The sequence below is a fragment of the Coptis chinensis genome, chromosome 6, assembly GCF_015680905.1.
Source record: "Coptis chinensis isolate HL-2020 chromosome 6, ASM1568090v1, whole genome shotgun sequence".
Classification (NCBI taxonomy): domain Eukaryota; kingdom Viridiplantae; phylum Streptophyta; class Magnoliopsida; order Ranunculales; family Ranunculaceae; genus Coptis; species Coptis chinensis.
This window is the reverse complement of record NC_141461.1, coordinates 73290093-73362181: the sequence shown is the minus strand read 5'-3', so window position 1 is coordinate 73362181 and position 72089 is coordinate 73290093. Positions and strand designations below refer to the sequence as shown.

The window sequence follows — 72089 nt, the reverse complement described above, 5'->3', positions numbered from 1 at the left end:
AAAGGGATGAGTAATTGGAATGATGGTAGTGAGATGATGATACGGATTCCAAATCTCAAATGAAACTGCCCCTTGTTTAAGTTTTCCATTTTGGACCGGTGTTGATTATTTTGTGCAACTCTAAGCATTTTGAGCTATGACGGGGTTTTGATGATTTTTTTTTTTTTTTTTTGCCCCTTGCATTAGGATTTTTTTTCAACACCTTCTTGGGATAAATAACATGGGGGTAATTGTTTCGTGATCAAATATGGATGAAATTATTCCCCTAGAATATGACAAGTTCTATAAAAATGGATATGGGTAATCTATGGGTAGGCCAAGGATTTATTAGGCTTCCTAAAGGATATGAGCTTATATTGTAGGAAAACAAAAAATAGGCTAAGGCTCAAATGGGCTTCAAATAGGAACATATGATATTAGGTGGGCTTATGAGGCTAAAAACAAAATGATCAAAGATGGCATGTTCCATCGTCTCTCTAAGATTTCCACTATACTCTTCGTCTTAAAATAAACAAAGTTGGGTTAAAAGCAGTACCTCTTTAATTGGTCGGCATTGGTAGAATTTTCCATGTAAAATCTTCATAGTAAATGGACATTCACTGTTGGGTTTGAACTTTCTGGTTCATTGATTCCACTCTAGTCTGGATCTGCTTGCTCAGCTTTACTTGCAACAATCTGTCTCTATTGGTATCTAAGTCCCAGTAGAATATCAATGCCCTCCTTCATATATCTCGGCTCTCAAGAATGTTGATCGTAGATGAACTCCTCTCAGCATTCTGCTCTTTGATGTAGTCAGATTCGAGTTAGTTGACTTCTTTGATAGATAGCTCGCATGTCTTCGATCGAGGCTAATGATGCAATATGGAATTTGCCCTCTCCACGGTAGGGTACCTGGTTGGTTGATTGGCTAAGTAGCTGTTGATTGATGGAATGCAGAATATTCCCCTTCTTCAGTAGGGTAGTTGATCAAATGATGTTGTGGAGTTTTGCCTCTCCACGAGGGTAAATGCATAATGTTGAATCCTGATGTTGATATTGGTGATCTTAGACATTTGAAAAATCTTCTCAAACATAATCGCTAAATTTTCTTCCTCCTCAATCTCTTCTTCTTGGGGAGTGATTCTCTCATATTCGAATAATGAAAATCATGTACCACTTTAAGACAATAGATTGTCATAGATATGATCAACACTTCTATGGATTCCTTCAGTAATTTGATCAGGCTTCAACGCTCATAGGGGATCAAGGTTATACCAATCCGCACATAATGTAGTTCATCTGTGGTGCCAAGGTTGATAGTCTTTGTCTCCACATTGACTAGCGTCTGTCAATCCTCAGACTGCTCATGAGAAAGAATGGACTCAGCAGCTTCATTGTCCATTCCTTCTTCATCGTCGGGGGGAGGGGATCATAATAATCTGCATAAGTCATTCAATCATCTTGCACTAAGGCAAGTAGGTAAATCATATCTACGGGTGTTTTCAAACTTTTTTTTATTTTTTTGGATTTTTGAAATATATGAATTTTTTTGGATTTTTGAAATATTTGAATTTTTTTGGATTTTTGAAATATCTGATTTTTTTGGATTTTGGATTTTTTCTCTTTTTTATTCATAAAATAATAAAACAAACTAATTGAGAGTAGAAAACTTATCTTTGCCAAGCAGCGGACCATGATCAAATATAGGAGAGAAATTGATTCGGAACCCCATCAACCAATGTTGTAGCTCCATGCATGAGTGATGAATTTTCTAAATTATGTGGTTTCTCCATGAGCAACATATCAAACTTCGTGATGCTATGTGATTTGTACGCCACACCCCCTGAGAAGTCAAGTTTCCATCCTGGGTCTAGTGCATGAATGTCATCACAAACACATGAGTGCCTAGACGTACCCCTAGCTTGAAAGTGATTGTGGTGGTTTAATGGTCATTTCATATGATCATGGTTGGTGGTGTTTCCCAACCTCTCCATTGTCAACTTATTTTGGGTTTGATGGCAGCTAGATCTTGAAGAGACAAACATAGAGTAGTCCCGTTCACCAAATACCAATAAGGTCATTAGAAGAATAACCTGCCAGAATATTGCAATGGCAAATGACTTCAATTTTCTTGAGCTCAGCCTCTGATCTTCCAAGTGTGAGGAAGATGTCAAGTCTTTGAGACTAGTAGTAAGACGCTCAAAACGCCTATCATTGGAATCCGGTTTAGCCATAATAAGCTGGTCTTCAGAGAAAAGTACTGCGAAAGCATCACTATAGTCCTCTTCATTGTATTCTAGTGAAGTGATCTTGATAGTAGAAATTGAATCTTTTTCTTCATCAAAAATAGGAGGACAAAACATGTCAAAGAGCTCGATACCATAATCTTCTGCATCATCTATTAGGGAGATGTTTTGAGAATCCTGGTCATCCGGTTCGAACATAGACTTGGTAGACTTCTCAAGTACCACTTCTTGGACCTTTTGGTCTTCTAACAAACTTGGCTCACAAACCTTCAACTGTCGTAAAGAAGATGGTGAAGTATATACCTTATCTTTGGGCTTATCGAACTCCTTATCTAGAACATGCAACAAAGGTGGAGCTGGTAATGGTGTCTTCTTAATTGGTCTTTCAGCAAACAGGGGTGCCACTTTTCCATCCAACAATATAGCCTTGGCCTTGGGCCTTGCTTCTGTTTGTGCCTTGTAATCTTTAATTGCATCTTGAAAATTGAACGGCTTGAAGAGCGACATGGCACTAACCTTGGATGCTTGCTTGAGTGGGGTAATGAATGAGGCTGGACTTTGCTTGATAGGCTCTAATGTGTGAACTTCTCCATTATAGTATGGTAATGGATTCGTTGCAACATTTGGAGTACCGAGATGTGATGCATCAATTCTCCTTGATTAGATCAAATCTTGTATCGCATGCTTGAGAGCTCCACACTTCTCTGTAGAATGTCCAAGAGATTGATGGAAATCACAATGTTTAGAAGCATCATACCAATATGGTAGTGGATTCGGAGGAGGCCTAGGCTGCAATGGTGTAACTATGCCTTGCTGGATCAAAACCTTGAGAATGACCGACAATGGGCACGGTAGCTCTGTGAACTGCTTTTGTGGCTTAGGGAACCCTCTATTTTGATATCCTTGTTGTCTTGGAGGATATGCAATCTGATTGGAAGAATGATGAGTTTTCACCTTTTCTTGGATCTGTGTATGGCGTTGAGACTGGACTTGTGTGGCTACGACGTGTGCGTCCTTCTCCTTGTTGACAGTAACTGAAGGTGGCTTCTTCTTCTAAGCATCACTTGGACCTAAAGAAATAATCGAAGTCATAGTTCCACAGGCTAAAGCATCTTCAATTTAAGTCCCTACCGAAACTAAAGCTTGAAAAGATGGATGATAGCTGAGACTCAATCGATTTGCATATTCAGAGTTCAAACTTTTTACCACCATTCAAATCTGTTCTGTCTCTGATGGCCTCTCTAGAATCTGAGCTGCTTTGGTCCTCCACCTAGTTACATACTCGGTGAATGTCTCAGTTGGACCTTGCTTGAGTGCCTCCAATTGTCTTCGACCGATCTGGATGTCTGTATTGTATGAAAAATGGGTCACAAAAGCTGTTGTAAGTTCAGCCCACGTTCTCATCTTCTGAGCGTCTGTGTTCATCCACTAAGTCAGTGCCGCACCCTTTAAACTCCTTTGGAATAATTGGACCAATAGTTCTGGCCCGATCCCCATAGGCTGCAAGTAGCTAGCGTACATTTTCACATGGGCTTTAGGACACCCAATTTCGTCATATCTCTCCATCTTAGGGAATTCGAAACCATGTGGAACCCTAATTTGTGGATATGGACAAAGACTATCCAAATCGAACTCATCTGCTTTAATCTTAGTTAGTGCCTCCTTAAGCTTTTTCAATCTGTCTGTCACTGGGCCTTGGTATTGATCTTGGATGATAGGAATTTGATTTTGGGTGTTCATATAAGTGGTAGGTTGTGGTGTCTGTGTGATGTATGGAGGAGGGAACATGAATGGTGTAGAGCTCATGGGTTGGGATAAATTTGGGGTGAACATAGGTGTAGATGTATATTGGTTTAGGTTGTAGTATGAAAGGTGAACGGTGGGTTGTGCTAGGTAGGTAGGGTTGATATAAGAGATGGGTTGGCTTGGAGTCTGAGTTGGTATAGGAAGTTGTAGTTGGGTGGATTGATGCATGAAATTCCTAGTAGGCAACTGAACTTGTGGAGTAGGTAGGTTAAAATCAAACCTTGGTGGTGGTAGCGGAGTGGATTGCCTTTGAGACAATTGTCCTTGCCCCATGTTCATGAATTTTGGTAGCATTTCTTGAAACATTCTCTCCATTACTTGTCTCATTAGTTCTTCCAATCCAGGAGGGGGTGATGTTGGACCCTGACCACCTCCTTCGGGTGGTTGTCCATTGCTAAACAGTGATTGTTCACCTTAAGAGATAAGCGGGGAACTAACCATGGGCTGAGACGCTAGTGGAAGAGACCCTTGAAGAGAATTAGTTGGTAGATTCTCTATTTCCATAAGCGAGTTAACGGTTGCACGAGATAACCTTAACCCCGGCCTTCTATTCCAACTGGCTTCTGGATAAGCCTTCTTCTTTCCTATCTTAACTGAAACACCTCAAAAGAAAACGTAAGTCTGACTCTCTAGGGATGTCCCCAGCGGAGTCGCCAAAAAGCCTGTACGCACAAAAATGTGTACCTAGGTCTATACAATTGATTTTAGAGTCGCCACTAACTTTATTAAGGAAAAGTTGAGTAAAACCTATGTGAAGGACTAGCCCTCGAAACTAGATGATTATTGGGTTCGGGAGTTAAGGTACGATGTGGGAAGGTGTTAGGCACCCACGCTCGCCTGGTAAAACCAGCCTTACTTCTATTGAGGTGTAAAGTTTTGAGATAGAAAAACAAAGAAAGCTTGAAAAATTAATCTACCAAGTTGGATGATCTATACTAAATTATTTAAAAGCAAATGACTATATGCTATAGTATAACTAAAAAAAAACAAGTAATCCTAATATGCAATACTAGTTAAAATAAAAGAGAAAAGAAAGATGTCACCTTGTTTGGAATGTTGCCTCATACTTGATTGTAGATTGATTGATTGATGATCTTGATTGATTGTTGATGAATGATGATGATAAACTTGATTTGGAATTGACAACTATGATTTTTAGATTGAAACAGGTGATTTGAGAAAAAAAACAACTTTTGGTGAAAAGGAGCTTCTACTCAAGATCGAAAGAAGGGAAAAAAAGACTAAAGACGAAGAACACGAAGAACTTCATTAGAAAAACCTCAAAGTCGAAATTTTACCTTCAACTCCAGATTAAACTAAAGAAATTCTACTCTAGAATGATGAATTAGAAAAGAAAAAAAAAAAAAAAAAAAAAAAAACACTCAAGAAAAGAAAACTACTAAGCTATTAGCTCTGAATAGCTAGGTCCAGATTATTAACTCTGAATTCCTAGCTCCAGATCCTTAGCTCCATATGTTTTTTATGGGTGAATGAGACCCATATTTATAGCTTTTGGGCGTGGATTCAAATATGGTAATGAGTTTGATCCAATGGCTATGTGTTGATGAAGAAATATCCAATGGTTTGATCTCTTTCTGGTTGCACCTCCTAAATCTGGCCCTTGATTCAAGAGGTGGGATAAGGGGTGCGATCTTAGCCCTTGTTCTTTGGATCTTTCAGATGGATTAGGGCAAAAAATCAAGCCCTACACGTCCTCAATGAGCCCACAATCCAGGGTTTCCAAACATGGCTCCAAAATGACATATTCTCTAGAATATTCTTGATTTTAGGGATCAAATCAAATCAAACAATTAAGGAAGGTTCTCTAGGTTTTTGGAGGCTTGAAAATGGGCTAGAAACCCTAATGAAAAGGTCCAAATCGAGCTGGATCCACAGCCCATGAGAATATGTCCAAATCCAATAAAAAAGGCCTATTTTGACCATATTTTCAATGATGCAAATTCCCTTTGACCGGGTCAAAATTAGGCAAACTCTTCTTCGCAAAAGTTATTCATTAATCCATTAGGAAGGTCCATGAGCTCTTAAAAATACCCTTGGGTCGAAATCTTACTCCAAAAAAATATTGCACTCAACAGCGCGCACAACGAGCTGAAACGGGATATGGCAAGATTAGGGTTTCTGAAATCCAAAAGGAACCTAGGCAAGCTTGTACTCATTTCAAAGGATTTTTCAAGGGGAATTCAAATTTGAAATAATCTCATCCAAAGAAAGAGTAGAAAAAACGAGATTTGGGCTCCAAAGGGTTATAGGGGCATTTTGGTAATTTTTGGCTCAAAACTCAGAAAGCAACGAAACTTCAGCCATAGCTAAAACATGATGAGGAGAGTCTAAAGAAACTAAAAGAAGATGAAAAAAAAGAATTTTGATGTAGAAATAAAGACTCTAGAAAGCAAATAACCTTATATGATCAAATTTAATTCAAGGCAAAATCGTGAATGAATTATGCCTGGGGTGCAAAAATGGGGTGTCTACACTATGACATACTTTATGAACCTCACATCTGTCTTTCTATGCTTCAATATGGATCTCCAAACCCATGAGCAGTCAGAAGGAATCCTCATTGTCCAGAAATTTTTACCTCTGAGCTGATATTCCCATATCCATTTTGTCCACAGGGTTTCTTCTTTCTTCACTACTTTATAAATAAGACCACAGTAAGCTGCTATGTTCCAAGTCTTTGTATCAATGATGTTCAACCCTCCTTCCATCTTACTGAACTTCAAAGTGTCGTGACTAGCTTTGTGCAAACACTTCTTCATGCTTGGACCTACCCATAGGAACCTATTGGTGAGTTGAGAAATCTTCTTAACCACTCCATCAGGTAAAATAAAAGTTTTAGTCCAATATGTATGAAATGAGGACAAGATCGATTGGATCAATTATAGTCTTCATGCTAGACTTAATGATTTATTTTTCCAATCAGCCATCCGAACTAAGATTTGCTCAATGAGAGGTAAGCAGTCCTTGTAACCTATCCGAGCAGCTGTGAGAGGGAGACCCAAGTACTTAATAGGTGGAGAGACTAGTTTAGCACCCAAAATGCCTGCTAAATCCACTTGCTGCTGGGCTTAAGCTTCCCGTGAGCAGAGAGGTCTTATTTACATTCAACTTGAATCTAGTGAGTTCAAAAAAACTCTGCAGAACTGCTTTAACTCCTTCCATAGAGCTAGCTTCTCCTTTACAAAACAAAAGGACATCATCTGCAAAGCACAAATGAGTTATTTCAACCCTTCTACACTTCGAATGGTAGTTGATGTTTTTCCTTGCCACTGCTTGTTTGAGAAGGCCTCCCAAAATTTCCATGATAAGAACAAACAGATATGGGGATATTGGGTCGCCTTGCCAAAGCCCTCTCTTTCCATTAAAGTATCCTTGTGGAAACCCATTCACCAGTAAGGAATAGCTTGGTGTAGAGAAACACATCTTAATCCATTGGATGAAAGTTCGAGGAAATCTGAACCTTGCAAGAATAGATTCTAAAGCTTCCCAGCTCACTGAGTCATAAGCCTTTTGAATATCTATCTTGATAGTACATCTGTGAGCTCCATGTGTTATGTTGTAACCTCTCAAAATCTCATGAGCCAAGAGTAAATTGTCTTGAATTTTTCTTCTAGGGAGAAATGCAGATTTATTCAAGTTGATCAATTCAGAGATGAAAGGTTTCATTCTATTACTAATAACTTTAGAGATGCTCTTGTAAATCACATTACAACATGTTATAGGTCTGAATTCATCTATCCTAGATGGCTTTTGTATCTTAGGAATTAAGCACAAGAATGTAGAGTTTGTGCTTCTATGGATATTATTCATAACAAAAACTGATTTTTGCTGCAGCAATAAACTCACCTTTCAGAATTGCCCATGTTTTCTTGAAGAAATAGACATTAAAGTCATCTGGTCCTGGAGACTTGTTGTCCTGCATAGAGAATAGAGCTTCTTCAATCTCTTCTGTTGTTATCTCTACCACTAGTTTTGCTGCTACATCTGAATCTACCTCTTTCCTCAAACTGAGAGTCTCAAGACTTTCTACATCACACTGTACTTCTGAAGCTCTTCCCAATAATTCTTCATAATAATTGATGAAGGCCTCTGATACTTGTTGTTGCCCTTGCAGTCTATTTCCATGGAGATCCTCAAGTGACCATACTCGGTTTCTGTGTTTCTTCTCTTTAACAGCATTATGAAAGTATGTGTTGCATTTGTCACCATATTGTAGCCAATCACACTCTGTTCTCTGCCTAAAATCCACTTCTTCCATCTCCAAAAAGGTACTCAGGACTGATCTTGCCTCTGTCTCTCTAGTCCATAGTTGAGCGTCTAATGGACTTGTTGTAGTCTAATATGGATTTGTTGCAATTCACCCCTTGTTATTTCCACCCTTTTCTGAAGGTCAGATTGGTGTATTCTAGCCCATTGTTTCAGCTTAGACTTGACTATCTTGAGTTTTTGGGAGAGTACATAGGGAGCACTACCATATACTTCTGTATCCCAGCAAAGTTGGATTGTTTGCTGGAAATCTGGGTGGAGAGCCCAATAGTTGCAAAATCTAAAAGGAAAGAATCATTTTTCTTTCTCACCCATACTTATAATCATTGGTGAATGATCTGACATACCAGGAGGGAGATATTCAACTATGGAGTTGTTAAAGTCATCAAACCATTTATGATTAACCAACACCCTATCAATCTTGGACCATTTCCTTACTATATCCCCAGAATTTGACCATGTGAAATAGCTACCAGTCGCTTTTAAGTCTGTCAACCCAGAGGCATTAATAAACTGAGCAAAAGGAATGGTTTCTCTTGGCAGTATAGGTTCACCACCAATTTTCTCATATGAGTAGAGCACATTATTAAAGTCTCCCATCAAGCACCAAGGTACATTGATTGAGTTAGCAAGTTCTTTAAGTTCCTTCCATAAGGCTAGTCTAGCACTCCTGCTATTACTTGCATAGACTGTTGTTAATACTAGGGATCTATTGTTTTGCATCAGTTGAACCTTACAATGAATATATTGAGTTGTCTCCTTTATTTTTTGAACTACCACTTCTTGTTCATTCCAAAGTAACCATATTCTGCCACTTGCATCACTTGCATAATTGTGCATAAAAAACCAAGAAGGACATATCACTTTTCTAATATTATCACAATTCACTTGCCTAACCTTTGTCTCCAGTAATCCTAATAAACACACTTTATTTTTACTACCAAAGTTGTTTATCTCCTTTGCCTTAGCAATATTGTTCATGCCCCTGACATTCCAAGCGCATAACTTCACTTCCATTTCCCTGAACTTTTGGTGTTAGAACCTTTAGGCCTCCCCCTACTCCTTCTTTCCACTATTAGTGAGCTCACCTCCTCAGTAGATTATATATCCCTTCTCTGGGCTCTTGTCTTGGCTTTCCCAGAGTTTCCACTACTAGTTCTGTTTGAACTTGAATATGTAGTGTTGTTGGTACTTCCACTTCTTAGATTATGGTTAACTTTCTCTCTAACATCCACCTCATGGTCAGAAAATAACTCATCTTCTTTCTCTGAGATGTCATCCTCTAGTTCTTCATCATTGTCTGCTAGAGCTTCAAATTGGTTTCTTTCATTGAGGAACTCCTCAATTCCTTCTCTCCTTATACCCGAACTCCTAGTATTTTCACTCAAAAGAGTAACAATGTTATTTCTAGCTACTTCCCTTTCACCATGAGAATTGAGCGTAAGGACTCCTTGAATCTCAACATGACTAAATTCTGCTCTTTCCCTATTCTCATCAACTGTTACTACAACTTCTGTTTCAGTTAGAGGTGTAGGAACTATGCTTGTCCTTGTATTCATTACTTCTGTTGTTATTGTACCCGCATAAACCACTAGAGCTTGTGGTTCTACTGTAACCTCATTGCCAGCAGCACCGCATTCTCTTGCTTGAGTTAATGTTTGAGCTGTGAAGCTGGTACTCCTCTCTTGTACAACTTGTCCCTCTTGTGAAGCTGGGACACTTTGAGTATTTCCAGGAGCACTTGACTGTCCTCCTGTCCTATGAGCTAATTCAGCTGTGTTACTAGTTGGGCATTTAGCTTCCTTGTGCCCAAATTTGTTACATTTCCTGCAAATTGCAGGAAGCCACATATACTCTACTCTAACAGTCACTTCGTATCCTCTTCCCAATTTAAAGCTTAAGGTGTCCGGGTACTTTGCATTGATTGGAACCTCAACGCACACTTTTGCATAATCCAATCTGAGATTTCTTTGAGTGGCATCAGCCCAGCAATGTGGTTTCCCAAGTGATAATAGTTAAATTTGATAGTTTTACTAATGAATAAAGCGATGAAACTATAAACGCAAGTAAAACTAAAACTTAACTATACTCGTGATTATCAAAGATTTCTACTCTCGATACTATTGAAGTAGAGTTGGAATAGAAGATTCGTTCCACTCCTAGTTCTTTAGCATTCAAGTTTCCTACGACTATCAATCCTACCAAAGTCAATGAAAGTTTTACGAATTATACTACGAAATGCTACGGAATACTAAAGTTTGAATCTAGAATAAGAATTAGGGGGGAATTGAATCCACCTTGAATCTAACTTAAGAAACTAGCATAGATTGTTGTAATCCAATTCTTACGTTCTTACGGTAAGAATTGGTCGTTCTAAACCCTAATTATACATGGCATCTCTACCAATTCATAACTAGCATGTGAGGACGTCCACCCATTCTCATGACGAATCAACGGCCTTCTAGAATGGAATAGACTCTTACAATGATTCTATACTACACAATCAAGTTTTCATCAAGGCTTCATCAAACCCCTCTAATGGAGGTTTAGCCTTGATTCATCAAACTATTATTTCCATATGAAATTGAATAAGACATAATATAAATATTCTAACTTTATTAAATTCAACTAAACAATAATTGAAATCTAAATTAACAACTAAGAAATCATTAACGACTAAGAATTGAAATTTGAACTAAGCAATTTTAAATAACAAAATTGAAATTATCAAGAACTAACTATTTTATTTATCTAATGAATGATAAACAATGATTCAATACTGAAATTAAAACAGGAATAACAACTAATTAATTAATTGAAAAACTAGATCTAGAACTAAGCTTTAATGGCTACTCTAATGGCTGCCTCTATCCTAAGCTAATTGATACTTAAGAGCTAAATCTTGTGTCTGGAAATGGAGGAGACCAGATCCACATTTTCGTGCATTGGCTGAGGGTCCATGTTTTGGGCCGGAAAATCGAGCCCAAATCCCAATTTATTCAGTCCACATGGCCCTTTTCAGCTGGCTTTGACTTCAATAGGCTTTTCGTCCACTTTTGCTCCTCTGACTGGGTCAAGGTTTGGACCATTGGAAATCTCTTTCCAAGCCGGTCGTTTTGACATAAGGTATGCCCAATTCCGAGGCCTGAGTCCAAAGATACGATCTTCAGAAGTTCTGCTGACTTTTGTGTGATGTTTCTGCCCGTCTTGGCCTTTAATCACAGAACTTCTTAGCAACCAACCCTTGCTCCTTTATATCGCCGAAGTGGCACATTTCTGTACATAATTAACTTCAATGCCTGAAATACATAAAATCACGTAATTAGCATTAACTATTATTTATTACTCACATAATTGGTCTAAAAGTATTATTGTTAAGGGGTTAAAACTACAGTTTTAGGCTCTTATCACCAAGCCTGCTTGCAACAAAACGCATCCCTTCCTTTGTCCACAATTGCGTAGGAACACCCCATAACTTCACCCAGATTGGCAAAGTAGTCATGTTTTTCCTCTGATTTTCAATTTCCTCATTCCAAGGACGCACCATAAATACTCTCCCTACTATAAAAAGAGGGCCTTTCTCTAACACCATCTGCCGATCTTCTTCCTCAGAGAACTTGAAGTAAAAAAGTTTTTTATCAGTAGCAATTTCATAACTTTCTTTAGTTTTCCATGACCTCTCAAGTGACGTCACGAAAGCTTGAATTAAAAAGTCTTGTTTCCTTTTTCCGTTTAGTATTAAAAAGTCTTGTTTCCTTTTTCTATGATGAATAAAAAGTTTAGAAGTCTCATTATAGCAATAGAGTAAGAACTTGTTCTTCGTACTTAGACTAATATTCGTACAATAGTTTATGCATCTTTTCATGAATGGCATGCATCAGCATTTGTTTGTATATAGCAGTGAGTTTCCGAAGCCAAGATCAGAACAATTAAGTTCCATATCCTATGAGAATCTAGCCAAAAGCCTCATCTGAATGGTTATTGAGTGATGACACAAAGGATATCCGGATAGAAAGACCACACATCCACTTGCTTGATCACCATGTCATATCCTAAGAGAGAATTTAGGCCCTTTTTGAATCGATATAGCCAAATAAACGTTAAAAACCCAAAAAGATAGTTTTCCTCTAGTTACCCCTCTTGAGCCTTCACCTTTTCTAAAATTCATTTTATTCTTCACCAAAAATTTCTAACCCGTTACAACACACAATAAAAAACTTACTCAGTTGATAAGTTGATAACTGGATGGATATCAGAAAAAGAGAAGAAGAGACATTGTACAAAAACAGAACAGTTATTTTTCTTCAAAAAGAAAAGAAAATAAAGACCCATCAAAAACCAAAACTCTAAAAAAATCAAAAGAGTCAAAACAATCGAATCTCCAAAAAGTTCAAAATCAAAAGGAGACGATATCAGAAACAAAAAGAAACAAAAGTAAAGTTAGAACTCCCAAAATTCAAAATCATCACAAAGCCAAAAGGCTAAAACAATCTATCACAATTCAGAAGCAAAAGAACAAAACGAGATTCTTTTCTAGTTACAAGTATCTTGAAGACCTAGTTCTTGACTTATCAAAAAAAAATTTCCCTTCCTTTTTCTTTCTAAACCATCACCCTAACCCCGTAACTCATAATAAAAGACCTCTAGCTCGATTAGGAATAGGATAGTGTGATAGTAAGTGGCAAGCGTGATCAATCGACCCTAGTTTCTTTGGACATCATTTGAGTATGCGAGGAATATAAGTGCCCACTGCACTTGAGAGAACAAACCTTGAGTGAATCTATCAGAGAGTTGTGATTGCAACACACCCCTGTGAGAACCCACCTTAAGGAAGCTCTCCAAAAGCCTCGAAAACAACTCTGCTTTTATATTTCATTGCTCATGTTTTGTACATTTATCTTTAGATGATTTAATTACTGTATATATGTTATTTTAAGTTCAAAGGATCGGAGCTTGTCCTTATTCACAGCTAATGAGATGTATAAACTTCTGAGAATAAATAAGGAAACATTACCTTTTATACTAAATAGAAGAAGTTTGTGAGTACCTTCACTGGAAAACTCTCACAAGGCTTAAAGCTCGTCCACTAGGGAATTTCTAGTGGTTTAAAGTCTTGTTGTATATGGTCAATGCAATCGCACTCTACGAAATGAGATTTGTATAACTTATAATAAATCACTCATTTGTGATCTTAGTTTTTTCTCTCATCCTTGCTTGAGAACAAGCAAAATGCTATTTCAGGGTGGTGATCAGCTCCCAAATGTGTATTTTATTACCCGTATATTGTTGTATTACAGTCCCTCTTAGGCTTAACGAAAAGATAATTTATAGCTTTTTACTATTTTTTTCAGGTTAAAGAGTATTTCATACCACTTATCATAAAAGTTGTGTATTAGCACCAAAAAGAGCCTTAATCACGCTTATTATGAAGACTAGTAGCTGCTATAGAAAAGTGCTAAAAAAGTCAAAATCAACGGTCAAAGTCAAAAGTCAAAGCCCTCAAATCAGAAAACCAAAGATGGAGGCCTTTATCTCAAAATATGATGATTTTTCTCCTTAAACCTATCTTAGTCAAGAAGAAACCCAAAAAGCAAAAGCAAAAGCAAAAGTAAAGTGTGAGGTGTCTAATTTTTAATGGAAAATGGCAAATCTGTAAAAGACAAAAGTAGGGGTATATAAGCTAAAAGCAAGGGAGAGAGCAACCATCCATTGTCTTAGGATCCAAACCATTTGGTTTGTTTAATTTCTTGTCTGGTTTTTCAATTCATGTTTTTATTTTCTTGTTGTTTTATTTCCTTTCAATCAACTTGTTATTTACTTGTTCTTATTTCAATCAAACTTGTTATTTACTTGTTCTTGTTTCAATCTTCATTCTTGTTTACATGCTCTTATTTCAAGTTTTAATCAATCTTTCCTTCTATGTTTTCAAGTTATTTCAATATAAACAATCAAAGCTTTCAAGTTTTCATTAGCTTAGAACCATTCAAATCCATACAAGAGTCTACCTTTCTTCTTCACATCTCCCTCACTCAAACTTTAAACAATTTAGGATGAATCTTACTTCCAAAAACAAACTCTTTTGAAGTTACTATCACTATCTAAAGCTTCAATAGCTCCCCCTCCAACACAATGTACCTCTGGGATGTTTGTTCCAATCTTCGCTTCTCCATTTTATCCTCTATCTGTGCTCCGGACTATAAATGTTTGATTGGGTCCATCCACCCATTTTCAGCCTCCTCAATCTACAACACTATCTCACTTTCCACGGTACTGGGTCTCTCTAGCCTTCCCACTGTTATTACCCTTACTTCGGATCCCGGCATTACCGCCACCACATATACTAGTGCATCTGCATGCTTATTCTCGCCGCGCCCCAAATGTATGAACTTAACCTTATCAAATTTCTCTGTTCTTTTTCTCAGTACCTCCAAGTACCTTGCCATTCTTGGGCATCTGGCCTCGAACCCACCATTCATCTGACATATGACCAAGTTTTAATCCGAAAACATCGTTACCTCCTCCACCCCCAAGTCCTCTGCAATTTTCAATCTAGCTATCACATCTTCGTATTCTGACTCATAGTCAGCTCGATTCTGGTGTTGTCTGGTGTAACCAAAGCCACCCCTATACCGCTACCTGAATCCGTTGCGGATCCATCTGCGAATATCCTCCAACCGTTTCGTTTATCCCACGGATCCAGAAAATCTTGGTGCAATTCATTCTCAGGCTCCATTATCATCTCTTCTCCCTAGGTGGGATCTTCGCCCGAAAACTCGGCCAAGAACTCCGCCACAACTTGTCCTTTCTCCGCAGTTCTGACCTGATATTGGATCTCATAGGAGATGAGCATTACGACCCACTTCAACATTCTTCCCGATTTCTCCGCCCTCAATGCTTGCTTGAGAGGTAAGTTCGTTAACACCACAACTGAATGTGATTCAAAGTAGGGTTTCAACTTTAGTGCTGAGAAAATCAAAGCCAACGCGTATTTCTCAATTCTGTTATACCTAGTTTCTGCATCCAGCAAAGATTTACTCTAGAAATAGACCGGTTTTTCTATTCTATCAACCCTCCTGATGAGAATGAACTGACCGCATATTCTGAAACTCCCAGGTACAGATACAACTTCTCCCCCTGTTCGGGGCGCGACAGCAAAGGTACTTTCCCCAAATAACCCTTCAGATCCTGGAACGCTCTTTCACACTCAGCGGTCCATTGGAAATCCGGGGTACTCCTCAGTAATCGATACAACAGTATACACTTGTCGGATGATTTGCAAATGAACATGTTCAATGCCGCAACCTTTCCAGCTAACCGTTGTACCTCCATGACATTCTGAGGCGAGGGCATCTCCACAAGATATCTGATCTGATCAGAATTTGCCTCTATTATGCGGTGTGTGACAATATACCCAAGGAATTTCCCTGTGGTTACTCCGAATGTGCACTTCTCCGAGTTAATCTTTAGTCTGTGTTTTCGTAGTATGTTAAAAGTCTCATGCAGACCTTCCAAGTGCTCCTCTTCAGTCATATTTTTTTCCACCATGTCATCAATGTAGACTTCTATCCCTTTTCAAATTTTACCCTAAAAAATCTTTTCTCCCAATCTCTGAAAAGTGGCCCTAACATTCTTTAACCCGAAAAGCATCATCATATAACAGTACGTCCCTCCCTCCACCATGAAGGTTGTCTTCTCCTGATTCGGCCCGTACATCGCGACCTGATTGTATCTCATAGATCCATCCATGAAAGAGAACACTTTTGTCACACCCCGAATTTCGACAGAATTCGGAAAAACATTATTTGTCCCCGACTCTTCGATCTCCGAGGTGTGACGCACTCTCCACTTCCAAAAACCCATAAACAGTTTAAAATATGCGGATAATTAAAAACCAATAAAAATTTCTATTATACAAATGTCCTCTTCATTACAAAACTTCACAAATAAGATTAAGTTACAAATCTCTTACCAATAACTCTTTATTTAAAATTACAAATGAAAATACAAATAACTTTGTCTCAACTAAAAATCTATATCACCTCAAGGGAAAACAAAACATCCTCGAGATGCAACGCTTAACGCAAAACCACAAAGCAAAGAACCACTCTTCTTCAACACTAAACTGTCAAAACTTATCAACTATGTTCATTGAATGAACACACCCGGATAAGCAAACATGCAAATCGGGTGAGATTATAAAATCTTTGGTGTGAGTAGCTCTAAAACAACATATACTTATACAAATATATACATAATCCATACGGGCAGCTTAGTTCCTCCACCGAGGCTTTAACTTTCAACGACTAATATGACATACTCAAGTACAATAATTAAGGCGGGTAGTTCCTCCATCGAGGCTTTAACTTCCCACTAACCACACAACAAACTATCGCGATCATAAATAAGGCATGTAGTTCCTCCATCGAGGCTTTTAGGTTCTAACTAAACAAATAACCAACCAAGCATATTACCATAATTAGATTATTTTCGGGCTTTCTTTGCGTGTCCCTAAAATTCACGCCATATCTATGTCTTACCTAGTTTCTCCGGCTACCACAATCGCTACCCAACGCCAAACATGTACATCCACATGCCTCACCTTACATAATGAACCACTCGCGGCGTAACCACCTCGGCGGGATGCGCGACACCGTAAATCCTCACACGGAAGCAATTATGTAAGTAATGCCACTATTCGCATAAAATATCGGCGTCATCGTTCTATTTTGCTTAACGGAATAATCAAGCCACTATTCGGGCTACGCCGGGAGGGCCATTCAGCTTTTTATCAAACGCCGGAGGGCCAATCACATTATTTACGCCCAAGGCCATTCAGATTAAACTGGAAACGCCGGAAGGGCCAATCACATGAGTTGTGGTAGCTAGGTTCTAGGATTTTTTACGTAATTTATTCAAGTGTCATACATTAATGACTCATAATAAATCCACTATATCACGCTTGTGGTCAATTGCCTTATTGCACTAAGCCACAATATATAGAAATATCTCAATATATCTCATAACCATTTTCATACTTTCACGTGCCAATATATTATTGCACTACACCACACTCCCGTGGGAAATATTCACAAATACTATGCTGCCTCATAGTAGCATCTCACATATATAATAATGGAGCGGTTATACCTTTATTTCTCCAAAACTAGTGCATTCAATATATATATCCCAATATTTATATGCTTTACACATTATTCACGTCAAATCTAAATTAGATAATGACAAACAAAGTTATATAATCTTCGACAATATTTTATTACTATATTTATCCATATACTCAAATATGTGAACAACTGGAAAAGTCAACGGTCAAAGGTCAACGGTCAAAGTCAAAGTCAACATGTCATGGTCAAAGTCAAAATCAACATGTCATGGTCAAAGTCAAACTATCCTTGTCAAAGTCAACATGACATGGTCAAAGTCAAACTGTCGTTTTCATGTTCGACAAGTCCAGGGTCATATGGCCATGGTTCATGGCTAAGGTCAAAGTGCATGGCTCACAGGCTCGTGACTAAGGTAATGGTTCGGACCCAACTAGCCAAGCCCAAACCTTAGAACCCGAAAGTCTAAAACCAACTTATTAATTCTACCCGACCCAAATGGGATCTATATTAAATTATATGGACTGGCCCAAGCAATATTAGAAACGGGCCCAAAAACAGTTAAGTGGTTCGGTCCAAAAATTAAACTGAAACCGGCCCCAAAAACTTAATTTAAACTGGGCCCAAACTAAACTTAATTGAACTGGTCCAAAGCTTAAAAGATTAATATCGGCCCAAAACAGAAAAATTGGATTTCGACCCAAAAGCGTAGAACCGAATCGGGTCCACAAAACAAAGGCTAAAAAGAATTGGTCCAACATTAAAACCGATGTGGTCCTACCAATTAAAATACCACCCAAACCAACAAACTAATAGGGTCCGCCCAACTAACCAACCCAAAGCCCAACCATCTAAACCGCCCAAGCCCAAACCGGCCCACAGGTTCATCTTCTCCAATCGCCACCACCGGCCTAATTTTTCGGCCACCCACTCCCATTCCATTAAGTCGGTTAGACTCCCCATCCAACCCCAACCAACTTTAATGAAAAACAACAAGCCCAAATCGTCCAATCCAAACATCACCAAAAACTAGATCTAGGAATTTCTTGCCGCCATTAATGGTCGGGCTTCAAGCTTCCAAGCGGTATTCACGCCTCCTCACTACCCCATACCTCAAACCACCAACCCACAATACCAAAACACAGGTTCAAACAACTAAAATCACAAATAAAAACCCAACCCCTCAATTATCCAAGAATGGCGTTTGAGCCATTAACGCTTCTTGTGAGCTTCCAAATGCTCTATGCTAACCACCAATCTTAATCACGGCTATAATGAAGTTCAACCCCATCAATTCAACCCAAAACCAACCTAAAACAGCCCAACCGGCCGCGCCTACCTTTCTCTTCGACAAAGCTTCGACAAATTACATCAACCAACGAAGTTCAAACAAATAAAAACATCATAGTTCAACCCACAAGAAATCAAAAGAGTATAAACAGAGAAAACAAGGAAAATGACGATTTTCTAATGGGGCTTTAACTTCCCCTTAACGCCCATAAAGCTTTGGACGATTAAATCTCAATTTCGATTTCGAAGTTTTAACAACACAACAGAACGCCGAATAATGAACAGTAAAATTTAGTGAAAACATAGAACAATAAAACGGTTTCTGTATTCCGGTGAAATAGCAAAATAGCTACTCACCTGTATGAACATCTCCTACGAATTTCTCCGAGTCCGAGCCGTCGCGCTCCACCCTCCAGAAATCCAGCTTTCATCTCTGCCTCCATTTTCATTATTTTATTATTCTCTGAACCCTATTTTCCATAACAATGTGTTTATATACTGGGGTCCGAAACCCAAGCCCAACACAGACTCGGGCCCAAAACCAGGCCCACGTATCCTGAGTCCAATCCGATGAATTTTGAAAATAAATAAATAATTAATTAATAAATAGAAAAATACGTGTTTAAAAATACGGGCGTTACAACTTTGAACCCTGCTATTCTATCCACTAGTTCATCCACTCGAGGCATCAAGTTGACGCACATCCTGACCTTTCCATTCTTCTTTGGTACTGCTACCACATTGGATAACCAGTCTATGTATTCCACTTCCTTTATTATCCCTCCCCCTTTGAGCCTTATAATCTCCTCCCGTATGCCTTCCGCATACTTAGGTCTTATACTTCTCATCTTTTGCCTCACCGACTTTGCGTCCACATTCATGTGCAGGTGGTGACATGCAAACTCCGGGTCTAAACCTATTATATCTTCTCTTCTCCATGCAAACACGCACGTCTTCACTCTCTATCAGGAACTTTGTCATTTTGCTCTTCCATTATTCCTCAGGTAAATTTGACCCTATTGATACAAACTTTTCTTCGTTCCCCCTCCTATATTAATTATTTCAATCTCATCCAAGGTCTTTGATTCCCTAAGAGGCTCATTATCTTCCTCTGTGGCCTCACTCTGTAATGGCTAGATGGGCATTTTCCCCAAGTCTGAACATTCCCCCTGTGCCCAGCGGACCATACCTTTCATGGTTACCTAATATATGTTATTGGCCGACACCTAATCCCTGCAAACTTCCTGCATTCCATTAGATGTAGGGAAGCAAACCACTTGGTAATAGGTAGAGGGCACTGCTCTCATCTCGTGTATCCATCGCCGTCCTAGAATCGCGTTGTACTATGACTTAGAGTCCACGACCATGAACCGTGTGAACACCGTCATGGGTCCCATCCTTACTGGGAGTTGGAGCTCTCCCATGGGTTCCGTCATGCTCCCATTGAACCCATACAAGTTAGTCAACGGTGGATTCAACTGCTTTGCATCGATTCCCATTTCTTCCATTGCCTCTTTGAACAACAAATCCACTAAGCTACCACAGTCAATTAACACCCTCTTTACCAGGTAGTCACCCATTGCCACTGTAACCACTAGAGAATCTTTGTGGGGGGAGTCCACTGCCTTTAGGTCCGCCGCTGTGAAAACAATCTGATCCATAGCCTCCGCAGACCAAGTAACTGGCTACGAGGAACTTATCACCTCGTTAACATGTTGAATCCTCGCAGTACGTCTAATCGTTTCTCTATGAGCATTGAGGCTCAAAGTCTCGCCGCTAAAAATAACATTTATTGTTCACAGAATTCTAGCTTGAGACGGCTCATGTTTTTGTTTCGGGGCCTATTGTAGGAAACTTATTCCAAAAATATATTTATTGTTAAGTAAACAAGAAAATCAAATTGATATAACAAATATATCATGAACAAACCTTTAGTTCAACTAATGAACTTAATTTACCAATTATTAAATCCTAGCCTAGTGAAGATTCACTATGTCCTTAAGACAGATTTTCCCCCTCACGGTGCTTGAAAGTTGATGGGAAACTGTCTCCCAAGATAGAACGGATTTCCTTCTATAGAAAGCTAGCACTTTATTTCTATAGACTCAGCAAACACAACATAGTATTTGACTAAGAACAGATGGAGAAGAGAAAGATCAGAACTCTATGTGATATGGTGTCTTTTTCTCCAAATTCATCCACTATTTATAGGTGAGTGGTGCCTCTTCGAAACAACACAGTGACTCTTGGGAAAAAGTAAGCAACTCTTTGAAAAGTCATATGTTTCGAAAGGACACACCATTTCGGCATAAAGCACTGTTTCGAACCAGTGCCTATTTCGAAAGGTCACACTTTTTCGGCATGATGCACTGTTTCGAACCAGTGCACATTTCGAAAGGTCACACTTTTTCGGCATAATGCACTATTTCGAACCAGTGCACCATTTCGAAAAGGTTTTTCTCACTTTACGTACTGTTTCAAGAGAAACCCATTTCATTTTAAGTGGGGTAACTTGGGAGACAAATAACTCATTCATATCTCAATGGATTTGTACAAATCTATTTTTCTAACACCTATTTCACGAACTCTGTTAACATCCCTTTTCCTATCAACCTCTGAATCAATCATTTTAAAGCGTAACACTCATTCGTCTCATGGTTTCTAATTTGATGGTATGCACAGTATGGTTTACTTGAAATCTCAACCGGTGTGCTACGCGGTCCTTCATAATACTGGAGGCTTTTGATCGTGAAGAAGATCTCGCCCAATGACTCTATTCAAATGGGCGTTATCGTACTACCGCGGTATGGCTTTCTTTCTCTATTATCTCTCCTGGCCAGGTCCCAACTTCTCTCGGGCCGCGACGAGTCCCCATTATACCCCCTCCTCTCCTTCTCCGCTGGCTCGCTTCTACTGCAGCCTTCACTTCTCTCTAAGGACAACACTGCCTTCCCCAACCTTTTGACTTCCTTTTGCATGGTGTCCTCATACCTTATGTACTTTTCCACCCTCGGATATAGATCGTGCAAGGTTGCGATCTTGTTCTTGGCTACAGACTCGTAAACTCTAGTTCCAGGGCGTAATCCCCTTTCAAACACTATCACCGTTGTACGCTCATCCAAGTTTTTCCACCTTTAGTGTCTCAGCCTTGAACCTGCTTAGATACTCTCTTACAGATTCCGCGGACTTTTGCCGCACATTGAACAAGGACGCGATGTCCACAATCCGCCTCTTCTAGTGTATGAAGTGGTCTATGAACACCTGCTCTAGCTCTTGAAAGTTATTTATGCTCTTCGGTGGCAAACGGTAGTACCAATCCGAAGCCCCGCCCTTTAGGCTGGCGGGGAACATCATGCATCACAGCCCGTCGTACCTGGATTCTTGCCATAAAGGCATCTGTTGTCGAAAATGATGGATGTGATCCGCAGGATCTCCTTTCCCATCATACCTTCCGAATCTGGGCTGATTGAAACGCTTTGGAACCTCAGAAGTCCATACCACATCCGCTAACGGGTTGCAGTTTAGTCCCGCCACCACTTGGTTCGCCACGCCGACCAAACCTCTTGTCTGCTGCATATTTGCCTCCTGGTCATTGGCTATCATTTCCATGACCTGCTCCGTTGTGATGCCCGTCACAACATATATTCTCTACCAAACTTGGCCTTTCTGACTCCCCCTCCTCCTCCTCCGATTTCTCTCTCTACCTCATCTACTACTTCCCTTTCCCTTTTAAGTCCACCATTTTCTTTTCTCAATCTTACAATTTCTTCTTGAAAACGCCTTATTCCCTCTGAGACTGATGTCGAGGTCTCTTCCCCTTGTCCCCCGCTTCGCTTCTCACTGACTCACCGTCCTCCTTTTGCACTATTACCTTCATTGGTCTTCCCACTCTTCTCTTTACTCCTGTTGCCATCTTTAAGTTGTTTTGATCTCTGGTCCCCACAGACGGCGCCAAATGTTGTATCACTTTTTCTCTTTTCACTCTATTCCTCTCTTTTTTCTTTAGGTCTCGCCTCCTCTCTTTCTTTTTTCCTCTTCTTCTTCGGTCTCCTCTTTTTCTTTTTATACTTCCTCCCTCTATTTCCTAGTTGTCCACCTATCCTTCCATCCCTCGGTCTCCCATTCCTCACGAGTACACTTCACATCCTGAGTTTAGATATCCGCATACATAATTTCGTACACCCTGTCTCCCTTTACTGTTTTGCTCCCATGGGTCTCCCGTCTCCCATGTGTGTACTCCATATCCAGTAGTTTAGTTATCCGCAGACATGATACAGTACTCCCCTCCTCCCTTTATTGTCTTGCTACCACACTAATCCATCACGGCATGTTTCGTTTCCGCAGATTGAATTGGGCTACTACAGAATTCATTCATTCCCTTAACACACCGCACACTTGTTTTCTTCTCCACCGGTTAGAATTATTTTTATATTTTTTTGATAAGGTGGACAAATGACAAAGTCTAAATTAGCAGCGAGATTGAGCGTATGCGTGGGTTAACAATGAAGCAATTTCCTCGTGCATTGACTATTGTGTATTGAGTTATTGACAACACCAAGAAGTCCTATTCTTCCATGAATTGCATGCAACTTTTGAGAATTGACACCCGAAGGCCCCAGTGTGGGGACTGAAAGTGGACACGTACTCTTGCTGCAACAAATGCAACTTCTTGGAAATGGCAGAAAAAATTCAAAATAATATGAGTTACAACAAATAATCTTAAAACCTAAACTTTCCTTAAAACAAAAATTGCAAATCTAACATTGGACCACCCAATCAGAATCTTTAATTATATCATGTGTAACTTGCTGATATGGGTTAAAATGACAAGAAGATTCACAATGGTGGGTCTTTGTAATGTGTATATGATTATCTAGTCATTGAGACCCGAAGTTTATAGAAATCTTTGCTTTGATTAGTATCTAATTGACCATGTTTATTAATCTAATTCCTTACTTGGCCTAGGGTCAATATAAACCACCGGCCCCGCCCCTTCATGAATTACTTGGACATACATCATCAACTAAGGGTCCTCCATCCTTTCGGACAATCCTCTTTTGCCTACCAAAATCATTGTAAGGAACATGTACGTATGGAGACATTGTTCGACTCCGTGGCGCATTCTAATCCATGATTAATTAATTGTTATGTTTTTCTCGCTCTTTAACTATAATCGCATATTATATTTATATATAACTAACGGGTGGGTATATGTTAATTAATGTAGGATTATTAAAGCGTCAGCATGTACGTCGAAACAATTAGAATGGTCCCTCATCACAGTATAAGAATTACTTTGCTAAATAACATCATCAGAAGATTTAGGGAGTACGTTTACTTTTATTATATTAAGATGAAATATTTGATATGAATATTGGTACCAAGTAATCAGAAAATTGGGTCTAGATACACAGATAGAGAATTTTTATACAAAGATAGAGAATTCTTATGGTCATAGGAAAACATTAAGAAAAATTTTGTTTTTCATCCACAAAAACTAAAAGATGACATTTGTCTCAACTTTTGGATTGCAATTTACAATTTTGACCTTTTTCTATTTGTAGCAACTACATGCAAACCAATCCCAAACTTAATCAGTTACCAAAAACACCAAGAGTAGTGGGTTCACCTTCATCCGATTTCTTCAAATTTCCATTTAAAAGTGAATGAGGAAAACATCAAAGTGTTCTCAACCTTATGATTATTTTATTAATATATTTATGCTTAAGTTTTAGATGAAGGAAATGGGTACTGAGAATTTCCAAAGAATATGGGAAGCGTATGAGATATTGCGTGATGAGAAGAAAAGAACGATTTCACCAGTGCCAAGAAACAAATAATTGCTCTGTACCAATAAAAATTTAGCAGTTCTAGAGTACGCCTGCTGCACCGGTACGCATGAATCTGGGCCCTTGCACAGTACTTCGTGATGTAATACACACACACATTTTGCTGTGATGAGTGGCCTGCATTAACTACACCACTCTCTCCCCTGTGCATTGTAGATTTTCTAATAAAAATTAACTCAAACAATCTATATCTACTCAAACACTTTTCAATATATATTCATGCAAAACAAATCAAAATTATGAACAAATTTGATCTCTCCAACCATAATGGTTAGAGCCTTATTTACAAATTAGATTCGCTGCTAGTAGCCATTGTTGCATTGTGTCAAGCACTTACGCTTCGATCAAAGTGCCACATGCCTACATTAAGCCATTATTGCTGGTGCAATTGTATCTATTTTCTCTCTACTTCTAAGCCAAGCTCTTGAGATTTATTTCAATGTCGACCACTTCAAAGATGAAAGAGTAGTTGGGCTTCTTTTTATTTGTGGAAGAAATTAGGTAGTTAGAAACGAAAGGGATAAAAAAGAGAAATAAGAGTTTTTAGAAATAGTTAGTATACCCTATAAGTGACGTGTCACTAAAATTGGAGTAGAATCAAAAGAAAATATTAGTGTTTCTCTATATAGAAAACGGACACTACAGAAAGTGTCTACAACCCAATTTCTAGATCAAGTAATTGCATACGAAATAAATAATATCAACAATTGCCATTTCCTGTTAACATATGTGCCTGCTATGGACCAAACTGCATGTTGTTCAGTTGCATGGGAAGAATGTGAATAACAAAAAAACAGTTGGGAAATCATGATTTTAACTAAAATAAATGCTAAATGGCAAAAGATTCAGAGTAACACGTAGAATTGAAGTTTACTTATATTTGATAGACTCTTCCTTCTCTCCAATTTATCTCATATTTTCTTCACTTCGCAATTTTCGGTAATTATCTGCTTTTATGGCACATATTATGTTTACTAACATTGAAATGAAGAAAAACATAATTCGGGGCATCAAATTGGGAGCGTTCTTGAGAAAATGCACAAAGTTGTATGCATAAGTGTATGTGCATACCTAAAGTAGTATGTATTGATGGTATACTGTAATGACTCGGTATTTTATCTAAGGGTAATCCGGTCATTTTATATATTAGTTCGGGGTTACTATAGAATATTTTGTAGACTGATCTGGGTGACGAGTGTTGGTATCTAATTTTGTAAGTAATCTAGTAATTACAATTTTAGGTAGTGGTGTTTGACACGGTAACTTCCAAATTTCATGCGAATTTATTGTTTGCAACTATTAATTGGAACCCGACTAATTACGTGCTAATTGGCGGGTTTAACGTGTATCATTGGCAGGGTGTTAACGTTTATTATTAGGGGGTCCTTTTCTATTATATTGGGTTGTTGCACCTTTTAATTTATTGGGCCACTTCTTAAGTGTGGTTCTATATCGGACTTGTTATATTATTTGGGCTTGTTCTATGAAACCAAGTTTGAGTTTGTTTTTATTGGGCCTCTTTTATAATTGTTAGTATGCCTGTTAAATTATTAGACCAGCTATTATATTGGACCTATTAGATTATTGGGTATGTTTTATATGTTTGGGCCCGTACTATTAGATAGCCACACATGGTTTATGGGGGATAAGGATGAGAAGGGGAAACACTTCTTGCTTCGAGAAAAGACGATGCGTTTGTCACCTCTTATTGAAGATTTTGGGGATGACTCTCTCTCGCTCTCTGGAATAGGGGATCTTTTGGGGAAAACAAAGAAAAAGAAATGGACGCCTCACCTTTAAAACAAATTTTCTTACCCGTTACCACTTTATAGCTACAACTATCAAAATCAACACTAGCTACTAAGAGAATGGACATCCAGTAGTAATTAAAGGGTTGGTTGTTTCTTGGTTTCACATGGGTAATTAAGTGATTAAGGACAAAGGAGGGAGGACCATTCCACTACATCCGAAATTTTTCCAGCTCCTGACGTTGGGTATCATTTGACTTCCCTTCTATCTATTTGATTATATTTTCATATGCAAATCATGACATCATATCTTTTACTTTTGGTCATTTTTTTTCCTAGTAGAATTCATGATGTAGTTTGTTGATCTTTGGATCACACTAAATGCCTTGTAAACATTTACCCTTTTTGTGTGTTAAATGGTCATTTCTATGCAAAGTTATCATATATTCACAAGCCAAGCCACACGTAATTTATTGTTTAGTTTTCTCTCGCGTAATTATATTTTGGCTAGTTTAAATAAAAATAAGTTAATATTCTTTTATTGGTATTGAGAGTTGTTTGTTTGATTGAGTATTTGGGAAACCTTGAAAGATTAGAAGTGAAGTGGCATACATGTAGACCGATTCAAGGTTGAAAACCGGTTAGTGGACGTTACATGATTAGAACAGGAGTGAGGAGCCCATGCTGCCTTCCTCATCGGAATGGCTTAATCCATTACCATAGATCATTACCCCAATAGGATAACTACGATTGGCTTGATCCCTAAATGGGTACGTAGGCAACCACCCAGCTCAACCGCTTTCATAGGAAAACCTCCACCCCTTGTAGTAAGGAAATCGGTTGTTCAAATTATTTTATTACTGGTTAATTCTAGTACAATTTAAGTGCATACGTGTTAAGCATAAGCATGAGATAAATCTTTTGATTATTGATTAATATTGAATGCTAACATTTTTCTTAATATTATGTTAATCGATGCACGTACGAGGATTTAATAAGAAAACGGTGAGTTTTATTAAGCAGCTAAAGGTACGTGTTAACCTTGTCTTTTGTATTCAATTTCATTTCAAGTTGATTATTATATCTTGATTACGTATCCAACATTGAGCGTTTGAGTATCTTCACAGGGATGAACAGGTGCTCCCATAAGACAAGAAAAGGCGTATGTGCAAGTTAAGAACAATTTAACGTGAATGAAGTGCACTCTGATTGATACAACGGTTATTTACCTATTCATTTTATTTTCAAATTGATTCATTTTAAGTTGTTTTGTAATAATTTATTTATAATGTGATTGTCTTTAATTATGAATCCATATTAGAATGCATCAATTAAATAGAAATTATAAAGTTAATTAGCGTCCCAAGTGTGAAAGACCAATCTAGGGTAAAACATCGGTTTCGGGGTGCTACCATTACTTGATTTAACTGACATTTGTTGAGATGGTTAAGTAGCTAGTTCCACGAATCAATATATCTTTTAGTAGTTGGGCTTACGGCTGAGGTTTTAATATATTTAATGGAAATATATTATTTGATTTTCAGGTAATGACAAGTTTTAAATTTATGAAATGTTGGAAATACAGAGAAAATTATGTCGAATTTTTTTTAGAATGAAATGTTCAGAGGTTGTTTTATACTTTAGTTCTAGTTTGGACTCGTGTGAGTCAAACCCGCTCACATCTTAGTTTTTTAGATTGTTGATTGAATATTTGGATCGAGCTCTTTTATTTGAATATTTAATTGTTCGAAAAATTGGGGCGCTACATTACACACAGACGTTAGTGCATACCTACAATGGTATGCACAGATGTTAGTGCATATTTAAATCAATACGCACAGATCTCAGTGCAGACCTACGGTAAACATCATAAACTATATATATTATATAAAAAAAATATGCACAGAGTTTGAGCACATACTTCCCCTCCAGGTATATGCATGGACAATTGTGTAGTCACATGTAAAAGTAGATAGAAATACATTAAAAGATATGAAAGCTACACACTAACATTAACAAAAACGTAAAGTTTTATTGAATTTTGATATAATAGCCCAATGAAGAATTAAGACAAATATTATGTCTAACATAGAAATGAAGAAAAACATAGTTTGAAACATAAATCTGCCCTCATCACTTCCCCCTCATGCCCTGCCTAGTTCGAGTCTTGTGATTGTGGTGATTAGTTAAACAACATTTCGACACGATTACTTTTGTTGTGTACATCAAACTCATATTCTTAATCCTCGTAGAATTTGGTCTACCAAGACCCCTTCTAACATTAATTGGGTGGCAACACTTAAGAACTCGGGAATCTTTATAGGAAATTCATGGCTATTACTAATTATAATACTGTGAGAATGGCATCTACATGAAACAAAGCGTTGTGAAATGCAATTAAAATAGAAAAAAAAACTTATTTTCCATTTGTGCAATTGCATGCCCACAAATGGGAATTGTGTATCATCCAACCATTACAATGTAGATCGAATTCAAGTAGGCGTAAAAATTATCATTCTCCAAACTCACGCCAAAAAAGCATGTGGTCTCAATCATGTTGTCATTGCCATCGCGGAAAAAGAACAAATCAAAATAATTGCAAACTCAAATCAGACAACTTCTCAGTCACTTCTCGATTCAGATTGATAAGCCAAAATAAGTTTTGAAATAGATAGAATGGACCACCTTTACAACAAAAGACATCCACCACGTTGACGTTCATAGCACTGCAAAATCAAAAAACCACAAAACATTGAATATCACAATTAGAAATAATGGAAAAAATTATAAACATACATGCGTTCAAAATTTATTAATCTACAATGATAAGAAACAATTTCAAAATATAAAACATTAAACTACAACTCAACTCAGTCAATAAAGGAAACATATTCACACAACAAAAACTGAAATTCAATAAAGGAAACATATTCACACAACAAAAATTGAAATTCAAAAAATGCGGTGTGCACCATAGTACAAAATATCGTGATATCTATCGAGATTTCAGTAATGGATACAAAAATATCGCAATATGTATAGAAATACATGAGACTGCAAATATCAGTGATATTTAGACAATATTTACGATATTTAGAGATATATTATGATATTTTGGGATATTTGGCGATATTTTGTATAGGTAATAATTTTATTTAATATTTACCATTATATTTTAAATAAATACAAAAGATATATCGTGATATATCAAGAAATATCTATAATATCCACGATATTTATAGATATTTTAGATATATCTACGATATCATGTGAAACAATATAAAATATCTCCAAAGAGAATGATATATCCAAGATACATATCAAGAAATTGAATATTGATAAATACTCATATCCCGATATTTTGTACTATAGTGTGCACAGTTTTCCAAACAACTGAACCAAATATGTTTATATCAAACAAATAAAAAACACTAAAATAAACGTCTAATCATATATCAAACTGCTTCAACAATACTCAACAACATATTCAACTTCGATTATGTACGTAATATTTCAAAATAATCTAAAGCTAAATTAATAAGATATCTAACAAACAAAGAAATAGTAAAAAAAAATCAAATTTTAACAAACAAAATCAAATAAAGAAAATGAAGTGTAGGAAATGAGTTTGAAGAAATAAAGTCGAGAAAAAAAAACCTTCAAATCCGAAGAAATATTCAGCAGAAGGAATCGATCTTGTGTTTGCTCTTCTTTTCGGTTTTGTGTTCCTTTTTGCTTTTTGCTTCGCTTGATGGTTTCCTTCATTGGTTTAATTTCTAGTCTCATTAAATGTTATACTAAAGCAGAGAAGAAAATAGAAATATATCAAAGTGCACCATTTAGAAAAATAAGAGTGAGTCCCCATTAGAGGTTTTCGTCTCCTTGAGACACCTTTTCGCCCCGGGGTTGAAGTTTTGGGCAACTCATTCACCTCATCCACTAGTTTTCCATCCAGTCTCAACCACTTCTTCTCTGATAGACATCAAATCATGTTCCCTTCAACTCTACATATTTCAAATTATATCTCTAATTAAATCTTCTTGATTATGTCTTGCAGGTTGCTTCTCGATATAGGCTCTCAAAATCAATATTGCTCGTCCCCTATCGATTAGCACTGAGTACATATTGCCCAGCTCTCCCCTATGGATACAAATATAGAGGATCTCACCCACTCATTTGCTGCAACTATGGAAATCCAAAAACGAGGAAAGATGTTAGAACATAGCCCCTTACTCCAAAACCACCGTCAATGGAAATTCAGCATCATCGGTCAACTACACACCACAACCCCACATGAACCAGATAATGTATAATGTTATGGCCGCAATCCGATCACAACTCAAAAAATGGAGAGGCATGAACATCATGAAACTAGGCAATAACTGTAAAGGGGCGTTTTTCCTTTACATATAAAAGGAGAAGAATAAAGGGTTTGGATTTGGAAAAGACCGAGTTCGCTAAGTAGCAAACTGCCTACGTATCTTCTCTTGATTCTGGAGGGAGAGAAGAATCAGGTCTCACGTAGTACATGTAGGTGGTATTTATAGGCACAAGAGAGTGTTGATCTTCGAGACACGTGTACTCCCTTGTACATATGTAGGGTGGAGATTACGAATGAGTGTTAGGTTGGTTCTGGTAGGAAGGCGGTGATCATTGGGAGTGGGTGCAGTAGTTTATAATTCCCGGTAATTGGAAGTACAGATATGGCTTTGGTAATGATTACCCTTGGATTAAGGAAAATGTCTTTATTCGAAGCGTTCTGCTCTAGGTCGTTCAGTCTTCTTGGAACATTCTTGAGCGAGCTGGAGTGTACCACCTACATAAAGCGAGCTGCTCGCGAGTCGATCTTGGAGGACGATGTCCTGATTGCGCTGTGATCTCTACTTATGCTTAACGCGTGCTTAATATTCTTTAATGAGGATATTACTCCCTTACAAAGCCCCCTCTCAGTAGATTGTGTTGTTCATTAAAGCGATCTGCTGAGAGAAAACAGCAATACGTGGTGAGCATGAGTGGACGAGTGGTTGGTGTAAGTTGAATAATTGGCACGCTGTAACGTTCAACTTGGGTTGCATGACAATTCGGTTGGAAAACAAAAGTTATCACGTGATTGGCATGTGACCAAATCATAGCAGTTGGTAAAGAAACGTGTCGCCGCATTTTTCAGAATCGTGAAAAGACAGTTCCTTGAGCCACGTGTGTGGGCTAGGCCGTAGGTTGTAATCATAACTCCTTGGTAACTGAACGGGCGGTTGCACAAAATCAAATTTGGGACAACTGCAAAGTTATTTTTTGTTTTCGTCTTCAGCAAAACTGCAAGCTAGGGTTTCTCAGGTGAGTGCTTCTGCTGCTGCTGCCTTTCCATTTTCCGTTTTCCATTTTCTTGCATCTTAGTCAAGCGTTGTGTGTTTAGTAGATAGGTCGGTGTTAGGCTTTATTATTTAAGTTTGGGTAGTCGGTAAGAAGAAAACGTAAAAATGTCTGACTCTGACGATACTCGATCTGAAGAGGTTTGAGAGGTCTCTTTAAGCTGTGGTGAGTATGATGATGATAAAGAAGAGTAAGTGAGTCTTGGTAATCAATCTGAGCATGGTGAGGAAGTTAGGGGAGATGAGGGTAGTGTACGATCTGGCTCTGTTGGTGTTATGGCTAGCACGTCAGGTCGTAGTGAGGGGTCGTCTTTAAGTGGGTTGCCCCTTAGGATGGTGGATCGTCATGCAGCGAGCGCGTTCCCCGAACTGAGGGCAATTTATGGGATAAACATACCGGACCTGGAGATATACGAACCAAGGTCGAGTGAAAATGTGTGGAGTGAAGAATACAATCCGCCGAATGGTGGGGTAATAATCTATGAGGGCCAACTGAGAGCGCATATGCAAATACCATTCTTGAAGCTGGTTTGCGACTTTCTAGCTCATTGTTGGAAATCCCCTTGTCAGTTTGTTGGTAACACCTGGCAGCTGTTCAGGGTGTTCGACCTACTGAATGCAAGTGGCGAGTACCACATAGGGGTGTCTGATATTACTGAGCACTTCGTTGTAAGGCGATCTGGTAATTTTAACTTTAGCTTGCAAACTATGACAACGCGTTCTGGTGTGATCGACGGTGTAAGCAATGAGGCTTGGACCAAGAGGCCGTTGCTGCTAGTTGGCAACTACTATGCTAGCGGGTGTAGATTGCAAACTAGGATTTGCAATATCTCCAGTGGGTGGGAGTGTCTTGTACATGTCATTTTAATGGGTGAGTTGTTGCTATTCTAACTGACATGTGTCTTTGCTTGGCTTGTAGATTTTTCTGTCAAAACACGAACTGATCGTGGGGAAATAGAGAGGTTCGCGCGGTTGAGTCGAGTGGAGAAACAAGCGAAGCTGCCTGAAGTTGCTCATTTCTTTGTAGAGAAAGGGGGTCCAGCGATCCGGGAGAAAAGAAGGATTCAGAAGGATCGAGCTCGAGGTCAAGCTAGGAGGGAAGTGATGGAGAAGCGCGCAAGTGACTTGGTAACCAGGGAGGATAGAAATCGGGGTCGTGTTAGTTCCAGACAACCCTCAAGAGGTGCTGGTGCCTCAGGTGCGGGTGGGTTAAGCTGGCGACCTGAGGGTGGGTCGATTGATGCTCCTGTAGAGCTGGAGACGGTGGTCTTCAACCCTCGTGTAAGGAGCAGGTCGTCGAAGAGGAAAGCTGATACGTCTGAGGAAGACGCTGTAAGGGTTGCTAAAGCTGCGAGGCATGCTTTGGGGGAGAGTTCCAGCACTGGGGGTGGTTCTGGTGGTGGTCGAATTGGTAGGACTACCACTCGCAAGACTCGGGCGAGACCGGAGCAGGTTTTGGACCTGGCTACTTTTGGAGCTAGGCCGAGCTCGTCACCGGTGGTGCAAGAGCCTAGTCCGCCAGCAAAGACGAAGAGTTCCCGTAAGGCGAGTGGGAAATCAACTATGACTACTGAGGACTTGGAGACCCAACTTGTATACGTGGATGACAATGGGGTGCAACGTACTGTGAAGTGGACTGATTGCAGCTTCAGGTCAAGTAAGGTAGCGGCCTGTCTACTTGATCATATAGCTTTGGATGGCAACCGTAAGGAGCTAGATGAGAAGGGGTTGGAGGATAACTTAAAACGGATGGAAATCGCGCAATGTCTGGTACGTGGGGCTGTCCTGTTTTAACTTATTTGCTTGCTTATTAAACTCGTTGCGAACTGATTATTAGCATATGTGTGCGTCTGTAGCTTGTGAGTGGATTTCAGAAGCTGAAGGAGATTGCCCAGTTCTCTGAGACAGATAGGGAAACTAAGGTGAAGCTGACCGAGGAGCTAAAGAATGTTCAAGATGCTGCTAAAATGGAACGCGAAGAGCTTGAAAACCTAAAGAAAACGCACCAAGCTCTTAGTTTGGCGAAGATCTTTGAAGGGATACGGAAGACGTAAGATCCGTTGAAACTATAGGGTCTTTGAAGAGAACGTTAATGCAGCGACTGTGGAAATTGGTAGGCTGAATGAGTACGCTCTGCACTGCAAGGGAGTTGCTCAAGACGCTACTAAAGCTTATGACGAGTTGGACGCTAACTTTGTTGATCTAGAAGCTGATTATAAAGCTTTGAAAGAGGAGCATGGACGTTGTACTCTTCGTCTTCCAATGGTAACGGTATAGGGAGATACCAGTGGTGCTCTTCTTCCATCGCTGCTCTGGAGATTGTTGTGCCTCGCAATGAAGCTGTTGTGTCAGATGTTCTTATGAGTCTAAATCTAGACGGTGTGTCCATAGTAGTTGAAGGGAAAGAAGCTGAAGTTGACGACTCGCTGGTGGCCGGAGGTTTGGCCGTTATGCCTGGAACTAGCGAGTTGTGATGTAAGGTTGGTAATTTGAATGGTTGTTAGTTGTGATACAATAGAACTGGTTTCCCGGGGTAACTTGGGCAGTTCGTTTTTCTTATTTCTGTTTGTTAATACTGGATAACCATACGATGATGAATGTTGGTTAGCCGAGCTGGATTTCCTGAGTAGACTCAGCAGCTCGGCTGCCATGTGAACTGTGTTTGGGCCTACCTTGGCAGATCGCTTTTTGCTTATATGCTATGCTAATCTCTTGTTTCTTTGCTTTGTAAGATTCTTATATTGGTTAAATATATGAATGGAGATATCGCTATATCTGTGTGGCTGTGTAGACGTTTCCTAGTGCCCATAATTGACTTAAGTAACTTGTGATCGTTAAATGAGCGCCCTGTCCTTACTAGGTCCTTTAGCGCTGCGGGTCGCACGTAACGCGAGTTGGTGATTCGTTAGGCACTGCGGAGATAGTAGGACGTAGGTCGATATCTTCGTTCTGGAGAAGGGAATCATTTCTGCACGTGCATGCCACGTGTAAGCAAGTGAGTAGCTAGATGTGTGCAATGATGGCTGCCAGGTGGCCTGACGTTTGGCGTCTCGATGTAATTATGATGTGCCTAGGGAAGATACGTTATTACACAATAAGTAACATCATTCGTAGAAGAGCAAAGGCATTTGCTCCCATTTGCTTTTCCTGTTACTGCATTTCTTCGTCGCCAACCTGTGCTGCTTCATCTTCTTTGTTGCTTCTTCAGGTACGTCTGTCTTCCTTGTTTAGGTATCCCGTTTGAACAAAGACTGTTGTTTTGGTTGGTAACTCGTGTATTGTCATTCTCGCTCGTAGGTTACACTATGGCCAGGTGCCGCAGATATGTAAGAGGAGAAGGAAGTTTGAGGGAGACCTCTCCTCTGATAATGGAGGAAATGGAATTCCATCCCCACGTGCATGGTGATCGGGGTAAGAGGAAAGTTGTTGCTGTAGAGGCCAAAGGGAACAAGCGACCTAGAAGGTCAGGTCGTTCAACTGGTGGCATTGTATTCAGGTCGCCTAGACGAGTCGATGATACTGATCGACATGCTGAGGAGCGTAACGACCTGGGGCAAGGTCACCACGTCGCTGGTGACAGTTCGTCTCCGCGTCACGATGACGTGGGGAGCGAGTTCTACTACATGGGGAAGACGAGGAAGAAGCGTGCGGTGAAACGCTCTGACTGCAACTTCCACTCGGCATCCATAACGACCAGTCTGCTGAAGGGGATCATGTTGGACGGTGACAAGGCTGAGGTAGAGGATGAAGATATGGACACGCTGTTGGGGACCATGGACATGGCTGCTTGTTTGGTGAGCACCTTATGCATTATGTTTTTGTTTCTGTTACTTGGGCAGTTTTGATGTTAACATTATACTTTAAGTTTTTTGCAAGGTATGACAAGTTGAAGAATGTTGTGCAGCGCGCTGATACTGACGCTAACCCGCATGTCGAACTAGGATGTATGCGAGCTGCGTGGGGAGTTGACAAGAAAAAACTGGAGGTGATGACCAAGAAGTGTCAGGATGCTACTGACGAAAACACTGTGTTAGCTACTGCTATGACTGATTTGCAAGGGGAGCTGGCTAAAGTGACTGAGTATACCAAACAATGCCAGAGGGTGGCGCGCAAGGCGCAAGAGGCGTATACCATGGCTTGTGTCCAATACGCTGAGCTGGACGAGAAATATCACCAGCTGAAGAAGGCGAATGACGGCGAGGGACAGGGTTCAGGTATGCGTGTGGTGCTGAGATCTGCCAGGCACACCCCTTCGACTATCCCTGCCTCGAAAGATAAGCATGTTGTGGCTGATTCTTGATTGTGATCTTCTTGTCCTTGTCAGTTATGGGAATTTTAGAAATATTTTGTAAGTTCACCTCTCTTATATGAGAGTTAACAATAGAGCTATGTCTTCAGGCTTGCCTGAGCAGTTCGCCATTTTGATACTGAGAACTGGTTTCCACGAAAGTGGCAGTTCAATGTTTTGTTAACATGTTAGAAGTATCGATCTGGATTTCCTGGGTAGACCCAGCAGATCGGTGAATTAGTGTCTTGGCGTTGGCCGAGTATTCCCCTTGACTGTGTATGGAATGCATGTTTCTGCTTGAATGTTTATAGCTAGCACCTTGTTTATAATGCGTATGGGATGGAATGTCTAAGGAACCTGTGGTTTATCTTAAAGAAGCGTTATGCTTGTAGTTATCGCTTTTTTTCGTGGTTGTTGCGCTCTGCTGTGAGGCTCATTGGGAGTACTCTCGTTGAGCTGAGCTTAATATTAAGGATTTTTCACTAGGTGAGTTGGTAAGGCATTGGGGCCTGTAAGCTGGAGATAGCGTTCTGCCCGGAGACAGCGTGTTGGCTTAAGAAAGCGTGTTGCTCACTGGGAGCGTTCTCGCTAAGTCGATCTTAGAAGTATAGGTCCTCGACTAGCGAGACTCGAAGAGGCTGTGGAGCCTGTAAGCTCTTGAGAGCGTTCTGCTCATGGAGAGCGTGTGGGCTTATGAAAGCGTATTGCTCACTGGGAGCGTTCTCGCTGAGTCGATCCTAGAAGTATAGGTCCTCAACTAGCGAGACTCGGAGAGGCTGTGGAGCCTGTAAGCTCCTGAGAGCGTTCTGCTCATGGAGAGCGTGTGGGCTTATGAAAGCGTATTGCGAGATTTGCCATTGCAAGTAAATGGATTGAATTGTAATAATAAACAAAAGTAGATTAACTTTGAATTTACAGTAAGAGAAAACATGGGATATACGACAATGTAATTTTATTGATAAAACTTCTTCAACAAATAAGTGTTCCACGGTCGTGGTAATAATTTCCCTTCATGAGTTTTGATCCAGTATGCTCCGTTGCCTACAACGCGTTCCACTATGTATGGGCCTTCCCAAGTTGGTGCTAATTTGGAGTCATCTTGAGTCTTTTTCAAAACTAGATCGCCGGGTTGAAAAGATCGATGATGCACTCACTTGTTGTAGGACTTCTTCAGAATTTGCTGATAGGATGCTACTCTGATGGCGGCTAGGTCACGCCGTTCTTCCAACAAATCGACCTCTCGTGCTAAGACGAAATCGTTGTCTCCAGACTCGACAAGTTCTGACCGAGTAGTAGTGACTGTCAGCTCGGTGGGAATAACGGCTTATGTGCCGTAACACAAAGAGAATGGCGATTCGCCTGTACTTGCGCGAGCTGTGGTGCGGTGAGCCCACAAAATGTTTTCTAGCTAATTTGGCCATTGGCTTTTGGTCTTCTCAATCTTTTTCTTCAAATTTTCTAAGATTGCTTTGTTGCTGGCCTCAGCTTGACCATTACTTTGTGCGTACTGGGGAGTGGAAAATGCGTGAACTATCTTCCACTTGGCCAGAAATTCTTTGACTATTTTGCCTTTGAACTGTGAGCCATTGTCCATCACCAGTGTGTGCGGCAAACCAAATCTAGTGATGATATGAGTCCAGATGAAGTTTCTGACATGTGACTCTTTGACATTTGCGAGTGGAATAGCTTCGACCCATTTAGTGAAATAGTCTGTTGCAGCTAAGACGAAGCGGAATCCAGTACTTTTCTGTGGGATGAATGGTCCCATGATGTCCATGCCCCACATATAAAATGGCCAAGGGCTCGTGATGCTAATCAACTCACGAGCTGGTTGTATGATGTTGTGGCCAAAGGTCTGGCATTTGACACACTTGAGAACATATGCTTTGGCGTCGATCTGCATGCGAGGCCAAAAGTATCCCTGGGAGATCGCTTTGTGAGCCAAAGAGCGACCTCCTACATGGTTTCCACACTCTCCTTCATGAATCTCAGCGAAAATCAGTTGGCCTTATTTTGGGCTTACGCACCTCAAGTGAGGGCCGCCAGCGAACTTTCTGAACAACTTGTTATTGAGCATGCAGTAATGGCGCGCCTGATATAGGATCTGCCTGGCCTTGGTACGTTCGTCTGGGAGCGTGCCGTGTTGGATGTATTCAATGATGGGCTGCATCCATGTTTTGCTCATCTGATTGGCAGAGAGCGGGCATAGGTCGCTGATTTCTAATACATGGTCTACTTGATAAGCAGGTCGGTCAACTACTTCAATGAGTAATTGTCTAGGGGTGCAGTTCGGTGTTTGAGTGGCCAAATAAGCTAAACTGTCTGCGTGACGGTTCTCATCACGCAGGAAGTGATGTATCGTGACTTTTTTTGAAAGAAAGAAGTAACTGATTAACGACTTGAAGGTATTTAGCGATGTTACCTTCATGGGTAGTGTACTCTTTTGCAATTTGGCGAACAACCAGTTGCGAGTCACTAAAGACCTGAAGCTCCTTTACACCGAGTTGCATCGCCATGCGAAGTCCCATAATTAACGCTTCGTACTCGGCTTCATTGTTAGAGGTCGTAAAGTCAATGCGAACTAATTTCTCGACCATGGCTCCTTCTGGGGATGCTAAGACAACTCCGACCCCACTTCCTCCAGGGTTACTAGAACCGTCGACAAAAAGAGACCATATTGATTTGGTGGCTTCCTTTGTGGGTACGATCTCTGCTTCTGGTTCCCAATTTGGGTCATCGACAGGGAAATCTGCTAGGAAATCAGCCACGACCGCCTTTTTCGCGGAAGTCGCGAGGGACGAACTCCATGTGGTGTTCTCTGAGCTCTTCGGCCCATACTGCCATGCGAGTTGTCTTGTTTTCTTTGTGAATAATTTTCTTCAAAGGTAGGTCAGTGAGAATCTTGATTGGATGTGCTTGAAAGTAGGGCCTGAATTTTCTTGCTGAGTATAACAATGCGAGTACTGCTCTTTCAATATACGAATAATTCTTCTCAGCTGGAGTGAGCATTTTACTTGTAAAGTAGATCGGTTTCTCTGAGTTGTTTTCTTCTTTGAAAAGAACTGAGCTAATGACAAAGTCTGATACCGCCAAATATAGCCCCAGCGTTTCGCCATTCTTAGGCTTGGCCAGGACGGGGGGTGTAGTCAGGTACTCTTTGAGGGTGGAGAACGCTTGGTGGCATTGATCGTTCCACGAAAACTGCTCACCCTTTTTGAGAAGTTGCAAGAAAGGTTGGCACTTGTCTGATGCCCTTTATATAAATCGGTTGAGTGCCTCGACCATTCCAGACAACTTCTGAATTTGCTTCTTTGTCTGGGGTTTAGGCATGTCCAAGAATGCTTGGATCTGGTCTGGATTAGCTTCGATCCCTCTTTTTGATACTTGGTATCCAAGGAACTTCCCGGAGGACGCTCCAAAGAGACACTTCTCAGGATTAAGCTTCATTCGAGTTCGGCGCAACCTGGAGAACGCTTTCTCGAGATGAGTGAGGTGGTCTTCCACTTTTTTGCTTTTGACGACCATGTCGTCAATGTAGACTTCCATGGTGTCACCTAACATATACTGGAACATGTCAGTGATGAGACATTGGTACGTTGCGCCAGCGTTCTTAAGTCCGAAGGGGAGGACGTTGTAACAATAGATTCCTTGTTTTGTGATGAATGATGTTTTTTCTTGATTTTCTTCAGTGAGTGGGATTTGGTTGTATCGACTGTACGCGTCCATGAAAGAGAGGAGCTCATGGCCACACGTCTGATCTACAAGTCGGTCTATGCGAGGTAGGGGGAAGCTATCATTTGGCGTTTCCTGATTAACGTTCATGAAAGTCGCCTTAAAAGATTAATAACCGCGGTCGATTCTTTTGGAACTGCGACGATGTTGGCGATCCAGTCTGGGTAGTCTACTTTTCTAATGAACCCGACTTGCTTAAGTTTGTCGACTTCATTATTGATGGCTTTCTGGAATCGCAGGGATAACCATCGAGGTCGTTGGCGAACTGGTCTGGCATTAGGGTTCACATTTAGTCTATGACACGCAACATTAGGATCTATTCCAGGTACATCGACATACGACCAAACGAAAACATCTTTATTCATGGCCAAAAAGTTTACAAGTTGGGCCTTGAGTGTGGGGTCAAGGTTAGCCCCTACATATACGAACTTGGGATCATCTTCGGTTCCTAGGTTCACTTGCTCTCTGTCTGCCTGTTGAGATGTTATCTTTGGTGCTGATGCTTCCTCAGATGGGGATACTTTATCGATCTGAAGGAGAGTGGAAGTGGTCGCACGAGCTAGAGTGATATCTATGGCAACGACAACAGGGGCTGGAATGGCCTCTGTGGTCATGACAACAGATTCTAGAGTGACCTTCGGAATTGATATTTGTTGCGCGAAATATGGCGGCACGACTTCTGAGGTGCTAACTGGTGGAACAACAATAGCGGATGTGACTTCTGGGGTTTTGAGTGCGAGATTGACAACAACTGATGTGACTTCTGGGATCCAACCTGGTGGAGCGACAATGATTGGATTAACTTCTGGAGTTGAAATAGATGACTGACCCTTCTTGTTGGATCCCCCAGTGTGCTGCTTTGATGCTTTGGCTCTGACCTCAGCAACCAGGTCTTTGGCCATTGTATAACTGGTGGGCTCGTTCCTTGTGTGAGTATGCAGGTCAGCGGTCTTGTTTGCAGAGAGGATTTGATTACAATGATAAGCTTCAAGTTGATTGCTTCGAAGCTCCATCATGCCTCTTGGGCCTGGGAAGCGGAGAACTTGATGCAGCGTGGATGGTATAGCTTGTATTTGGTGAATCCAGCGCCGCCCTAGGATAGCATTATAAGACGACTTGATGTCTAGAACGCTGAAGCGTGTATTGAAGCTGACTTTGTCTTCTCTAGATCCCACTGAAACTGGGAGTATGATATCGCCGATTAGGTCGACCCTGGAGCCATTAAACCCATAAAGAGGAGCGATCGGATCTATAAAGACTGACTTAGGTAAGTTCATTTCTTGAATTGTATGATAGAACAGGATGTCGCACGAACTGCCAAGGTCTATTAGGACGTGTTTGACTGTCCAGTCGCTGATTTTGACATGGACAACAAGTGCATCGTTGTGTGGGAGGCAAACCTTGTTGAGGTCGGCCTTGGTAAACGTAATATCCCCTGTGTTGCGACCTGAACTTAGCAGAGCGTGTGACGCTTGTGAAGAAAAATGATAAACTTCTTGAAGGGCGCCGACACGCCTGCGTTTCTCTTTGGAAGATGTCACAGAATCATTTGGGAAAGTGATCATATGAATAGTTTTGGCGTTGTCGCGATCCGATGAGTGTTGTCGGCGTTCATGGTCCTGGCAAGGTAGAGATCTACTACGCACTCGGCGAGCCATGAGCTTATGGCGTAAGTCGCCGTTGGCTATGCTAGTATACTGTTTGATATGCCCTGCTTCGATGAGATCTTGGAGGTAGTGCTTTATCCCCCAGCATGCATCGGTCTCGTGACATTTGGCTCGGTGAAATGCGCAGTACTGTTTGTCAGGTCGGTCCACTGGTTGCCGCACATCAGATCGGAAATATGAAGCTCGCTTGATCTTTTCTAAGATGTAACTAGGCGAGCGTGTCAGGATGGTGAACTCGCGGTTGTTATTCATTCTGTTACCCGGCTTCCTCTCTTGCTGTTGGGGGCTTTTGGAGGCGGGGGTCATCGATATTCTGCGCGACTCTTCTTCTTCGATCGATAGGCCTTAACGCCGTGCCTTCTTGCAACTTTATATACTTGTCGACTCGAGCGTACAGCTCGGATAAAGTCTCGAGACGCTCTTTCATCAGCAATCTAGCGAGTGCCGTGTTGCGCACACGGCAAGCGTTGTAGAATGTCAATGTGGCGAAAGACTCTTTCAATCCTGCTTCCATGCACAGTAGTTCGGCTTTGAACCGACCTAAAAATTCACGAATTGTTTCATTTTCTCCAAGTGAAAGCTGGAACAACGAGTCCAGATCAGCTTTCTTACGTCTGTTATGCACATACTGACTAGAAAATGAATCGGTAAGTTGCTTAAATGTCTTTATCGAGTCTGGCTCAAGTGAGAAGAACCAACCAAGTATGCCATCTTTGAGACTGGCAGGGAACAAGCGACAGTGGAGATGATCGAACTCTGGTGCACTACATAATGTCAAGCTTTAGATATAACGAGCCACATGTTGCCCAGGGCATGTACTGCCGTCGTACATCGGAAAATGTGGTTGAACGAAATCCTGAGGAGAGGTTTGTTTAGTACCTCCGTGGTGAATGGCGATGCACGGTACGTCTTGAGCATTTTCTGGACGATCTGGGTTGCGTTTTTTCTCACTGCACTTTGACCGATTCTTTGCGATAGTTCGTTAATTTGCTGATTAACTTCATTGATGCCGTTCACCGAACGCGTTCCCGGTGATTGTTGTTGCGGCGCCTACTTGTTGCGCGAAGAAGCAAAGATTTTTCGCCGAGCAAGGAAATGCTCTCATTGGTCAAACCTAGCTGGTTCGCGAGGCTTTGAACTTGAGCTTCGAGGCTTGCCATGCTTCGTGGGCTTGGGACTTTTGGTTTTTGATTTGTGTGAAGGTGGTTTCTTAAGTAATCGAGACCACAGACGGTGCCAATGTAAAGGGGCGTTTTTTCTTTACATATACAAGAGGAAGAAGAAAGGGTTTGGATTTGGAAAAGACCGAGTTCGCTAAATAGCGAGCTACCTACGTATCTTCTCTTGATTCTGGGGGGAGAGAAGAATCAGGTCTCACGTAGTTCATGTAGGTGGTATTTATAGGCACAAGAGAGTGTTGATCTTCAAGACATGTGTACTCCCTTGTACATATGTAGAGTAGAGATTACGAATGAGTGTTAGATTGGTTCTAGTAGGAAGGCGGTAATCATTGGGAGTGGGTGCAATAGTTTATAATTCCCGGTAATTGGAAATACAGATATGGCTTTGGTAATGATTATCCTTGGATTAAGGAAAATGTCTTTATTCGAAGCGTTCAGCTCTAGGTCGTTCAGTCTTCTTGGAACGTTCTTGAGCGAGCTGGAGTGTACCACCTACATAAAGCGAGCTGCTCGCGAGTCGATCTTGGAGAATGATGTCCTGATTGCGCTGCGATCTCTACTTATACTTAACGCGTGTTTAATATTCTTTAATGAGGATATTACTTCCTTACAATAACCATTTCCTCCTCAGTCTCAATAGTTACACAGAAAGACTAAAGATTATTGAGGACCAACCTACGCATGTCCCTGGCCATCTTTTTCTCATGAAAGAATTCAACGCCACAATATAATGGACCCCATGAACATCCAACTGAACAAGGTTCCCCTATAGTTGCAATTCGAAGGCCTTCACTTCGATCATTGTAGCCAATTCGCAATCAAAGAAATTGCTTCTGATGTCGGAGAATTTCTCGAAGTGGATCCAGCTGATGGGTTCCCTCATGCAGCCAAAGGATACCGTGCTCAAATCGATATGGACGTCACCAAACCCATCATACCTGGCATGGAAGCAATCACCCTCATGGGTAAGAACCGTAAGACAATATTTGTCAAGTTCATACCAGAAAACCGTTTTGCAGCTCATGTCTCATGATTGGACATAGAGTAACCTCATGCAAGGACCCACCTTATCTAACACCAGGACTACAGTTAGCGCTTCTCCCAGCACCACCGAAAGAAAATCAGGCACTTGACACTCATTCGCCTCCCGACGACCTCGGTGCAAATGATATGATAATCGTCACTCTAGCTCATAATACAAATTCAGATGACTACTGTTCAGGCAGCCAACAGGGCTCACAGCCCAGATACTGTTCATTTTAACTCTTGCGGCTATAAGGACATATGTGATAGACTGATAGAGATTTAACCAACCTAAATAAACAGATTAATTAACTCCTATTATTATTATTACTTGCAAGCGCACAAGGTCTACTATAGTAAGTGTGCGAGAACAAAATCGAACCCACAGGGATTGCTATCTAGGAATAATTGATAATTAAAATCTATTTAACCTAATCCAAATATGACGTTTGTTGATTTGAAAGATGTTTAACTACTAACTAATTTAACTATACTAAGAAAACAATGAAACTTGAATTACTATGGAAGGAGAGCAGTCTAGGACTGTTGAATCCACCTTAAACCGTTATTTGTATTCTTAGAGTAAATTTCAATGTTCCATAATTTATACGAATAGCATGAGGAAAAGGTAACCCTAGCTTTCTCGATAATGTGAACGTGATAAATCTTAATTAACATGTATTTTCTAGAAATTCAGCACTAATTATCAAACTCCAAAGATTACTCGTCTTCTTACAGGACGAATAATATCCAACTTTGACATTAACAATTAAAACAAGCTTTATTTAATAGCTAAAACTATCAAACTATAATGGATGCCTGACATACAATATGAAAGATAGAGTGTTACTATTAAACGTAAACTTAGAAGATATGTTTGAACATAAGCGTATTGGAAATCATTGAAACTAATCTTAGAACACAAAACATCAGTCTAAGGCTTCATCCATCCCTAGATAAGATTTATTTACAGATAATAATAAAGGTAAAACAAGGTTTAGAAGAACTCATGTCGACGATGGTGATATGGGGTTTGACTTCTTTTTCTCCAAGTTTACTCCTTCTGCTTTTGCTTCTCCAACAAGCTCTCGAATGGTGTGTTGTGATTTTGTGTGATAAGGGAGAGAGAGATAACTCTTTTCTTCCTTTGTTTATATAGGGATGGATTAGGGTGTACAAGCCTTGGAACTGCTTTTGGCAACTTCCTTTGGTGTTTGAATCTTTTTAGAACTTCCCAAATCGAAATCCAAGCGGTTAGCACGAAGCTGCGAAGGTTCTGGAAAAACACTACTGTAATTCTGACAAATTCCGAAGAGGGTGCGGATCGCGCTCTGACTTAGGCTTCTTGTAGCGCGGGCGCGCCCTCACCTCTTAACAACAGTACCTCAACTTTTTACAGTAGCTTTATAATGTCATACACATACTATTTCATATCTTGTTTTGTGTATTCTCTCTGTAATGAAGCCATGATGATCTTATAACTCCATAAATAAGTCCTCAGTCTCAGCCCGTTTCTTCGTATTCGCATTGATTTCTGTAAAACCAAAGAAATAGACTAATCAAAGGAACTTATATTAATTAACTAGACAATATAACGTAAATATGAGCATAAATATCTCGGTTGTCCTTTATTCATGGATAAAACTAAAATGCAAATGTTTGACTCTCTTGTCACAAAAGTAGAATCACAAATCCAAGGGTGGAAAAGCAAGTTGCTATCCCAAGCAAGTAGAACCATCCTCATTAAATCTATTACAACAGCCATTCCAAATTTCCAAATGGCTTGTTTTCTAATCCCAAAACAAATCACTAACAAGATTAATCCCCTACAACGTGACTTTTGGTGGGGCAAAGACAATAAAGAAGGTGATACCAATAATAAGAATTGATAAGAGCCTAAAATTATAGTTTAAACCCCTTAATAGTATTTCATTTAGGCCAATTATGTTTATAATAATAAGAGTTTAGTACTGTTTACGTGTTTTTGTGTATTTCAGGTCTTGAGTCAAATATGTGAAGAAATACATCATTTTTGCAAGAGCAAGGAGTCTAATTGCTCGCTAGAGAATTTCTATGGTTAAAGCCCAAGTTTCAAAGAGAAAAAACCATTTAAAGCCTAGTCAAAGTCAACTCGGGCAAAAAAAGAATATAAAAGTCAATAGAACTTCAGCAAGCTGTATATTTGAACTCAGATCTCAGAATTGGACCTATTTTATGTCAAAACGACCGGCTCGAAAAGCGCTTTCTAATGGTCCTTGCCTCGACCCAATCAGAGTAGTAAAAGTATATGAAAATGGTGTTGCAGTAAATTTCAGAAGTTAGGACCCTTTTGGACTCAAGTATTTAGGTTTTGGGTTTGATTTAGTGACCTAAAACACAGCTCCAAAGCCCATGCATGAAATTGTAACCTAAACTTTTGCTTTATAAAAAGATTTAGGGAAAAGCATTAGTTCTCTCTTACCTCTCTCCCCCATTAGTTTAGAATAATTTAGGGTTTATGTTCTTAGCCTAAAACTCTATTAAAACACCATAGTTTCATTAATTAGGTTATTTATCTTTCTATTATGTCTTCTTCTTATTCTTTTATTCATGATAGTCCCATCAATCAAAGCTAAACCTCCATTAGAGGAGGTTTGAATGAAGCTCTGATGAGAACATGATTTGTTAGTATAGAATTGTTGGTTAGAACTTCAAGTTTAGATTTTTCTTGACTTAGAAATAAGAAGAGTTTAATCTAAACTAGAGAATAGTGAGTTTTGCCATGAGAATAGAAAACAAACTTTCTCTCATGCTAATTAGTTATGACTAGAGATACCATAATTGATTAGGGACCATTAAAAGTCTAGTCTTTATGTTTGCACCTTGTGTGAAAATATAAAGACTATGGTTTTCTCAACAAATCTATGCTAGCATATTAATGAATCGAAAAGTGAATTTTAAGCTCTCTAACTTTCTCTATATCTTTTTATTCCTTATATCATATTTTAATTGCTTAGTTAAATTATATTAAGAATATAATCATTAGTATAATCGTAGAATAAAAATCTCTCGACATATTATTACTCTCTCACCTTGTTTCTTTGTGATTTAAATAATGAATTCTATTTAGAGCATCTTTAGGAGAGATACTTTCCTAGCATCAAACACCAAATTTCTAACAATTTGGTGTTTTTTCATCTTCAGGAGAGTCACATGTTGATGAAAACACCAAACCAAACACGAAATCGGCCAAAATTTGGTTCCAGTTTTGGTGCTGTATCAAATCTCTCACGTGGTTTTGGAAAAACCGCACGGTTTTTCTAACACCGTATGGGCTTGGGCTACTAAGTGGGCTTCTATGGCGCGGTTTTGAGAACACCGCACGGTTTTTCCAAAACCGCGTGCTCTCAATGAAGAAACGGGCAAAAAACGGCTATATCTTTCTAACACTATAAATTGAAACACTCACACAATAGTTTTACACTCACTTCTTTTCTCTACTCTTAAAACAACAATGGCTAGTGAAGAACCAAAAGCAAAATCTAGAGGGGATTCATGGATACAAGAAGAAGATGTTGCTCTCACCAATAGTTGGCTACAAGTTAGTCAAGATGGTGTAGTAGGAAATGAGCAAAAGCCAAACAATTTTTGGTGTAGGATTCTAAATGCATTTCATGCAAATCTAGAAAGAATGACCGAACGTAACTTGATGGGCATGAAACACCGTTGGACTCTCATTCAAGCTAATATCAACAAGTTTCATGCTATTCTTTCTAAGATTCAAGCATCTCCTCCAAGTGGCTATAATGACAATATGATTATAAGTATTTACTTTTTATTTGTTATTTTAATTCACAAATATATTTTTCAATTCTAATTTAGTTTTTTCTTAATTGGTAGATTTAGGAAGCAATAAGTGCATATGGGATGCATAATGGGGTTTGGAAGTGGATGAAATGCTATAATATGGTGAAAAACTCACCCAAATGGAAGAGGCTACAGTTGAGAAATGATTTGCGACCCACCAAAAAGTCGAAGTCAAACAGTGACAACTCAACCGCGACAACTCAACCAATGGATTATGATCCACACCAAGTTGATGGGCTTGAGGATAAGCCTATTGGAAAGAAAGAAGAAAAGAGAAGAAGGCATAAAGAGAAAGAAGAAGGTGATTCTAAAGTGGAGGAATCTGCTAAGAAACTTGATGATTTTCTAGTGGAACTTTCTAAAACCACCAAAGAAAGCTATAACTTGGAAGCTCAAAGACAATTGAAGAAAGATGAGATAGAATCTGAAAAACTTCAATTGAAGAAAAATACGTTGGATTGAAAGCTCCAAATCCAAAAAGAAAAACTTCAATTGAAGAAAGATGCGCTCCAAGTTCGAGAAGATGAAAATGATGCGAAAATACTAGGAATGAAATTAGAAGGATTACCCAAAGATGAGCGCGAAATTTGGCAACTCAAAATGGCAAAAAATTTACAAAAAATGAAGAATCGACTTGGCAATATCACTGGTAGTAGTCAAAGTAGTGCATAGTCTAAATTTGAGTTTGTATGTCTTTTAATTGAATATTTTCTTTTAATTTGAGTTAAGTTACCTTAATTTAAAATTGATACTTTTTATCATTCTAAAAAAAATTCGGCAGAGTCTACTTTGTATTTTCAAAATTCTCATATAGACAAATCCTTTCATAAAACCACAAATACATAGAAATAAACTTGGAACACAAATACATAGAAATTGAAACGATAAATAAACACAAAGTCCAAATGAAGTGTAAATAGAAATAGAAATTAAGTCTGACCACACCGCCCACTCCTACTCCACAAATGCTCGACCAAGTCATTCTTCAATCTATCATGAACAACTTTTGAACGAACACTCTCGACGCCAGATACCCAACGAGATAGAACAAAGTGGTGTTGATCTTCAGATGCACCTTCTCTACATAGCACTTCATACTCAGGAATATACTGCGGGATATCCGTTTTGAGTTCATCTTCCACAATCATAGTGTAAAATGATGCAAGCCCTCATAATAGTAGCCATGGTCTCCAAATACCATAACCTGCACGGATTCGCTAAAATAGCCTAACGCGACTTCAATATACCAAACGCCCGCTCTATGTCTTTTCTAGCAACTTCTTGCTTCTTTGCAAAATATTTGTCTTGTGCAACAGTCGATTTAGCAATCGTTTGAATCAAGGTGGCATAATTAGGATAAATACCATCAGCCAAGTAATAGCCCATATTATAATGATGGCCATTCACAGTGTACGTAGTTACAAGGAATAGCTTCATCATTGACTATATCATCAAATATTGGTGAGCGGTCAAGCACATTAAGATCATTGTGAGAACCCGCCATTCCAAAAAAAAACATGCCAAATCCACGTGTCACAAGAAGCAACCACCTCCAAAATCACTGTTGGTTTATGCACATGGCCAGTATGAAACCCTTGCCACACGGATGGGCAATTCTTCTATTGCCAATGCATGCAATCAATGTTAAGCATTCCAGGCCATCCGCGTTCCTCAGACTCTTCAAGCAAACGCTGAATATCTGCAGCATTTGGTTTGTGCAAGTATTCACCTCCAAAAATTCTAATAATTCCATCACAGAAATAGCGCATGCATTCATGAACAGTTGGCTCAGCAACATGTAACATGTCATCTACTAGATCAGCTGAAGACCCAAAAGCAAGCATTCGTATAGCAACAATTACTTTGATTTTTGGATTAATCCCAAACTTACCCGCACTATTAACTTTTTGTTGAAAATATGGTACATTATGGTTAAGATGATTGAAAATACGAGTAAATAATGGCTGACCTATACGAAATCGACGTCGAAAGTCATGGTCATGAAATATAGGATTTGCACCGTAGTAGTTAGCATTTACATGAGCCAATGTTACCTCGTACTGACGATTCTTACATTTTCTTCCTTTTTTCGAACCACCATGTGGTTTATAAGAAGACTCCGCTTCTTGCTGACGCAATAAACTCAGACGATGTCGAACCAAAGGTAGGACAATAGCCACTAATTTACAAGTTTTAATTGCAGTGTTATCATTTGAAGAGCTCGAGCTTGAGCTCGATGAAGAATCAGAAGATGAATGATCCATTGAAAAATCGTCAAGAGTTTTGGTAGTTTTTTTTTTTTTGCCTAAGGAGATGAGTTTAGGATTAGAGGGAACATGAAAAATGAAAAGATTGAACCTAACAGGATTAAGAGTGTTAAATGATTATAGCACGTGGTTTCTGGAAAACCACGTGGGCTTGGGCTTTGAGAAAACCATCAGTGGCGTGGTTTTGGGAAAACCGCGTGAGCTATATGGCACGGTTTATCCAAAACTGTGTCCTTTGATGTCGAAAATTTGATGTTCGTTGCTCCTAAAGATGGTTGGTGTTTTTTTATTTTGGTGTTTGGTTTGGTTCAAAATTTTGGTATTTTTTTGGTTTCTCTCCTAAATATGCTCTTAGTCTTGATAGTTTAAGAGTAGATTCAAACCTTTACTAGATCTATATTACTTGATAGTATAGAGAGAAAGAGAGTAAAATATTGATTTAATCACGTGTTTGTTAGATTAGGTATTAGTGTTCACGCATTGATATTGTGTTTACCAAATTCGTGGTTATCAAGAATCATGGGCTTTATGTCAAAAACTGGAAATTCATCTGCCAGCCCAAAAGCCAAGGAGGTCTGGACATTCGAGCATGCTAATCTGGCTATGCTCTCGAAACTGGCGTGGCGTCTCATAACTGACCCTAACTCCCTTTGGGCTTCTATCCTTAAAGCCAAATACCACCCCCATCATTTTGCAATCAACGATGGCCCTAAGAAGGTATCCTCTTGGATCTGGCACAACGCTTGCAAAGGCATTGAACATATAAAAAAACACTCAACCTGGCAAATTGGAGATGGTACTATGATCTCTATCTGGGATGACAAGTGGACATCTTTCACCCCTCTTACCCTTAATGTACACAACCTTGTGATCAATCTCCCCACCTCAACGGTCAACGATCTCATTCTTACCAACCCAAAATGTTAGAACTCCACCCTTCTTCATCTTCTCTTCAATAACAACACTGTAAATCACATCAGCACCATTCATCTAAGCTCTCAAGATAACACCGACCAACTAAAATGGAATCTCACAAAAAAAGGCATTTTCACAACTCAATCTCTTTACAAAAATCTCACTACCCACAATCCTCCGACGGCACAACAAAATAAGAACCACCTTAAGATATGGCAGGTTCTGACTTTCCCAAGAGCCATCAACTTTGCATGCAAATGCTACCATAACTTTGCCTCTACTAGGGACAAAATAGGTGTTCACATCACTATTCCCACCCACAAATGCCCTCTGTGCGATCACCCTAATGAGACTCTTCATCACATGCTCCTAACTTGTCCTTTCACTAGGGCATGTTGGTTTGCCTCTCAATGGGCTTTCCTGAAACACTCAGTAGAACACCTGTCCACCCAAGATTGGATGGACATCTGGTTCTCCCCACCCAAGCTCTGGAGCTTCGATTTAGGTTCCTAGAGCACTTCTATGTCAACATCACTTGGTCAATATGGAAAACTATATGCAATGCCTATTTTAAAAATCTGGTTCCAAACCAATTCCAAGCAAATCACATAACAAAGTTGGCCAATGCAAAAGATAAAGGCAAATCCCAAACTAATGAGTCAACCACTGGTGCCCCTACCATCACAAAGCATCCCTATGTCTCATCTTCATCTTTCTCTAATCACACAAACAATCAACAAATCCTACTATCATCACCAACTAACACTCATCCGATCACTAGCAGCCACCAAAACATCCAACCCAAAAACTAAATGTTGACGCAGCTTTTTCATATGTATCTAGAATATGTCGGGATTTGGATTTGTACTAAGGAACTCACAATGCCAATTCTTAGCAGCAGGAACCAAAACCAGACATGCAACATCAGCAGAAGAGGCCGAGTGTCGAAGACCTCTTGGCCACCGAATGGGCCATATTTCGTGAGACTATAGATCTTGAGATTGAAACAGACGCCCAAGCTATAGCTAGGAATTGGGCTAGTCTCTCATCGAACCTCTTTTGGCAATCAAAACGGATCACCCAGGATATCAGAGCACTTAGCTCTAATTTTGTACATTTTGATATATATTTTTGTTGCCGAAATATAAACGCCATGCTGATTTACTCTCCCATAAAGCATTACTGCCCTAAAAGACTATTTCCAATGGGAAGGAGTACCTCCTCCGTGGTTGGCTTAGATATAGATGTCGGCACCACCCCCACTTGTAGGCAACAACTCATGATATATAATATACTAACGTTACTTACCAAAAAAATAAAAAAGAAAATAGAAAAGTCAAGTCAACAATAATTAGTCATTTTAAATGATTAAAAATGGAAACAAGTAATTTGTTCTAATCAATGAGTTGAAAATCCGGTTGGCCTAGACCACAATAAAAACTGGAATATGGGCCTAAAGCCCAATTTCTTGTTTATTTTGTCAAGGGTTACGACCAGTGTTCTAAAAATCGGTCTAGGCGCTGCCCAACCAACTCGACTAGGCCCAAGTCGTTCAAAAATTCGGTGGACCGATTACGCGGGCTAGGCGGTCCAGTCAATTTTTTTTTTTTTTTTAAATGATTAAATGTCGAAAATTAAATACTCGTGTAGGCTTAAGATTTGAATGAGTTTAAAAGACTAAAATCTAATGTAAATTATATGTCACTATAAGAAAGAATATGTTTTTATATGAAGTCGATGTTCTTCAACTATTACGCATTTTTGTAATAAGTATCTTTGTTTGTGTTTATTTTTTAAGTTATGGTAAATGACTTTCTTCATTTCTTGTAGTATAGGTGTGTATTACTATATATATTATAAGATATATTAGGGGAAAAAAACCACTTAGCGCCTAGCTCGTCTAGGCACTGCCCAAAAAGGCCTAGGCACTCTCCCACCGCCTAGCATTTTTTAGAGCACTGGTACAACTCACTGAACTCAGTGTGAGCATTACGAAAGACCGGTTCCTCTTCCTAGCCTAATTTCTAAATAACACATTTGGAGTGATTTACTTGTAAGAGTGCATTAATCACGTGAGAATAATGTGCCAGTCTGTTCATTGGTATTTAATGTGGTTTGGTCGGACATGTTGGAAGTACAGAGGGTGGTGCAGCATATACAAGTGGAGGAAGAGGTGAGCTGGAAGAAGAAACTGGGTATTTAGTGGAAGTTTTCGAGGTTTTTTTTTATATCGTTCGGTACTGAACTCCTGACCGTTCGCAAATTCGCAATAATCACCAATTCCTAATTAAAAATCTTACTAAGATCAACTGCATGGAGAATGAATGCGAGCATCTTCACTTGTAGGAAATTACAAGAATCACAACTTCATCCGTGATGGAGTCGATAGTTTTAACTTCCTGTAAAATCTTTCACAATCACACAAAAATAACCAAAATTTAAGCAGGAAACTGAGTGCCAGGCAGAATAAGGATACCAAAAAACATTGAGCGGCAAACCCCAAAACAAAATCAAGCAGCAGGGCAGTAATAAATTCTTCTACTACTGAGCACACTGCACCCTCTACCCTCCTGGTTCACCATCAACAAAATCAAGTAGCAGGGAAGCAATAAATTCTTCTACTGCTGAGCACACTGCACCCTTGATGCCCCTGGTTCATCATCATCATCTTCATCATATGCCTCTTGCTGCTTCTGTTGCTGCTTTCTTCTCATCTCTTCCTCCATGTTAACATCATTCAAGGTAGTCTCCTCGCACTCATCCAGCTCCATTGCCGACAATTGGCTAGTCGACCTCGAGGATAGAATCGACTCCAAGGTATGGCACTGATCCAAGGAGAGAACACCGGAATCGGGAAACTCCACATTAAATTTAATATACAACCGACCCTTCATGAAAGGCCTCTGGTAGTGTGGCATCCCCTCATCGTTTATCGCCTTGTGTTGACCTGCATAAAAAGATCACATCAACTAGGAAACCAGGCGTACTAGAATGTGTTCTTAATGCAGAGGAAATGAAAAAGCCGACGAGTCCATATCAATACCAGGTTTGACAATCTCGCCAGGATTTGTCTTTATTAAGAGTTGTCTACCATCAAGATGGGTCAGGGCAAACTGAAAGCCACAGAGAGCTTCGGTCAAACTCAACGTGTGCTCTACAAAAAGATCGTCAAGCTTTCGCTTGAATTTGGGGTGCTCCTTCAGTTGCAACACAAAAACAATGTCCCCCGTAATCGTATCAGGCTGCACAAATTACAATGTATTAGTGTCACTGCAAGCAAAAGTTACAGTATAAAGATACGTACATCAAATATTAAGACTAAAATAAAAACCTGAGTCACCTACCGCTTCATCAGCTTCACCCTGAAAGACTACCTTCTGCCCGTGCTGCATCCCTTTCTCGACATGAACCTCCAAAACCTTTTTCTCCTGTGCAACTTTGTTTCCTTTGCACTGTTGGCATTTGTCTTTCTCACTGATTACTTCACCTGCATGAACAATATGCATTCAGGGGGATAATCTCACAAAGAAGATTTAACAAAAGACTTGACTTCCGCTGAGTACCTGATCCTCTGCAATCTGGACAAACATGTTGCATCTGCTGAATCATGCCAGGTGCAATTTGTCGAGTTGAAATTTTCATTCCTGAACCTTGACATCCATGACATCTACCAGATGCACCACTCTTCGACCCTTTTCTGAAATTATTCAAAATAATTTAGAAATTTTCAGACGAGGATCAAAGTAGACATCATAACTCATACACACCATGATAGTCGAGTTTCTTCTCTCTTTTCTATCATCAGTCTTTCGACCAACAGTTGTAAAAAGAGAACCAGATAGTTAATGAAAAGATAATACATTAAAACAATAAATTTATATTTTAATTAATTAAAAAAAATAAAAAAGTTGTGGTGACTCTTGCCGAGACAAGGGCACTTCAATAGTAAGACCATTGTCTCTAGAAGAAGCATTGATATCAACCAACAACCTGAGGTCCACTAAATGCTTGGTCAGAAACAAAACTAAAAAAGCAAATAGAAATTGGGAGCAATCACCTTAACTATTTAAAAACGTCTAGTATACCAACAAGATAAACGTAGGAACAAATCTAAACTAGAAACAAACATCTGACCCAATCTCCTTCGTTAATACCATATTACAAGGTTTAGAAAAACGTATTGAGGCTTAATCCTCAAGGCACGCCTTAAGCCTTTTAGGAATTTTGCGACTTGAGGCTCAAGTCTAAAAATTTAAACCTGTATACTGTGAGGCTACAGCTTAGTGGTGTGAGACAGGCGCTTTGAGGTTTGAGTTTAACCCAGCCGATCGTTATTTTATTTTGTTTTTATTTTTTGGAACTTTTTCCAATGTTTTGACAACTTAACCCCTAACAAGTTCTTTAAAGACTAAAATATCCCTATTATGTCTACATCTGCGACATATTTGACTAGTTAAGTACATAAGTATTTGTGTTTTAGTATTATGCTATATTGCTATTTGGCTGTCTATCTAGATATGAATTTAGACTTTGTGTCTACCCCTTCACCCACCGCCCCCCCCCCCGCGACCCCAAACCTACGTGGGAAACACTTATCGATAGGATCCCACTTTATTCGCTTTATCAAAAGGGTCACGGCCCAAAATCCCTATAATATGGACCAATGTACAATATAAAGGCCCATTAATTCATGTGATTAGGGCTAAACCATTGCCACATGGTTCACCACTTGTTGATTTTAATCTATGTCTAGATTCCTTGAGATAAATATTAAATCATAAATTCAAATCGATTACAATTTTTAAGCTCCAAAAAATCTATAATCTACAATATAAACACCCTAACTACTTTTGACAAGAACTACATTCTTCAAACATGATCCCATCTAAAATGTTCATACATACATAGGCAACAATAAAGGTCATTCTCACCATTCTCATAATCTAAAATCACTTTTCTCATTACTTTTCTGCACCGATCACCTCTTTCGTCACCACTTCATGTTTTGACCATATTTAAGTGTTCACGTTCAAGCCAGAGACAACGGACTGCCCCCTCATGCTCCTCTTCCGCATCAGATTGCACGCAACATCAATGTTGTACAACCATTGCACAGAACTTTTCAGAACAAAATTGTTGCATTTGGATGTCCTCAGCCATTAGATACTGATAATACTAGTCAATTGTCTCCGAAAGCACATTCAAGCACAAGGGCGTGCGACGACTGAACAAACACTTTAAATGATTTGAAAATTATAATTCCTCTAGACAATGACGCTGCATCTGTCACATCCCAACGTAACACACACCAATGTCGTAATAACGTGTGGGATAGCATAAGGATAGGATTCCCGTCGATCGCCACACAAGTTTATGATAAAAAGTGCGGGATTCCTCCACCTCCTCCATAGAATAACCAACCCCAAGGTCGTACACCGACTTCTCAACTTCGCCAAGATGTTGGTAATGCTGCCGGTAGGCAAGCTGATGCTACTACTCGGCATTAGCTTGCCCCCAGGCCCTGACACAGGTACTGGCAAGCAACAATGGATGCAGGGGACGAAAGGATCAACAGTCGCACTCATGATAGAGAACAACAACACGAAGAAACACCTCAACCACACTCTACGCGACTGTTTTATTTTCTCTTTCTTCTCGCTCCACTCATCCACATAGGTCGCAACACGACTATGATGACGAGCCTGCTAACTTAGATCTAATGTGTCCAACAGATGGCAAAGAAAGCTCTACTTACAATGATCCGAAACCTAAAGAATATCACAGCTTAAGATGACATTCTGGAAATTCTTTATGACCATTCAAAGATCCTCACAACAAAGATTTCAAGCAGCCTAAGTTCAATTATTATGACGCGTCGAACGATGTCCTATGTTTCATGTAATTAATTTCAAAAACAAAATGGTATTGTGGGAGGTGACGATGCTTTAAAATGCAAAATTTTCTTTTCCACACTTAAAAAAAAGGAAGTGTTAGAATAGTTCAGCAAATAACCCCCATGATCTATTTGTAGATTCCAAGACCTGACCAACCAATTTTCGAAGTGTTTTCATCACAAGGTGAACCATCCAAAAGGTGTTGGTGTTGGGGCTCTCTTCAACATCAAGCAGAAAAGAGAAGAAACACTCCACAAATTTTTCGCTCGATTCTGTAAAGCTGCAGCGGAGATATCCGCTTCCCGAACAATCTGTTCATCTTATGATTGTATGCTTTCAAGGAATCTCTCTTGTACGAGAGACAATTTGTAGAACTCTCTTGTCCGGGACACGACATGCTTTTGTTGTCAATAACTATTTGGTCTTCTCTCACGTTAAAATAGAAATTCCTCTTTGAAGTGAAAATAGACTTGGGGTGAAATACTTGAGAAAAAAGTAGGTTTTAAGAGAAATGTTGGACAAGATAGTAGAAAAGAAGTTGAACTTGAACTTAAACATGCAACGGCACCTGTCTCTGATTAGAACACAACCTTGTGGTTAACATTTGGAATAGGTGTACAAAAGTAGATAAAAATACACCTTACAAGTACATAATCATGGGTAAAACTCATTGAATCTAAATACACAAGGCATGAGTATATCAAGTTTGAAAAGGAAAATCGTGAAATAGTACAAAACTATGCAAAGTGTCGAAGTGATTAACAAGAAAATAAGAAAAATAAAAGTAGAAAGGAAACTTAGCATTGAAAAATATACAAGGGGGTAGAATAACGAACATGGAGCTGGATAGGTGGAAAGGAGGGTAATTCATTGTGGACAACCGGCCACACGACCTGTTGTCTACAATATTTTTGCCGCCTTCTTTCCACCACAAATTTCAAGTTCGGCATACCACTACCTTGTATCTTTTCCGCTACTTTGTTTTTTCCTCTACTTTGCTTTTTCCTCTATTCTCGCTTTTTACTTCGATAATTTTCACAAGTTATCATCACGCTCCACCCATATATATACAAGACTTTTTATTTTTCTAATTCATAATAGAATTCCTATGTTTTTTTGGTCATATGCAATAATAATTACAGTCCAAGTTAAGGTTGGACACCTATGTCTTTTCCAAACCAGGTTGGACACTATGTTCCTTTTGTTTTCCCCTAATTTTCTATTAATTGATATTTTTTTCTCATCACATACACTATAAGTTGGTTTCCAAACCAGGTTGGACACTATGTATGCATGTAATTATTGTAAAGTATTTACCTATAAGTTTATAGCAATATGTACTTTTGATAAAAGACAAATCAAATGTTTGTAACTATGCAAAATGAATTGACTTTTTTCATAGATATGATTTCACTCAGTTATAATTTAGTTTAGATATTTTGATCCTGTTAAGCATATAGCTACAAAACTATAAAGGCAACCAACATTTTAAAATTGGAACAAAAGTAATAAGCGGGAGACTTACCCTTTACATTTTTGGCACAGAACATTTCTAGATAGAGAGAGCTTCTTAGATGTTCCATTATACAAGTCCTCAAGAGAAACCTTCATGCTGTGCACAACATCTTCACCCTGTTTTTGCCTTCGTCCCCTTGAACTACCACCACCTACATCAGTACATCAATCAGCATATGCACAATTGGGATGCTTACAGGAACGTATTAATGTGACTAGAAAAAACTCATCAAGCAGACAAACAAAAGAACAAAGGAATGAAAGGATCTTCTTAAACTCACCACCAAAAGCACCTCCACCGAAAAATGATTCAAATATGTCAAAGGGGCTGTGACCACCTGCACCTCCTCCCATTGGTTCATTAAGTGCATCTTCTCCATATTGGTCATATAATTCTCTCTTTTCAGGGTCACTAAGAACTTCATAAGCCTGAGCCAACTCCTTGAACTGTTCCAAATAGCAACATTTAAAAATGTAAAAATTATAATACAATACACAATGACTTAATCAGTACGAAGATCAATACTCGCTCCAATATACGCGGGAGTGTATATGGAAGAACTACAAAGGTCTACAAAGTCCTTACGTTTTTGTCCATCTAAATCAGCTCGTGAAGTAAAACATGAAGAGACATTTCAAAATGTATCAGAAAAGTAGGATCTACTTATTAAGTGTACGTTTGGGGTCCATTCCTATGATTTCCACCAGGAAAGGTAAACCTAAAAAACCCAGAATCTTAAAACCATGATTTTCTCAGACGGTATGGTAACGGTAACCAAGAGAAACAGGTAGAAATGGGTGGAAAGGATGATCTCATGATGAGGTTTGGTTGATTTCCACCCAAATACCAAGGGTAAGTGGGATTTACAAATCCAAAATGTGGTGGAAATTCTCAGAAATCCTCACAGCTTTAGCATCCAAAGAGCACATGGAGATGGACATATGAAAACAATTCCTAAATGAGAACTTGATTCATAAAAAAATTAGTATGTTGTATTTCAGACTCTTTTATTCAAATGTGATAGTACTTTATTTCCTCTTCTTTATGGGGACCGAATTTTTCGCAACTGCCCTTACAAGCATATCGTTGACTAGCATGTCCCTGCCAAAGAGCATCACTTCCTAGATACAATCGTTAACATGTAGGTAGCCAGACCGCTGACTGAAAATACATTTTCACAATAGACCTAAAAAGGTTACAGCTTTCTTAAGATGATTGAGATGTACTTCAGTAATTTCACCACTAAAGAAAAAGAGAAAACACCAAGACAGCACACTTTCCAACACGTAATGTAGCACAGACAAAGGAGGAACATTTTATCCAAAATCAGATATGACCCAAACTAAAAAACACACTTCAAATGAATCCATGTAGAAAAATTATTCTTGATTTTTGTCTGTTGTGTATGTTAAATGGAGAGTCACTGAGTCATCCAACGATTCACTTTCGTAATATTTTTCTCATCTCATATTTCGTGGTCCTTCCTGGCCCACTCGTAGCTGGTGTGAGTTTGCCCATGTTTGGTGAAATATTACCTAATTCTTGGATTTTTAGAGTTCACTTCGGGGATGGAGTACGCTTTTGGAGTACCAACATGTGTATTTGGCTAGAGTGAAATATAAGACACTTTGAGGATACAACATTTTCTTTGGAGGGCTTGATTATGTCGAGGTTCAAATACTTTTTGTTCCATTTAGGATACCCTTATTCAGATTTTTTTAAATATAATTACAGACTCCTGGGTGGATGAACGAGGGGGATTTTGATGATTTATTGTTGCATTTTGTTATATACTATCTAAGTTGCTATTTCTTATTCTTGCATTGTATGCTATATCATCCTACAAACTCTCTATTCATTAAAAGTTAATATACTTCTACTTTGTCCACCAAAAGGAATACGAAAAATTATAATGAAAAGTATATATTCAATTTTCACTAAAGAGTGTGAAGTTTTTGAAATAACAATTAGAAGTATAAAACACTGTTGTCAACAGTGTGCGTTTAAAGCGATGCAATGTTGCCAACCATGTCAAAAGTATTCACTACTTTAAACCCCACCCCCAAGACTACCACCAATTAAACTATGTTGCCAACATAGTTTCTTTTAAACTGCATTTGCAGATGAAGATCAAATTAAAACACTCTTACCTCTCATACTGACACACGTTTATGGGTAAACCCTATTGGCAACAGCATTCAGGTGCGGTACCATAGGCATTAAAGCTGCGAGAGAACTCTTACGCTGGTGACAACAGCAAGTTATTTCAAGTATTGTTTGCAACAACATTTTATACCTCTAATTACTAAATCAAAACATTCATATTCTTGAATTTAATATAGTTACTTAATCTTTCATTGTCGTAAAAGTAAAAAAAGTAAAATTTCAAGAAACAGCCTTTATCTTTTCCATATTCCTTTTTCTCTTTTGATTCCATACCAGGTTATATATGACAAAAAATTTAATATTTTTCCAGCTTAAGCTAATGTATTCTCTAACATCTCGACTTTAATCCTTTGAACTTCTTAGCTCAAGGAAGTACTTTGTGTCTTACAGTAGGAATTATGCTTCAATCCTCTTGAATTGACCACATTAAATAATGAATAGCATAGAGCAAAAGACATACTAGTGCAATTAGGGAATTTCAAGTCTGGGAAATATAAGTCAAAACAAGTACCAATCGCCCCACCCAAATAAATAAACAAAAATGGTTCACCTTCTCAGGATCTCCACCCTTGTCCGGATGATTCTTTATGGCAGCTTTTTTATATGCCTTCTTTAACTCATCTTGACTTGCACTTTTCGGAACACCAAGGACTTGATAAAACTTTGTATTGTCACTTTTCTTGGGAGCACGGCCAAACATGATTGAAAGTTTATAATAAACACACAAAGATGTCCTCCCTAACTTCACCAAAAAAAGATACAATCTTTACCACTTATCCAAAATGTTATACAATAATATAAACAGCCAGTTATGCAAAACTAGATCCAAAAAGTCTAAATGGGAGAAAAACAAACCTTGAGTCAACGACAATAAGTTATATCAGATCGAGAGAGAGCGAAGAGAAAGTGAGGCAGTTTTTTCACTCTTTCTTTTTAGCGGAGAGACTTGGTTGGGGGTTTCCTTATAAAGAGGTGGGTTTTTAGGGCGTGTGGAGGGAAAATAAAAAGTTCCTTATTACGCGTTTGACCAGTTTCCGTTATACGACGTGCTGTTATTCGACGTCACTAGAAGTTGGACTCATAGTCATAAGAAGAATGTGGTCAAAATTGGAGCGTTGGGGTTAGGGCTGCCGACTCAAAAAAATATCAATCACGCTAGTGGTCTATGTTGGAAGTGTTCTTGAGTTTTTTCACCAACATTTTTCATCAAGTGAATCACCAAACATATTTGATGAATGGTTCATCTTCACTGGTGACATCTAATTTTCACCCAAACCTACGCGCTACACTTGTTGAACCGTTTCATACATTTGAGCATTTGATGAAACACCAACCCATTTGGTGCCAAAGTTTTAAAGTTTTGGTGGTAATGGATGATTGGTGCTATATATAATTTTCATCAAATTTTAGAATATTTGGCGTTGATGTTTTAGTTGGATCACCATTGAAGATGCTCTTTGGAAAACATTGTGGATTTGACTTCTATTTTTAACAAAAGTACAATATGATAATGGATTGATGGTCTTACATTCCGAGTTTTTTTTGACATCAGATGGTGTGAGTGTCATTTTTTCTGTATCTAGACTTGATAATTCATGTTAGAAAAAATGGATGTTTTGTACCTCATGTTAGAAAAATTGGATGTTTTGTACCAGTAACTTCAATAGTTTTATCAATTTGGGCCAAAAAAAAAAATTCAAGCAATATGGGCCATCAATTTTGGTGAACGTATCATGTTAGCCCACTAAAGTGGTTATGTGGTTTGCCATATGTATATGTGGCCCACCGGAAACTTATGTGGCGCAGTTAAAGTGGACACCTAGCAATAGTTGATGTGGCTCTCTTAGAGCATCTTTAATGGAGACACCAATTTATACATCAACACCAAGTTTTTGAAAAGTTGATTAATTAAAACCCATCTTTAGTGGTTCATCAATCAATCATTAATATCAACAAATCAGCGACCTTCACGGTTGATGTTTTACCGAATGTACCAAGCTGCATTCTAAGAACTACGTGGTTTATCAAAAACCGCGTGGGCTTGTGTACTTTTGTGGGCTTTTTTGGCACAGTATTTGAAAAGTAGCGTGGACTTATAGTTCTAGCCCACGCAGATTTTGTTAAACCGTGCGGCTTACTAAAAGTAGCGTGCTCTGACTTAAAAGAATGGGCAAAAAAGGGGAAAAAATGGCTATCTTTTGCATTGTTTCACTATAACTTCATGCACTCTATATTTTTACACTCGCTTCTACTATTTACTCTCACAAACTCTCTACTCTCCACTCTTCAATCTTCTCAACTAAACCATAATAACTAGTGAAGAACAAAGATTCAAAGTATAAAGGGACTTCATGAACAATTGAGGAAGATGTTGCTCTCACCAATGCATGGATTAGGGTTCTAAATACATTTTATGCAAGTCTAGAAAGGGGGACCGAGCGCAACTTCAATAACATGAAAAACTGGTGGACTATCATTCAATCCAATATCAACAAATTTCATGCAATTCTTTCAAAGAGTCAAGCCTTCCCTTCAGGTGGCTATAATGATGATATGATTGTAACTATCATTCACTTTCTATTTTGTTTCACAATTACATTTTTCAATTCTAATTTAGTTTTTTGTTAATTGGTATGTTGAGGAAGTAATAAAAGCTTTTGGGATCGAAGATGAGAATTGGAAGTGGATGCAGTGTTATAATATGGTGACAAACTCACCCAAATGTAGGAGACTACAATTGAGAAATGAAATTCCACCTAACAAAAAGTCGAAGTCAAACAATGGGGAAGGAGGTTCTTCATTAACTCCAATATGAAGTGTAACAACTCAACCAATGGATTACGATCCACATCAAATTGGTGGGCTTGCGGATAGGCTAGTTGGAAATTAAGAAATAAGAAGGTGATTCTAAAGTAGAGAAATTTGCTAAGAATATTGATGTTTTTCTTGTTTCACTTTTCGAAACCACCAAAAAAGGCAATGATTTGGAAGCTCAAACAATGGATGAAACATGAGATTGAATGCGAGAAACTCAAAATCCAAATAGAGAAACTTGAATTGAAGAAAGAATCACTTCGAGCTCGAGAGGAGAAAAACGATAGTAAAATACTAGGAAGGGAACTAGACGAATTACCCGAAGATGAGCGTGAAATGCTACAAATCCAAAAGGCAATAGTTATACAAAAATTAAATAAACAAAATAATGTGGTGGAGGTTAGTAGTGGAAGAGGATTTCCTATTGGTGACGATGACGAGTTCTAAAGATTTACTTTAGTTAATGTACTTTAATTTGAGTTATTAGTATTTTGATTTTATTTAGACAAAAACACTAAAAGGGGCAATATATATACTATTCGAAAAATATACTTTAGAACATTGTACTATTTTTTGTACCAATTTATGCAATGTACTATCTCAATTTGACCAATTGATACAAGGACTTTAAATTCATACCAAATTAGATTGTCAGAGTGATGATGTATCAGGTGAAGTGTGACGTGGAATCAAATGTGGAGCCTTATTATTTTTCTAACATGGAAACAACACAACAAATTTTAAAACTTTATTACACATCATCTAATTAAAGGCATGAGTTCCTCCTACCAAGATATTGAGTTTTGCATAACCTCATGAGTGAAGTCCATTCCCTATTTGCATTCATATTGTATGTTGAGATGCCAAACAAATGTTTTAGAGTAAAGATAATGATTTCCTTTGAATAAGAACATTTATTTTGAATAAGAACAAGTGGGAAGGGAAGAGAATTCCCTGCTGTTATTGCATAGACAACAAGATGATTGGTTGATGATTCTCTTATGTACCAATCTATCATGTGTGGGTATGCTGTTAGAAAATAGTTGCCAAGTGGTGAATGAGTGACATGGCAAAACCCATCTTCCCAAAACCATTCCAGTCCATTTTCTCTTATTTATTTCCTCATCACTCCTCCATGTACCTATAAGTTGACACACAAACATCACTCTTTATTGATAATAATAATAACGGGTTACAACTTGGGACTATAAAAACACACACAAAATAAATAAACATAAAACATAAAACACATAACACACAACACAAATACATAGAAACGATTAATAAACAAAGTCCAAATGAATTCAATCAACGCCGACCACGTATATTCCACAAATGCTCAACCAAGTGAGTTTTTAACTTATCATGAACATTGTGTGAATGAACCCGATCAACGCTAGATACCCAATGAGACAGAACAAAGTGGCGTTCATGTTTAGTTGCCCATTCTCTACTTGGAGGTTCATAATTAGGAATATACTGTGGAATATCAGTTTTCACGGTCATCTTCCACAATCATGTTGCATAAGATGATGCAAGACCTCATCACAGTAGCCATGGTCCCCAAATACCATAACCTGCACGGATTCGCTAAAATAGCCTAATGCGACTACGATATACCAAATGTCTACTCTTTGTCCTTTCTAGCAGCTTCTTGCGTCTTTGTGAAATATTTGTCTTGTCCAATAGTCGGCTTTGAAATTGTTTGAATCAAGGTGGCATACTTAGGATATATGTCGTCAACCAAGTGATAGCCAATATCATAATGATCCCCATTTACAATATAATTACAAGGAACAACTTCATCATTAACTACATTATCAACTATGGGTGATAATGTGATATATAGGTCAAGCACAGTAAGATCATTGTGAAAGTATGGTACATTTGTTTAAGATCATGGAAGATGCAACGGAACAATGTTTGACCCATGCAAAAGTGACAACGAAAGTCATAGTCTTCGAATATAGGATTTGGAACAAAGTGGTTACCATCTAAACGAGCCAAAGTTGAATCATACTGACAACACTTGAATTTTCAGCCTTTCTAGCTTCGAATCACCATGCTTTCTATAAGAAAAATCAACTTGTTGCAGACCCAATAAACCAGACGTTATTGGAGTAAAGGTAGAGCAGTAGCCACCAATTTTGAAAAACGTCTTATTGCAGTGTTATCACTTGAAGAGCTCGATGAATCAGAAGAAAAAGGTGATCGAAGACTAGTCTATATGCTGATATTTATAAATGTTCTTCATGGTTTTAGAAAATATTGTAGAATAGATTGTGCAAATGTAGAAGTCATTGTGCAAGTGTAGAAGAATGTGTTCACTGAGATATATAGAATGTTGTAGTAAATGTATGTGGTTGGTTGAAGTTGTTGATGTAAATGAAACAAATCCTTAGTTCAAAATGTGGTTGTAAGTGAATGTGGTTGTAATAAATGAATGTGATTGGGTACAGGCTGATTCTGAGGGGTATGCAACACAGGCAGCCGCTAGGGTCCCTATGAAATAGCTCACCAAAAAGGCCCCCACTTGGTGTGACCAATACCACATTAGGCCCAGTTTATGTTCAATTTGTGAAAAAAGCCTCTACCTGGAGTCAAACTTAGGCTAGAATAAATAAAGTGTAAGGTTATAACCAATAGATCACTCGCATTTTGATGTTCAGAGAGCCTTAAAATTAGTTATTACTTATAAACAATATGCATAAGATTTTTCATTAGATATTTTGGGTTTTACAAATACCTGATTTTGAAAACTCGCCTAGGACCCCCACAATTTCAAAGTGTTATTATGAATATTGATAATCACCCAAAACTGTGTTATAAATCTTGTAGAGACACTACATATTAGTTGATTATGTGTTTTAATAAATGTAAAATAATTGTATTTTCGTGTTTTCACAGGTTTCAGCAGTTAACGACAAAATTCTAGCAAAACCTGTGTTTTAGCATGAAAACAATGTACGAAATAGTATTTGAACTTGAGGTCTTCTCTCTCATCCCATTTGAAGCTCCAAAAAGACCAAAATAAAGTTCGTGGACATAACACCGATCATTTTCGAGTCAAACCAAGACAACTATGTTGAAAAGTCATAAAACTCCAAATACTCATATATTGTGATTTTGGACTCTAAATTCGGCAAGTAAACTGTCAAAACGATCAATACAGCGAGCTCTACGCAACAACGTGAAGATATAAAAGTCAACCTAGGCCCACATGGACCCACCACTGGTCAAAGCACGTGGGACATCACTTAATTAGTTTCTCCATTATTTGAGCACTAAGGGAGACAAAGCTAGAGTGAATCAATATGAGCACTAAATGCACTAAGTGGAGCACTAAGGAACAACAAGTGGAGCACTTTTGATTTGTAATCATTCTATTATGTTAGATTTAAAATCAATAGTTTTGAAAGTAGGAATTCATATAATGTTTTAGTTTTTAAAGAATACCTTGTAAGTTGTTAATGGAGTCTCCTCCATTGTTGGAAAAATTCTTCTTATTGTAGATTATAATCTTCAATAAAATTTATTTATTTTCATGTCATCTTCTTGCCTTTAGTTTGTGTAATCCAAATATCATGAGCTAAACCCTCCATTATGAAGGATTAATGATGGTCATGTGAGGAGAAGCTCCATTAATGGAGTCTTCATTTATTGTTTTAGGTTTTCACAAGCTTGTTATCATCATCAACACGATGATAACAAGCTAGGACTTGTTAGGTTCTCCTAAAAATAGAGTTCTTTAGTAACTCCTCATGCTAGCTAGTAAGTTCTCTTAGAGATGAGGAAAATCTATTAGGGATCAAACTCTAGTCCTCTTCTTGGTTTGTCTATAAACCTAAGAGAAAATGAAGAGATGCAAGGAAGTTGTTACATTAATGGAGGATAAATCTATACTCATAGTGGATTTAGCACTCCACAACTCTCATTAATTTCTTTTGTAATCTTTTAAATTCATCTTTAAGTTAGAATTTTGATTAATTAAACCCATGTTTTCCTTTCAAGTAGTGTAACAAACCAAAAACTACAAAAATCATTATCCTTTCCCCAACTATTTAAGTCTAAATTGATTTCTCTTCCGATTGTTTGCGTGTGTTCGACATCCCTCATCAAAATATTAAACATCAAATGGTACTACTACCGGGGAACAAACCCAAGTCACCAGTGTGATAGGTGAGAATACTCACCACTAAAAAAATTAAAAATAAAAAAAATCTAACGGTCGTCATCAATGGCTCTATTTCATTCCTATAAATATAGGATCTTTAAACCATCTTTCACTCACATCCTCTTCTCACCTTCTTTGACATATCATATTTCTACATTTTAATTTTACTTATGCTTCATGGATGAATTAGAGAAGTTGTATAAGAAGGAAATTGAAGATGCAACTTAGCCCGGGTATGAGTGACGGTTGCGCCATTGTGTGATCATATTTTGCTTAGGTGCTTGTCTAAAGATCTTGGCTATGAGTAATTGATCATCCAAATTCTAATGTCGAGGCATTTTCAAGCACAATTGGCTAAGGGGTTGGTGAAAACTCCACAGTTAAGAGTGCTAAAGCGGGAGTAATTCAGGATGGGTTACTTTCTCGGAATTCTCATCGGAACAAAACTCCATACTGTTGGATGTCCGCAATGGCTAAGTGGAGACAGTATTGACGTGGTAGGGTGAGGCGGTCGTTAAAATATTATCAGAGCCGAAGACAACTCGATCTTAAGGTGGTGAGATTGTGATACCCCTAGGTATGGGCCGATGAGGGGTATGATGGAAAGACACCTAGCCTGGGTATGGATGACGGTTGTGCATTTGTGCTAGAATTGGATTCTTTGTGTTCTGCCCAAGATAAACTGATATTTAAATTAATTTTCAATCTGAAGTCATTGAACAGTTGAATGCAGTAGAGAATGGGACTAAGTGTAACAAAATTAAAAAAGCCTCCTGGAGTTATGTAAGCATTAAGCTCTTTATAACTGAGAAACTCGTTTTTGGAGAAATGTTGAACATGGGAACTCTGTATGGTGTTATCTAGGTTACCTATCCGAAAGGCCAACTTACATGTTGAGAATTTGAAATTTAAAATACATGTAATGTACTAATGTCAGTTTGCTTTGTTGTTAAACTTGATTGCCTTTTGAGAAACTGGAGTTTTAAAAGCTCCAAGTTATGGTACTGTGGTTGTCTAAAGATCCTAGCTATGAGTAATTGATCCTCCAAATTCTAACGTTGAGGCCTTTTCAAGCACAATTGGCTGAGGGGTTGATGAAAACTCCACAGTTAAGCGTGCTCGGGCAGGAGTAGTTTCAAGATAGGTGACATTATAAGAATTTATATCATAACAAAATCCACACTGTTGGATGTCTGCAGTGGCTAAGTGGAGACAATATCAACGTGGTAAGGTGAGACGAGTCGTTACAAGTAAGAACAATGCTTTCACCCTCATTTGGGACCAGACTTGTTATGTCATTGATGAAATTGATGTGTTGGATGAAGAGCAAAAGATTTATGCTATGGAGTTGTGTTTCAAAAGATATTATTAAAAACCTTAAAATGTTTTTTTCTCAAGATGACTTCTAACAAATGTGCTAGTTGGTTATTGAAGAAGCTTGTTGAGAATTGAGTACGAGTACTAAAGTCTTTTATGGGTGTTTCAGATACACATTGGGTACTCTTTGATGTTGTTATATTTTTATACATTTTGGACACAATTTAGTGCTTTAGAGCATCTCTAGGTGATAGTATCACCTCCCAATTTCTCCAAATTTGCTTTTAAAATTCTAAATTTTGCGGAAATCCAACTCTAAGTGGAAGCAAATTCGGTCGTACCATCTGTCTAGCCGCATATGTGGAAACAAATTTCGGATTTCGGATTTCGGATGCGGATGCAGCGCGACAGTGGTACTATCACGCGCCATTGCAAATGTCGCCCCAAATTTTTTTTGACTTTGACCAGCACTCCGCGCCATTCCTACTATCGTGCGACACCATCACTATTGCGTGCTCCAACGGGAAAAAAAAAACGGGCAAAAAACGGCAGGAATTCTATATCCATATATCTACACTTATTTCCTTATTCATTTTATATACACTCAACCCAAATATTTTTATCAAACAACTCAACCATTTCACACACAACATGCACTCTCAATGTCACAACCAAAACAAAGTATAGTAGGAGTCAAAATTGGATAAATGAATAAAATATTGCTCTTACTAGAGCGTGGATTGAGATTGGAGAAGATCATATAGTAGGAAATGATCAATCGGGACAAGTTTATTGGGAACGAATTATGGCTAGGATGAATAAAATTCAAGGTTTTAACCACAACCGTAACTAGAAGGGAGTCTCATAACGTTGGTCGATTCTTTTACCATTCTTGAACAAATATCATGGTATACTAAGAAAACTTGAAGAATAACCTCCAAGCGGGTGGAAACGTGAAGACATTGTAAGATTCGTTTAATTTATACTTTGTTTTTTATTATATATTACTTGATATTGATTTTTTTTTAATATAAACGTAGCTTACAGACACAGCAACAACTTATGCGACTACTACTAGGAAATCATGGATATGGCAAGATTGTTATAATCTAGTCAAACATACGCCAAAGTAGCAAAAAACTCAGTTACGCAACGAAACACTTGCTTCAAGACCAAAGAAGAAAGCAAGATTCAGAGATCTTGAAGGCTTCGATTATTCATCATCAACCCTTTCAACGCCTCACTCTAACCCTTCACCTTCACTGTACTCAGAATACGATCCTAGCAGTACCAAAGGTTTCTTGGAGAGGTCGATTGGTAGAAAGCAGAGCAAATAAATTGAGAAGAACAAGAAAATTGCTTCTACTATCGAGGGTAATGTTGCATCCACTGCTAAAAATATGGATGAATTTCTTCAGGCTTTTAAAGAAAGACGAAGACATAGAGAAGAGATTCTAGATGGAAATCCTAGCACCAATACTGTCATATGACTCCTCGATCAGACAAGGAAAGAAAGTCATCATTTGGGCACAACTCTGAAATTCAGTGCTACATCTCAACGTACAGATGACCTAATCCTATACTCAAACCAGATATCATACAAAAATCTAGTGGAGTGAAGCCCAACTTTTCCTGAGGGAAGTAAAAAGTATGTGTACTATCCCACCATCTCTCAACTAAACCATTGATAACTCCCTGAATGTCAGTCTTATTGTAAGGTATGCCAACTAGATGACCGAAGGGAGTCGCTAGAATTACATCTCTAACATGGTCAAGTGTACCGACTTTTTTTAATATCATCTCACCACATCTTAAGCGCACGTGGAGTGCACCGAACTCGATACATAACACATCTCTGATGTACGCAAAATGAAACTAAAATTAAAAAAATAAAAATAAAAATGTATGTATTTAACTACTAAAGTTAAACACTAATGCTAATATATAAAATTAAAATACATACCTATTGTTCAAGAACAACTCTTGAGACATGCTTATCATGCCACCTCTTAGACATCGGTCTAAGATGGCTGAAATCCATAGGCTCAGCAGAAAATTCCAAATCGACTTGCTGATACTGAAACAACAATGGATTGTCTGGCTCAGCTCCCTGGTTTCCAGCTCCAGAAGTTCATGGTTCATCATCTAGATCACTTATGAGATTGCTCCAAACCAGTGCACTATTACTACTGTTTTGATCTTCCTCACCGTCACCATTCCATCTTGTTTGGTTATTATAGATATATTCGTCGTCGGAATTCATTTTTTTGTTATAACTAGAGAAACTATGTTGAAAACAAATGTGTGAAATGACAACAGTCCGACTGTCGCGCGATATTTAAACAATCATAGCACGTGACATTGGTAATGTCGTGTGACATTACCAATGGCGCGCGTGGTAGACCCTACAATCAAATTTGCGTCCGATATTTGTGATCACATAGAATTAGTCAAAATTTGCATCCAATTTCTTCAAATTTTGCCTTCAAGTTTGGAGGTGATACTACCACCACCTAGAAATACTCTTAGATGTTTTGATGATATAAAAGTAACTTTTTATAGTTGTTTTAAATATTGCACTATCTATATATATATATATATATATATATATATATATATATATATATATATATATATAAAAGCTCGCGCACATTCTCTCTCCTCACTGTATCGCTCTATTTTGCACCTCAATCAATATGATTGGCTCCTAAAAAATCGGATGGAATAATAATTAGTGACACCTCCCCAGATTTTTTTTAAATCTCCCTAATCTATTCATAAATTTCTATGGACTCTTCAAATTAAAAAAAAAATTAAATAACAAATTAAATAAATCTTATTCAAATTTTACCGAAAACCTAACTTTTCTCCTCAAATTACGTTGTCTTTTATTTTCTTCCCTACCAAGCAAGAGTTCACATTAGCCCCATTACTGCATAAAACCCCCACGTATTCTAAACACTAATAAGAAAAAAAAAAAAAAAAAAAAAAAAAAAAAAGATGAATACACTACCTCCGCGGTTACACAATCTAAAACCCATCACACCTTTTTCCAAGACCCAAACAAAAGTTATTCTTCATCTTTTGTTTGGGAAAATACCATCCCGACTTCAGTACGTCAGACTTCCATTGAAATTGTTTAATAATGCTTTTTGGAATAAACCTGAGGCTAATATAATTTGTATCAATAAGCTCAAATCTGACTTGCTTCTAATGTAGGGTGCTTTTGTTTACAGTGACGTGCATTCAATTCAACCCTGTTAATGATGGCTACTTTATTAGTGGCTCTATCGACGGGAAAGTTCGAATTTGGGTAGTTTCAGAAAGCCGAGTCATAGATTGGGTAGATGTTCGAGATATAATAATTGCCATATGTTACCAACCAGATAGATAGGTTTTACTCTACCGAATATTTTTAAGTCCTATATTTAAGTAGTTATTGATCACTAGAAGTTCATTTTGTTCACGATGGTACTTATTTTGTATTCTGTTCTCCCAGCAGGGATTCATTGTCGGTTCCATTTCTGGTCATTGCCGCTTCTATGATGCATAAGGTATATCTCTTTAGCTCATTGCCACATAGATAATGTTTGGCT

At 38.8% G+C, this 72089-nt stretch overlaps 4 protein-coding genes and 2 long non-coding RNA genes across 7 annotated transcripts; 1 reads left to right on the top strand and 5 right to left on the bottom strand.

Annotated features, from left to right (window-relative positions):
* Nucleotides 1–7854: 7854 nt before the first annotated feature.
* LOC147494391 (uncharacterized) lies at nt 7855–8310 on the bottom strand. Its single transcript, XM_086568121.1, has one exon. The coding sequence runs from the start codon at nt 8308–8310 to the stop codon at nt 7855–7857; it is 456 nt and encodes a 151-aa protein (XP_086424247.1).
* Nucleotides 8311–8612: 302 nt separating this feature from the next.
* Nucleotides 8613–9335, bottom strand: LOC147494390 (uncharacterized). Its single transcript, XM_086568120.1, has one exon. The coding sequence runs from the start codon at nt 9333–9335 to the stop codon at nt 8613–8615; it is 723 nt and encodes a 240-aa protein (XP_086424246.1).
* Nucleotides 9336–20070: 10735 nt separating this feature from the next.
* Nucleotides 20071–20388, bottom strand: LOC147494389 (uncharacterized). Its single transcript, XM_086568119.1, has one exon. The coding sequence runs from the start codon at nt 20386–20388 to the stop codon at nt 20071–20073; it is 318 nt and encodes a 105-aa protein (XP_086424245.1).
* A 5834-nt stretch (nt 20389–26222) lies between these two features.
* Nucleotides 26223–27678, top strand: LOC147494388 (uncharacterized). Its single transcript, XR_015200117.1, has 2 exons — nt 26223–27353; nt 27452–27678. It is a non-coding gene; the product is annotated as an uncharacterized LOC147494388 (long non-coding RNA).
* LOC147494387 (uncharacterized) lies at nt 26352–30210 on the bottom strand. The gene is made up of 2 exons (XR_015200118.1): nt 29982–30210; nt 26352–29050 (listed from the first exon to the last, which is right to left on the bottom strand). It is a non-coding gene; the product is annotated as an uncharacterized LOC147494387 (long non-coding RNA).
* Nucleotides 30211–52926: 22716 nt separating this feature from the next.
* LOC147494386 (dnaJ protein homolog 2-like) lies at nt 52927–61408 on the bottom strand. Of its 2 annotated transcripts, none has more exons than XM_086568706.1 (8): nt 61044–61408; nt 60739–60930; nt 58303–58468; nt 58032–58173; nt 54176–54309; nt 53957–54099; nt 53656–53854; nt 52927–53559 (listed from the first exon to the last, which is right to left on the bottom strand). In XM_086568706.1, exons 2-8 carry the CDS (start codon nt 60886–60888, stop codon nt 53231–53233), a joined length of 1263 nt encoding a protein of 420 aa, XP_086424832.1. In that variant the 5' UTR covers nt 60889–60930; nt 61044–61408; the 3' UTR covers nt 52927–53230. The 2 variants fall into 2 exon arrangements, with proteins under 2 accessions (XP_086424832.1, XP_086424831.1); XM_086568705.1 differs by having other exon boundaries at nt 60739–60926; nt 61044–61234.
* Nucleotides 61409–72089: the final 10681 nt, after the last annotated feature.

Coding starts and splice junctions, on each gene's coding strand:
- LOC147494389 (XM_086568119.1), bottom strand. CDS start 20,388: ATGGATCAGATTGTTTTCACAGCGGCGGACCTAAAGGCAGTGGACTCC.
- LOC147494386 (XM_086568706.1), bottom strand. CDS start 60,888: ATGTTTGGCCGTGCTCCCAAGAAAAGTGACAATACAAAGTTTTATCAA. Junction 58,469..60,738: donor AGGGTGGAGATCCTGAGAAG/GTGAACCATTTT, acceptor TATTTGGAACAG/TTCAAGGAGTTGGCTCAGGC. Junction 58,174..58,302: donor CGGTGGAGGTGCTTTTGGTG/GTGAGTTTAAGA, acceptor GTACTGATGTAG/GTGGTGGTAGTTCAAGGGGA.
- LOC147494390 (XM_086568120.1), bottom strand. CDS start 9,335: ATGGAAGTGAAGTTATGCGCTTGGAATGTCAGGGGCATGAACAATATT.
- LOC147494391 (XM_086568121.1), bottom strand. CDS start 8,310: ATGGAAGAAGTGGATTTTAGGCAGAGAACAGAGTGTGATTGGCTACAA.